The 66,531-nt window shown below is 42.4% G+C and overlaps 3 protein-coding genes and 1 long non-coding RNA gene across 4 annotated transcripts in view; 2 read left to right on the top strand and 2 right to left on the bottom strand.

Annotated features, from left to right (window-relative positions):
- The first annotated feature begins 5,798 nt into the window (after window positions 1-5,798).
- Window positions 5,799-16,728, top strand: LOC136764503 (uncharacterized). The gene is made up of 13 exons (XM_066718631.1): window positions 5,799-6,277; window positions 7,040-7,339; window positions 8,213-8,491; window positions 8,732-9,007; window positions 9,840-9,965; window positions 10,920-11,027; window positions 11,179-11,307; window positions 12,281-12,415; window positions 12,864-13,133; window positions 13,299-13,577; window positions 14,366-14,647; window positions 14,870-14,937; window positions 15,072-16,728. The coding sequence occupies exons 1-13, from the start codon at window positions 6,226-6,228 to the stop codon at window positions 15,114-15,116; spliced, it is 2,349 nt and encodes a 782-aa protein (XP_066574728.1). The 5' UTR covers window positions 5,799-6,225; the 3' UTR covers window positions 15,117-16,728.
- A 6,037-nt stretch (window positions 16,729-22,765) lies between these two features.
- LOC136764502 (uncharacterized) lies at window positions 22,766-27,658 on the bottom strand. Its single transcript, XR_010821209.1, has 3 exons — window positions 26,761-27,658; window positions 23,588-23,644; window positions 22,766-23,038 (listed from the first exon to the last, which is right to left on the bottom strand). It is a non-coding gene; the product is annotated as an uncharacterized LOC136764502 (long non-coding RNA).
- A 121-nt stretch (window positions 27,659-27,779) lies between these two features.
- Window positions 27,780-42,409, bottom strand: cd5 (CD5 molecule). Its single transcript, XM_066718630.1, has 10 exons — window positions 42,235-42,409; window positions 32,990-33,034; window positions 32,675-32,689; window positions 32,006-32,365; window positions 30,797-31,105; window positions 30,222-30,524; window positions 28,912-29,040; window positions 28,628-28,678; window positions 28,438-28,503; window positions 27,780-28,344 (listed from the first exon to the last, which is right to left on the bottom strand). Exons 2-10 carry the CDS (start codon window positions 33,030-33,032, stop codon window positions 28,268-28,270), a joined length of 1,353 nt encoding a protein of 450 aa, XP_066574727.1. The 5' UTR covers window positions 33,033-33,034; window positions 42,235-42,409; the 3' UTR covers window positions 27,780-28,267.
- Window positions 42,410-59,458: 17,049 nt separating this feature from the next.
- Window positions 59,459-66,531, top strand: part of tmem132a (transmembrane protein 132A) — a 14,437-nt gene continuing 7,364 nt past the window's right edge. The window contains exons 1-8 of the mRNA XM_066719510.1: window positions 59,459-59,492; window positions 60,445-60,653; window positions 60,763-60,936; window positions 61,113-61,660; window positions 62,149-62,301; window positions 63,393-63,591; window positions 63,792-63,935; window positions 64,270-64,472. Coding sequence (XP_066575607.1) covers window positions 59,459-59,492; window positions 60,445-60,653; window positions 60,763-60,936; window positions 61,113-61,660; window positions 62,149-62,301; window positions 63,393-63,591; window positions 63,792-63,935; window positions 64,270-64,472 — 1,664 coding nt within the window. The remainder of the gene's footprint in view (window positions 59,493-60,444; window positions 60,654-60,762; window positions 60,937-61,112; window positions 61,661-62,148; window positions 62,302-63,392; window positions 63,592-63,791; window positions 63,936-64,269; window positions 64,473-66,531) is intronic.

Genomic DNA, 66,531 nt, shown 5'->3' with positions numbered 1-66,531 from the left:
CCCGGACGTTGTGCGGCTGATAAAGGCGCAGGGGCTGGCCTATGTGGTCAAGAACATCCAGGCTGCTGGCAAGAAAGTGAGTTTTATGAACCGCTTTTATTTTGCCAGCAGCCTGAGACCATTCGGCCTCTGCGCCATGGATAACACCAGGCCGCACTCGTGGGATCCCCCGCCATTCTACAGGGCGCTCCGAGCCTTTGCGCTCGAAGTAGGCCTCCATAAAGTCGTGCTGGCCTCCTGGGATTATAAGACCATCTGTAGCCAGATGAGATCTGCCCAGGAGACCAGCCGGATAGAAGATTTCCCTCCCGAAACCTGCCGGTTTATCTGGGCTAACGCTACGCACGTTTGCCTCACGAACACGCAGAAAGATGTCTCCTGGATGGCTGTGAGTCGGTGTCTCCCCACCCGAGTGTTCATGCACAGAAGGGGCATAGCTCCTTATGACACCTGCCCCTACAAGGGTTGCCTGGGGAAGGAGACGGAGGCTCACATCTTTAGTGAGTGCCCCTCCGCCCACAGGGTCTGGCTCCTGTTTTCTCCGTTCCTCCACAGGTTTGCCGTTCCTGCGCGGGCGACCGCCCAGCAGATCCTGTACGGTCCGGCCAGGGGAATATCAACATCTACCCTGAGGTGCTGGTGGCGTGTCGTCTGCGCAGTGAAGCAGGCACTGTGGGAGGGACGGAACATCTGTTTGTTCAATAAGCAGGAGCTGGACCCGATCGTCATCGCGCGGAGGGGCATGGTGTTTGTAAGAGACTATGTCAATCTGGAGGTCCATCAGAGGGGCAAGGAGGAAGCCTACAAGAACTGGCGTATACAAGATCTGGGGGAGCTCAGGATCCCATGATGGGAACCACCTCCGGGGACGGTCAGCTCCCCCTGCTGGAGCCCGAGTCCAAGATCTTTTAAAGATTTTACGGATGATTGTTTTTAGAAAAGATTTTAAAAACGAATCTTAATTGTTTTTAAAGATTTAGTTACTTTTAAATCACATTGTTTAGGGTTTTGGCATAGTTTTGTTATATTTTGTTGTCAAATACACTCACCTAAAGGATTATTAGGAACACCATACTAATACTGTGTTTGACCCCCTTTCGCCTTCAGAACTGCCTTAATTCTACGTGGCATTGATTCAACAAGGTGCTGAAAGCATTCTTTAGAAATGTTGGCCCATATTGATAGGATAGCATCTTGCAGTTGATGGAGATTTGTGGGATGCACATCCAGGGCACGAAGCTCCCGTTCCACCACATCCCAAAGATGCTCTATTGGGTTGAGATCTGGTGACTGTGGGGGCCAGTTTAGTACAGTGAACTCATTGTAATGTTCAAGACACCAATTTGAAATGATTCGACCTTTGTGACATGGTGCATTATCCTGCTGGAAGTAGCCATCAGAGGATGGGTACATGGTGGTCATAAAGGGATGGACATGGTCAGAAACAATGCTCAGGTAGGCCGTGGCATTTCAACGATGCCCAATTGGCACTAAGGGGCCTAAAGTGTGCCAAGAAAACATCCCCCACACCATTACACCACCACCACCAGCCTGCACAGTGGTAACAAGGCATGATGGATCCATGTTCTCATTCTGTTTACGCCAAATTCTGACTCTACCATCTGAATGTCTCAACAGAAATCGAGACTCATCAGACCAGGCAACATTTTTCCAGTCTTCAACTGTCCAATTTTGGTGAGCTTGTGCAAATTGTAGCCTCTTTTTCCTATTTGTAGTGGAGATGAGTGGTACCCGGTGGGGTCTTCTGCTGTTGTAGCCCATCCGCCTCAAGGTTGTACGTGTTGTGGCTTCACAAATGCTTTGCTGCATACCTCGGTTGTAACGAGTGGTTATTTCAGTCAAAGTTGCTCTTCTATCAGCTTGGATCAGTCGGCCCATTCTCCTCTGACCTCTAGCATCAACAAGGCATTTTCGCCCACAGGACTGCCGCATACTGGATGTTTTTCCCTTTTCACACCATTCTTTGTAAACCCTAGAAATGGTTGTGCGTGAAAATCCCAGTAACTGAGCAGATTGTGAAATACTCAGACCAGCCCGTCTGGCACCAACAACCATGCCACGCTCAAAATTGCTTAAATCACCTTTCTTTCCCATTCAGACATTCAGTTTGGAGTTCAGGAGATTGTCTTGACCAGGACCACACCCCTAAATGCATTGAAGCAACTGCCATGTGATTGGTTGGTTAGATAATTGCATTAATGAGAAATTGAACAGGTGTTCCTAATAATCCTTTAGGTGAGTGTACATTGACCGTTTTGGGTTTAATTTAAAATGCATTGGACCTTTTTTGTTTGTTTTTTATTTTTACTTTTTAATTGTTTCTTTAATTTGTTCAATGCATTTTCAGTTATTTTCAATGTATTTGACTCCTTTTTTGGTGAGCAGTTTTTGCTTTTATCACGTTTGTTTTGTTGTTTTGGGCACGTTTTTTTTTAAGTTAATTGTTTTGTTCTTTGTTAAATCACAGATTTTAATTTTTTTTAAGTGATTTTAAGGACTGATATTTTAAATGATTTTAATCATAAGTATTAAAAAAAAAATTGAATTGTTTTTATTAATGTAAATGTAAAATACTTAACCTAATAAACAGTATTCTCCTGCAAACCTTGATATTGACTAAGTAAGTGACTTCCCAGTGTCTCACCAGTGCAGTGCTCCTCAGGATTGACTGTGACTCTCTCAGTGCTGATGGGGTTGGTGGACACACAGCTGTAGGAGTGAGAGAGTCCTTCTGTCTCCAGAGGGAGAGTCAGGGGGGTGTTGAGATCAGGGGAGCTGGTGTGGTTGAGTATCTCACTGTGTCTCTGCCAGGACAGGGTCACCTCTCTCCCATTGGCCACAGAGCACAGCAGAGTGCACTGCGGACTGGAGAGGGAGGCTCTGGACACTTGTGGTCTGGAGAGCCGGTCTGTAGGGGGAAAGCAGGGCTGGTTTACATGTGCCGGCTGTAAGACTTCTGAAAATACACCAGCTGTACCTTAGTCGCTGCAGCAAGACATCCATGTTTCCATCATGGTAGGAAACTGTAACACAGTCTGGCCCCCCTGTCACCTATCAATCACAGAGCCTCTTTCCCAACAGAACTTCATGTCCTAACAAGTGCTGTAAAACACATAGGCACTGAACACAGCCCAGAACATCACTCTATCAAACCATCCATCTATCCATCCATCTGTCCCTATGCTGACGCTTACTGTACACAGTGAGGTGAACGACGGTGATGGAGCCGGGTCTGTCTGTGCTCTGCACTGTATAGGTCCCAGTGTCGTTGGCTCTCAGCTCTGCCACATGGAAGAAGCTGGTCTCCCTGTCCCAGCACACTCTTCCTCTGAACCAGCTCTCATACACAGAGATGTTCCCAGTGTTGGATACATGGGCTATACTGCCAAGGCCTCCATGTTTCAGAAACCCCATAGACACTCTGGCTTCAAACGTCACACTGTCTCCCACAATGCCTTTAACCTCAGACTGGTACATCCCTGTAAAGGAGAGAGAGAGAGACAGAGAGTGATTTGGCATATTACATTAAAGACATACTGACTGACTGGACACTACAGCACATTAACACTGCACTGAGAGGGAGAGGGTTAATACAGTACAGACACACTGACTGACTGAACACTACAGTACATTAACACTGCACTGAGAGGGAGAGGGTTAATACAGTACAGACACACTGACTGACTGAACACTACAGTACATTAACACTGCACTGAGAGAGAGAGGGTTAATACAGTACAGACACACTGACTGACTGGACACTACAGTACATTAACACTGCACTGAGAGGGAGATTGGGACAGAGGGAGAAAGAAAGGGAGAGGTAGAGCAAGACAGACAGACAGGGGGAGAGAGGCTGCGACTCAACAGTCTGTTTAGAGTCAGCGCCAGAATACACTACTGGCTACAGAAGTGGAGGCTTTGAAGTTTTTCTTAAGCTGGTTATCTGGAGCACAGACTGCCAGGGCCCTTCCCACGGGGCTGGTTAAAAAGCTGAACTCCTTCACTCCATGCTGAGAAGAGGAGTACAGATTCAGTGCATTAAAACATTAAAACAAAACTGTTTCACCCAAGCAACTTCTCATCAACACAGACTTGGTATTTCCAGCAAATTCTCTCTCTCTCTATGCAGTGCTGTACATACATGTCAGAGAGTGATGTTTCACAGCCCGACTGGTGCTGAGTGTTTCCTGTCGCTCAGTTTAAGCTCCCGCTGTGAGAAGACAGTGGGGCTCACAGTCAGGGACAAAAGCCAAGCTGGACAAACCCTCAGAGGGGTGAGTGAGGAACCACAGGAGACAGCCCCCCTGCAATTGGGAGTGCCGGGCTGTTTCTATCAGTCCTGAATTCCTTCTTCTCAGTGTGGCATCCCTTATATTCAGCACAGCTCGTTTCAGTGCGGTGGCTGAAGGCAATGAACACTGGACTCCCACTCCCAGGTAGGTACTGTGCCGCTATTCATGTTTTATCAGATGGTTTGGAAGCAGTCAGGCACCAATTTCAAGAGAGTTCACACTCACTAATTACTCCCTAATAGATGTCAGTTTAGGCACAATTAGCTGCATAGCCACCTCCCAGTTAATAATAATAATAATAATAAAGGTAATGTCTTACCAGAGATCCAGGAGATATACAGAAGCCAGGCGCAAGTGTATCTCATGGCTGTGTGTGTGTTTGTGTGTATTGTGCTGCTCTGAAACCCAGTACACTCTGGCTGTTGCAAGTTCCTGCACCTCTGTGGTCCCTCCCCCGTGACGGGTGCCCCTTATACATGCCTCAGTCACGAAATGGCTCCAGTGCAATGAACTGGGGACCTACTCACACTCCTTCAATTAGCTGTGCAACGATAGGAACTTGGGTATTGGTCACTCTTCTGGATTTCACTCATGTTTGCAGTAGTGTATGTGAAAGGAAATCCAAGAGTTAGACGTAGAATATATCCTGTGTCTTTGTCTAGGTTTGTATAACATAAAAACATTTATTATTATTATTATATCTAACTATCAGTTTGGGGACATTCAAAAATAGACTGGATAGGATCCTTGGATCACTCTGTTGTTAATGGACACCAAATGAGCACGATGGGTCAAATGGCCTCCTCTCGTTTGTAAACTTTCTTATGTTCTTTATGTTCTTATGTTCTAAGTATCTTGAATGTACCCCTAACACCCCATGCATAATCTCTCTCTAATAATACCAACAACAACAACAACAACAATCATGCCAATCTGTCAAATGAAAAGAGTGGAGCTCTTACCTTATCTTCATTGAAATTGTATGCAAGTTTATACAAATGACTGCATTATTTGTTTGTTAATGATAACAATGATCATGTAAATTATGCTAGTTATTATGTCACTTATTATTAACACTGTAAATTGGACAAATGATACATTAAGTGAATCAATATTAAATCATTGTGTCTAATTTCAATGCACTCATGAGTTGATTTGACCAATTTGATTTATATAGATGTGCGGTCATGGATGGTCTTTGTTGCTGCAGTTTTGATTTCGCGCTTCACCGCAAAGAGGGTCGCAGTGAGCTGAAGCCTGACCCGCAGGCAGGACGCCAAGACTACTGTAACGAGAATGATGCCCCCTGGCGGTGCTAATGTGTGTGTGTCAGTGTGTCAGTGTGTGTGTGTCAGTGTGTGTGTGTGTGTGTCAGTGTGTCGGAGTGTGTGTCAGTGTGTGTGTGTGTCAGTGTGTCAGTGTGTCGGAGTGTGTGTCAGTGTGTGTGTGTGTGTGTCAGTGTGTGTGTGTGTGTCAGTGTGTGTGTGTGTCAGTGTGTCAGTGTGTCGGAGTGTGTGTCAGTGTGTCAGTGTGTCGGAGTGTGTGTCAGTGTGTGTCAGTGTGTGTGTGTGTCAGTGTGTGTGTCAGTGTGTGTCAGTGTGTGTGTGTGTGTGTGTGTCAGTGTGTCAGTGTGTCGGAGTGTGTGTCAGTGTGTGTGTGTGTCAGTGTGTGTGTGTGTGTGTGTGTGTCAGTGTGTGTCAGTGTGTGTGTGTGTCAGTGTGTGTGTCAGTGTGTCAGTGTGTCGGAGTGTGTGTCAGTGTGTGTGTGTGTCAGTGTGTGTGTGTGTGTGTGTGTCAGTGTGTGTGTGTGTGTGTCAGTGTGTGTGTCAGTGTGTCGGAGTGTGTGTCAGTGTGTCAGTGTGTGGAGAGACGGGCTCTGATCCCAGTGTCGTGTCTGTGTGCCCTGTGCGATGCGCCGCGCTGTGCGGACCCCGATGCTGCTGCTGCTGCTGCTGGGCGCAGGTGAGCAGCGCCGGCTCACGACTGGCCCCGGGGCGACGGGTCCGGGTCGGAGACGGTCCGGTTTGGGTCAGGTTTATTATAGTCATGTGAATGTCTGATGTAAGCTAGGCACGAATGTGTTGTGTATTATTATTGTGTATGTATAATGTATGTATTATTATTGATGTGTGTATAGTTCTAACTTGGGTCGCAGGAATCCGCGCACAGACGCAGACTACACGGTACAAACGAAACTGCTTCGGCATTTGGCAGTTTAGATCCAGATCACGGATAAATCCTGATCTACAATGGTGCGAACGCGTTTAAATGAAAGTCTAATATAAAAGAATGGTTTAAAACAAAGGCTAATTTGGTAAAAATATCCAGTTTCTCGATCTCTTTCTGTGTCAGAAAGTTGTTTTATTATTCACGTTCATGTGTGGGTCTCGCAAACCTGCCCAGCCAGTGTGGCGAGTTATGGCCAACAGCATTCCTGGATCGAGCCTATTGTGCTTATGTTATTCAGTTGTATTTTTTGATTGATCTTTTGTTGTTGTTGCTTTTTGTATCTATTTGGTTCACTTTGTTACATGTTTGTTGTGTTCGTAGGTGTCTGATGTATTTGTGAATTGTGTGTCATATTGAGTTTACACACTGAGAGTGACCTCACATGTGGCTGTACCGTCTGTGTCTCTCCAGAAGTGACTCCCTGAGCTTCACTCTCCGATTCTAGTGTCTCCCTTTAGCATCATGACAGTACCTCTTTTACTCTGTCCTCCGCAGGCACAGGTCAGTCCTCCGCCCAGGTCCAGCAGCTGGAAGGCATTGTGGGGGAGACGGTCTCTTTCCCAGCCTCAGTTTCCTCAGGGGTCTTGGCCTACAGAGATGGTGCCAATATAGCCCAGGTGTCGGATGACGGCACTGTCCGAGTCTATGCGGAGAGGTTCAGCGGCAGAGTGCGCTGGGACAGGGAGTCCGGCTTCCTTCGGATCTCAGAGCTCAACACGGGCGACCGTGGCAATTACACTGTGGAGAGGTTCAACGGAGGGAAGAGAGTGACAGGGTTCCAGCTGACAGTGTATTGTGAGTTTGACTCTTGTGTCTGACCCCTGACCACAGTGTTCCTCATCCATACCGAATGTGTGTGTGTCTTTGAGTCTGTGTCTGCCTCTCTGTGTCTGTGCATCTCTCCGTCTCTCTCTGTGTGTTTGTCTGCGTCTCTGCATCTGTGTGTGTGTGTGTGTGTGTTTGTTTGAGTATGTGTCTATGTCTGTGTCTGCGTGTGTGTGTCTCTCAGTCTGTGTTTGTGTGTGTTTCTCTGTGTGTTATTTGTTCCCTCACAATCATTGGAGTGCTCAGAAAGTTGGCCGCGTCTTTTTCCCCCACAGCTGTCAGGTTAAATAGCCGAATGCCAAACTAGTAGCAGTGGTTGTATTGGCAGCACTCCCCGGTCTCTGTGCTGCTCCGGCCCCTCTGTAGAGTCCACAGCTCTCTGACTCTGTTCGGCGCTCTGTGAGGACGGCCTGCATGTAGCGCTGCTCCACATGGACATGCATTGATTGATGTAGTTTACCCACAGGAAACAAAGCTAGTAAATATATATCACAGAAATGTGTGGTTCTTATATTTTTCTTTTCAATATATATATTATATTAATTACAGATTATTTATTTTCTAGGTTGGAGCAGGTTAATGTGAGTCTGTTATCTTTCTCTCCTGTCCGATATTCGGGCATTGATGACACTGTAGAAACCCTTCCCCCAGATTGAGCAGAGTACTTATTGGTAATTCGTATTGGACCCAACAGATCATTATTGATATTTATCAGGGTTAAATTTGTCTCCACATATACATAAACCAATAATTTTAGGAGCTCAATTTCAGGTCTCTCTCCCCTTCTCGACCATTCTCTCCCCAACTCTCGCTCCCTGTCTCCCCTTCCCTCCCCCTCTACAGACCGTGTGTCACAGCCTCTAATACATGTGACTGACAAAGGCAGCCCCCCAGAATCCCCCTGCATCCTGCTGTGCTCTGTGTCCAATTGGAGAGAGGTGACCCTGTCCTGGTACAGAGACAGAGAGGAGACACCCCTGAAACACACCAGCTCCCCTGATATCAACAGCACCCTGACTCTCCCTCTGGAGACAGAAGGACTCTCTCACTCCTACAGCTGTGTGGCCACCAACCCCGTCAGCACAGAAACGTACACAGTCAACCCTGCAGATCGCTGTGCTGGTAAGCTGCTGTACAGGTTTGATTGGTCACTTGTGTCTTTGTCCGGGGACACTCACAGTTCAGACCATACCTGTAGGCCTATACAGTGACCCAGTGGCAGATATAACAACACAGGTACAGTGCAAAACTCAATTTATAGCTACTGTTGGGTCTCCAGCCCTGTGATCCATCACTGGTCTATTAGCTCAGTTAGTATCTGCTTTCAGAGCTTGTCCAGTAACAGTGTGTTTCTGTCCGCAGTGTTCCAGCAGGTTAAGGGCACAGTGGGGGACTCGGTCACTCTCAGAGCCCCAGTGCTGAAGGCCGGCTCCCTGAGCAGCAGAGATGAGGGCGTTATTGCAGAGGTGTCCCAGGGGAAACACTTCACTGTCTCCAACGACAGGTTCAGAGGGAGGGTGCACTGGGACAGCGGGTCGGGACACTTCCAGATCACTGGCCTGAGCACACAGGACAGTGGCTTCTACACAGTGGACATTGAGGACGCAGGAGGGGTTCAGTTCCTCCTGACCGTGCACTGTGAGTGTCAGGGCCCTGTTCAGTAGGGCCTCAAACCATTCACACTTCTGCACAACAGGGTTTAGAGACAGATGAAGGTATCAATCTCAGTGTAAGAACTGTGTACTGTATTAACCCTGTCTCTCTCAGTGCAGTGTTAATGTACTGTAGTGTCCAGTCAGTCAGTGTGTCTGTACTGTATTAACCCTCTCTCTCTCAGTGCAGTGTTAATGTACTGTAGTGTCCAGTCAGTCAGTGTGTCTGTACTGTATTAACCCTCTCTCTCTCAGTGCAGTGTTAATGTACTGTAGTGTCCAGTCAGTCAGTGTGTCTGTACTGTATTAACCCTCTCTCTCTCAGTGCAGTGTTAATGTACTGTAGTGTCCAGTCAGTCAGTGTGTCTGTACTGTATTAACCCTTTCTCTCAGTGCAGTGTTAATGTACTGTAGTGTCCAGTCAGTGTGTCTGTGCTGTATTAACCCTCTCTCTCTCAGTGCAGTGTTAATGTACTGTAGTGTCCAGTCAGTCAGTGTGTCTGTACTGTATTAACCCTCTCTCTCTCAGTGCAGTGTTAATGTACTGTAGTGTCCAGTCAGTCAGTGTGTCTGTACTGTATTAACCCTCTCTCTCTCAGTGCAGTGTTAATGTGCTGTAGTGTCCAGTCAGTCAGTGTGTCTGTACTGTATTAACCCTCTCTCTCTCAGTGCAGTGTTAATGTACTGTAGTGTCCAGTCAGTGTGTCTGTACTGTATTAACCCTCTCTCTCTCAGTGCAGTGTTAATGTACTGTAGTGTCCAGTCAGTGTGTCTGTGCTGTACTGTATTAACCCGCTTTCTCTGTCTCTCTTCCACAGTTCAGACTGGTTACCTGGTAACTGCTACTGTAGCTCAGGCTATAATTATGGCTGTAGATGCTGTGGGACTGCTAGTTCTTTTTCTGTTACACTCTAAAAGGAGGAAGCAGAAAGACAAGAGAGAAGGCAAGTCTGAAAGGGCTGTTCTGTTGCATGGAGTTATCTTTCAAGTAGAGAATACTACCCAACAGGTAGAGCTAGCAGTGTTAAACCTACCAGTATGCTGCCATCAATGTGTTTCAATGTCTTGGTTATATGGTAACCCCTCCCCCCCTTTTGGGTAGTATTCTGTTTTTCAAATAACAGGGGTAGATTTCACAGCCTATTGTTTTAAACTAAAGTTCATGAGGAGGATGACCCCCAATCTTACATCCTTCAAAATGTAACACTATCATCAACACCACACAACAAGCTTCCTTTCCTCTGTCCAACTAGCTTGCTTCACAGAGTGCCGCAACCTCTCTCCCTTTCATTTTAAGACAGCATCCCTCTGCTTCTCAGTGTCCACCTTTGCAGCAGCTCCTTGGCTCAACCCACCATGAGGGGGCGGGGTTCCAATGACCTTCCAATGACCAATGTGCTCATGGCCAGGCCGTCGTTCCCTCAGCCAAGGCCAAATAAACTCAATCACTACTATCTTCCACCTACTTCCTTAGGGGCCTCTCTGACCTACTGAAATATCTAGATTCATGACAATGGCTACTAGGCTACAAAAATTGGTCTACATATCTTTACACATCAGTGCACCTTTGTCTGTGCATGTGTGTGTGCACATGTTTGTATGTGAGCATGGTGTGTTTCTTCAGACAATACAAATTGAAATGGCACCTGTACCGCACAAACTGATGAATAACTATAGGTCTTTGTTAAACTTCAAGTGAAACTGATACTGTATCAGTGTGTCACTGTGCAGCTGTATCTGTGTGTCTTGTGTGTCACTGTGTTACTGTATCTGGATGTCACTGTATCAGTGTCAGTGTGTCACTGTGTCTGTTGTGTGATTGTATTTGTCTCTGTATGCAGATGTAGACCTCTGTTTGTGTGTCCAGTTGTGAGATGCTCTTGATCTGTGTTGGTCAGATTATTCTCTGGAGCGAAGAGTTATGTACGGCAGCCTGATTGTGAGTGTGACGCTGGATGGGATTGGACTGATCATTCTAGCAGCTTACTGGGCCTCAAAGCCACAAGGTGAGTAACTGAGTGTCACCACTCAGCCTTGATATTGACATATATACTCAGAGTTGATATTGACATATATAAGCAAGTATGTAAGTAGTTGTAGTTTGGTGGAGTAACACTAGGGCACTGCTGTGTATTTGTCTCCCTCTCTCATTACCAGATGAATCCCCTGTTCACCCTGGTGTGACTGCATTCCTGTGGATGATTGTATGCCGTGTGCTGATAGCATGTGGGTTTGTGATCTGGGCTGTGGTGTACCGCTTCAGAAAAAGGAAGAGCAACAGAGAAAGTGAGTTTCTGTCTGTTCTTCTGACTGTCTGTTCCTCTGCCATCTGTTAGTATCTCAGTGTCTGTAGTTTTCTGTTTCTGTTTGTGTCTCTCTGTCAGTAACAGTGTTTCTGTGTAGTTTATAGAGTTTTTGCACCTGTAATGTGTGTTTGTATCACACTGGGGTGTGCGTACACAAGGAGGGAGTGAATGGAGAACTACACAACACACTGGAGGCACTTCCTCTGCATGTTATTGAAGGCACAGTGTCTAAAGAGCTGGATACTCAGAGCCAACAGATACATTGTTCCTCCCAAAAACAAAATAAAACCCTAGCTGTTCTTTGAGCCTAACTTCTGCTCTGATACTGGAGGCCTCTCTAGACTGTGGGTAAGCTTCCCAATGGGGAAAACGTGTTCAACAATCAGCATCACAAACCTAAAACTGGTGCCAAGATGTTCTCTTCTCTGTCCCTTGCAGCTCTCCCTATTCTTTCCACCATGCAAGTTCACAAAATAAAGAGCTTGCGCAGGCCTCTTCCTTTTATACTCTGTCAGATTACCTTTGCCCTTGAGTGTGTAGGTCCCCTGGCTTAGCAGAACTACAAGACCATCTCAGGCTTGTGGGATAGGTGGTTTTTCCTCCTTTACACCAGTAGGAAGCGTAGCATTCTGTATAGGAAATATCGGTGTGCTGTGACCCAACCACACACTGTGTTACAGTAAGTTGTACACAGATTAGCTGTTGGAAACAAATGCAAGACGCCTGGACAGAGCTCTGCAAACTGACAAATAGGTGTGCATTTGTTTTGTCTGGATTCTTTGTTTATTCTTTATACATTTGCATTACCAGCTTTTTTATTCTATAGCTGCCCAGAACTGGTCATCAGTCATTCATCACCTCTACATCCATTTGTGACTGACACTGTGACAGATGTGGCTGGTGTGTAACAGTCAGTCAGTATGTGTTATATCTCTCTCTATCTCTCTTTCCAGATGTGCTGGGGTTCACAGCTTTGATTGTGCTGTATGTGGGGTCAGCAGTGACAGTTGCCATTGGGTTCCTGCCTGGTCTTATCATCCTGGCAATGTGTCTATTCCAAAGAGAACAGAGAGAACAGAAGATAGAAGGCAAGTATTGACTGACTGTCTGTCTGTCTCTGTCCACCTCTGTCCTTCTATCTGTTTCTGTCGATCTCTACCTGTCCTTCAGTGTGTCTGTCTCTATCTAGCTCTTTCTTCGCTCTGCTTGTATCTACTGGTGCATTTTCCGAGCTTTTCAAGGGTTCTTTGGAAAGTTTGACTAAACCTGCTTACGATGATTGGTTACTCAGAGTCACACTGGAATCGTTTCTCTCTCTCTTTGTGAGTGTGTTTGTGTCTTTGTGCTGGCCTGGTGTCCCTTGCCTGGCGCCCTGTGTCCGCCAGGTTTGGCTCTGGCTGTGGCTCACCATGACCCTGTACTGGGTGACGTGTCTGTTGATAATGGATGGATGGGTGGACAGTGCTGGTCTGCGGCTGTGTGTGCACCCCCTGTCAGAGAGCAGTCCGTAACGCCTTGTCTGGCTCTCCCTCACAGTGACTGAGGGGGAGACAGTGCATTTTCCAATCCATACAAATCATTGGATTTTGAAACTCGGCAGTGATAAAATCGCAGAGAAATGCCGGGTTGAAATGGCAGAGAAGAACCTGTGGGAAATAGAGATCACAGATGGCAGGTTCAAAGACAGAATAACCAGTGTCAATGGCTTCTACTGCATCACTGACCTGAAGACTGAGGACGCCGGCGTTTATACAGTCCAGGACCTGGATGAGAACGTGTTCTTCAAATACAAAGTGACAGTGCTCGGTAAGTGTTTCTGTAGAGCTGGGAGACAGGGGTTAAAGATCAACACCTGCTGTGTGCTGCAACTCCAGATCAGATTGGACCTGACTGCTCTCTCACTCTCTTTGTTTCTCTCTCTTTCTCTCTTTTTCCTCTCTCTCTCACCCGCTCTCTCTCTGTCGTTTACAGTGGCCCTGAAAGGAATCGAGGGATATTGTGTGAAAATCCCCTGCCTAGTGGAAGGTCATATTGAAATCCTGCTGAAATGCAGGGGTGTTGGTGTCGTTGCTACAGTGACCAAAGGGGAGTGCAAGGTTACAGCTTCGACGTTCACAGGCAGACTGAACTGGGACGAGGACACCAGACACTTTGAGATCACAGGCTTGAAAACTTGCGATGCCGGGGTTTATAAGGTGGAGAGTAAAGACGGAACAAAGAAGGTTGCAAAATTCGACCTGACAGTGCTCAGTAAGTGTGACTGTTGAGATCACTGTCACTACTGCAGAGCTGGGTGTGATTGCTGCCCAGTCAGTGTGTCTGTGCTGTACTGTATTAACCCTCTCTCTCTCAGTGCAGTGTTAATGTACTGTAGTGTCCAGTCAGTCAGTGTGTCTGTACTGTATTAACCCTCTCTCTCTCAGTGCAGTGTTAATGTACTGTAGTGTCCAGTCAGTCAGTGTGTCTGTACTGTATTAACCCTCTCTCTCTCAGTGCAGTGTTAATGTACTGTAGTGTCCAGTCAGTCAGTGTGTCTGTACTGTATTAACCCTCTCTCTCTCAGTGCAGTGTTAATGTACTGTAGTGTCCAGTCAGTCAGTGTGTCTGTACTGTATTAACCCTCTCTCTCTCAGTGCAGTGTTAATGTACTGTAGTGTCCAGTCAGTCAGTGTGTCTGTACTGTATTAACCCTCTCTCTCTCAGTGCAGTGTTAATGTACTGTAGTGTCCAGTCAGTCAGTGTGTCTGTACTGTATTAACCCTCTCTATCAGTGCAGTGTTAATGTACTGTAGTGTCCAGTCAGTCAGTGTGTCTGTACTGTATTAACCCTCTCTCTCTCAGTGCAGTGTTAATGTACTGTAGTGTCCAGTCAGTCAGTGTGTCTGTACTGTATTAACCCTCTCTCTCTCAGTGCAGTGTTAATGTACTGTAGTGTCCAGTCAGTCAGTGTGTCTGAATACAATACCTCCTTACTTCCTCTCTCTGTCTCCTGTCCCATTGCATGTGGTCATTACTGGGGGGTTCTTTCTCGTCCGCAGGCCAGCAGCAGACTCTGCCGATTAAATACATGGATGGAGAGAGAATCTCTATTAAAGCCCCAGTGTCCCAGGACAGGACCTTGCTGTATAAAGGGGTCCGTATTGCGGCAGTGGAGCAAGGGAAGCTCAGAATTTATGACAAGACTTTCAGAGAGAAAGTGACCTGGGAGAGAGAGGGAGAACACTTTGACCTCTCAGGCCTGACCGCACAGGACTCTGGGGTTTACACTGTGAAGAATAATGCACAATGGATCATCGCAAAATGTCACCTGACAATGAACAGTAGGTGTCAGTGCCGTACAGTCAGTCTCCTGTTTTATTGGCTGTTGATTACCAAGGAATTCCTATGTGTGCACTGTTTAAAGACACACTCGCACACACACACTCTCACGCACACACACACTCTAATATTTGCACACACACTTGAATTCCCACACGCGGACACACACAGTGATCAGATTCCTACAATGAAACAACCCCCCCCTCTGCTGTGTACTTATCAAGGTGCAGCTCAGAGAGATGAAGAGGATGTCAACACAGAGAGAGACAGTCTGCTGAATGGAAGAAGACAGGTCAGTGATCACAGTGCTGACTGACTGACACACTGACTGAGTGAATGACACAATGAGTGACTCTTTGGTCCTGGGGTCAGTGTGTCAGATCTTGGTGTCTTTCTCTTACTTCTCTCATCTCACTTTCTCTTCAGGCTAATTTCCATCCTATGGCACTGGAACAGCTTCAACATCCCTGAAGTCCAGCAATAATGTCCATCCATTGCTTTCATTTATTTATAAATATATCTGTATCTTGCTGTGAGACTCGATCCAACAGAAGCTCATTAGCACTACAGGGGTGTGGGGTAATACTGCATTATGAGATAACATTGGATTGTTTTGAACAGATTATGGCGTTATGATAAGATACTCTGTCCTGACATTAACACCATTTTACTGAGATGAATGTCAAGGGTTTGCCAGCTTATGTACAATAGGTATGAGTCAGAATGTCGACTATTTTCCTCACAGTGAACTGTATTTTATTCAGTTATTCATTTTATTTTACCACTTCACTATCTAAACCCCTGACATTGAGTTCAAAATAAAAGATCAATAGAAGGTGATAAGATATGGTTTATGTTTATTATCTAGGCTTTGAGTGAGCAAAATATTAGAATGTTGCAAGTTTGTGTGTTTTTATTATTTTAACAAATATTGCTGTATGCAAGGGTTAATTTACCCCGTTGCTGAGTATGGCACTTAAAGGAAGTGAAAACCAGATCTAGAATTAGACGTAAACGGACAAATATGAAAGTTGGCATGAATTAATATTAATATTAAGCTATGTGGAGAATCCTTGCGTGTCCACCGCAACCGTACTATCCCAGGGGAAACCAACCCTAAGCGCTCTTCAGACATATTAATATAGTTTTTTAAACTGAAACAATCCTATTTGCCATTTAATGAAAGAGCATCAATTATCTGCAATTATAACACAATAAGAAATGTGAAATAACACTTTAATCTCATATTAATGCAAATGTTAGTGGAAAATAACAAAATGTTATCTTGTATCTCTGTGGCACTAATATGCTTCTGTGCAATCCTTTTGTTTTGAGATATTAATTTATACTGTATCTTGTACATATGTAACTATGTTTATTTTTTTGTTATTTTTATATTTGTAGGTATTGTGGCAAAGCCCGATAAAAAAGTCAACAACTGATAGACAGCTTTGCTAAAGAGATTTGCTCCAGATGAGTCTCTTTTCACTCCAAGAATTACACTCTTTCAGTTTCAATACTAGGAGACTAAAAGCAGTAGAGTGGTGGAAGGAGAGGAGTCACTGTAGAGTCGTTATTAATGTTTTATATAAATTGTATTATGTTTTATATTGATAATAATATGCAGACTGAGCAAAGTAGATTGATCAAGCTAGCTACAGGCAGTTGTTTAGGGCATATCCTCTGGACATTCTCCTTTCCACTTTGACTTCTGTTCTTGTATGATTAGAGAAATGGCCCATGAATGTATCGCCCATGGGTTTGTCTGTTTGTGGATGTCCTGTTTATCCTCTCAAAGCTAAAGATGTCACCTCATTGTTAAGAAAACCACAAGATCATACAGTTTGTATGCTGTAACAGGACCAGACATCTGCCTCCATGATGGCCTCCTCCCTCGGGAAGGGCAGCCTACAAACTTTGCAGAGGTTGCACCTTTTGAAGCTTTTGATTGGATGAACGGCCACAACATTCTACGTCATCTTCCTATAAAGCTGCACTCATGTTTGTAAACATTACTAGTCCCTACTGAGGTGTCGGGCCCCTTCCAGGCCTGGCATGTTAAATAAATACATTTTATCATCTATGCATCAGACTGGGTTTTTCAGTCACCATGCACTATGAAAGGGTTAATACAGTACAGTACAGACACACTGACTGACTGGACACTACAGTACATTAACACTGCACTGAGAGAGAGAGGGTTAATACAGTACAGACACACTGACTGACTGGACACTACAGTACATTAACGCTGCACTGAGAGAGAGAGGGTTAATACAGTACAGACACACTGACTGACTGGACACTACAGTACATTAACGCTGCACTGAGAGGGTTAATACAGTACAGACACACTGACTGACTGGACACTACAGTACATTAACGCTGCACTGAGAGAGAGAGGGTTAATACAGTACAGACACACTGACTGACTGGACACTACAGTACATTAACACTGCACTGAGAGAGAGGGTTAATACAGTACAGACACACTGACTGACTGGACACTACAGTACATTAACACTGCACTCAGAGAATTGATAAGTCAACCTGCACAGACTCAAAATCACATGTTTTTATATTTTTTTAGACCAGCTTTAAATTCATAACACAGAGAAGTGTAGCAAATGAACACTTTACAGCAGTGATGGACAGCTAAGGCAGATCTCAGTGGGCCCCAAGGCTGAAATCGGACATGGGTACTAACCATGACCCCTTGAATGAGCCTTATACTACATTATACAATACTATACTGCACAATACTATGTTATACTATACTATATTTCGCTATTCCATACTATGCTACATTACACTATACTATGTTATACTTTACAGCACTGTATGGTTATACTATATTGCAATAAACTGTAGTATACAACACTATGCTGCAACTGCATAATACTATACCATATTCTACACCATATAACGCCATACTATACTGCACTATACTATACTGTACTATAGTACACTACACTATACCGCTCCAGGCTATACTATTTGATTGTAATGCTAACTGTGTGAATTGACCACGGTGTCCTGCAGTAATCTATAGAAAGGCCGTACTGCTTTGTACTGTGTTTTTTATGGGCAGCTTGTTGCCTCAGCAAGTCCCTGTGTTTGTAATGGATCCCTCTGGGGGCCCAGTAACATTATGCAGACAACAGCAGCACAGAGCTGGCAGGCAGCGCTGACACTTACTGTACACAGTAAAGTGAAAGACAGTGATGGAGCCAGGCCGGGTCACATCCAGGACATGCACAGTGCTCGGCTGTCCTTACAGAGACAGCAGGAGAAAGGGGCGCAGTGTCTTTTTCCACAGCACAATTCACGCTGTCCAACCTGCCTTCACTTATTTTTTGACGGTTGGTGTCGTGCAATTGCAGCTCATGTTGTACTTGGTGATACTTTGAAAGAGTGTGATAGTCATTCTGTAAGCAACACCAGTGCTACTGACAATAATGCTACTAGAAAACAAAGTAACACAGAAGGTATCAAGCAGTACAGGTGAACAGGGGCACAACATATCTGTATAAATTAAACACTCCATCAAGTCTGTATGTTTTTCGTAGTTTGAAGATGGATGTAGTTTTTCTGATGGTGTAGAGCCATTGCACTTACAATTTCACTGTGCTTGATACTTTAATTATCATATGTGAAAGCCGGACACAAATAACAGGGAGTGAGAGAGAGAGTCTCCGGTTCCGGTTGTGTCGGGGATTTATTAAGTTCAGGTTTGTAAAAAAGGGGGGCAAACACAAAACAACAACAAAACGAACACACAAGCGTCCACAATTGGGGAGCTCCGGGCAGTCAGGGGTTGCAGGTTCAGTCCTCGCTCTCATCAGTTAGCTGCCCCTTTTCCTAGGGAGGGAGCGAGATTAAATAGAGAAGGCACAGCTGCAGCTGATGTCACAATCGCCACGGTGCTCGTTGCCCACAGTCATGAGTCCGCAGCCTGTTTGCGAGGGAGCGACAACACAGCTGCGGCACATGAGCACCTAATCAGCTAAACAGCAGCCTGTCACATCATATTATTATAGTAATTCTATTAGCACTATTACTGCTATTGCTACTACTACTACTACTACTGCTAACAATAATAATAAATGCTAGATGAACCTATGTAGACAATATCTAACAGTGTAGCACAAACACTACCAGTGGGTGGTAGTGGGGCAGCAGCAGTCCAGGAGGCTGGAGGTGCACTTGTATGTCAGTACAGGGAGGCAGGGGGAGCACAGACACACACACACACAGATGCTGTGACTTACCCAGCAGGACCAGTATGGACATACTCACACCGGTCTTGATGCTGCGGCCTGGTAGTCCTCAGTCAGAGAGCAGAGGCTGTGTGCTCTCATTGAATACTGCACACACACGCACACACACACGTGTTCATGCACACATGCACACACAAACGCATACACTCACATACACACTCATACAGACAGACACTCACAGTAACTGACTAATATAATCTTCTCTTTGCATCAATCAGATTGGTCTGGTAGGTTTGGCATTGTGTGAGAAGGCAGTGTTCATAATGGCTGTTTTACAGTTGTTTGACAATTGCTTACACATGATTTCTGAAACTATGGCTCCTTTTCTCTAAACTCTACACACAACACCCGAACACACACACACACAACATGCAAAATGTCACACATCTCTTGCAAAAGCAAACACTTCATTCAAAACTATTTTAACTCTCAAAATGGTGTTTTTGCATCAAAACTCTACACACAACCATCAAATGATTAGCTCTTATACATGCCAACTACACATGGATGTGACAAATGTAAAACACTACTATCTTTTGCATGTTCAGTGTGCAGTGGAGTGCACGGCAGTTTGTCATAAATATATACAGTATGTATGTACACTCACCTAAAGGATTATTAGGAACACCTGTTCAATTTCTCATTAATGCAATTATCTACCCAACCAATCACATGGCAGTTGCTTCAATGCATTTAGGGGTGTGGTCCTGGTCAACACAATCTCCTGAACTCCAAACTGAATGTCTGAATGGGAAAGAAAGGTGATTTAAGCAATTTTGAGCGTGGCATGGTTGTTGGTGCCAGACGGGCCGGTCAGAGTATTTCACAATCTGCTCAGTTACTGGGATTTTCACGCACAACCATTTCTAGGGTTTACAAAGAATGGTGTGAAAAGGGAAAAACATCCAGTATGCGGCAGTCCTGTGGGCGAAAATGCCTTGTTGATGCTAGAGGTCAGAGGAGAATGGGCCGACTGATTCAAGCTGATAGAAGAGCAACTTTGACTGAAATAACCACTCGTTACAACCGAGGTATGCAGCAAAGCATTTGTGAAGCCACAACACGTACAACCTTGAGGCGGATGGGCTACAACAGCAGAAGACCCCACCGGGTACCACTCATCTGCACTTCAAATAGGAAAAAGAGGCTACAATTTGCACAAGCTCACCAAAATTGGACAGTTGAAGACTGGAAAAATGTTGCCTGGTCTGATGAGTCTCGATTTCTGTTGAGACATTCAGATGGTAGAGTCAGAATTTGGCGTAAACAGAATGAGAACATGGATCCATCATGCCTTGTTACCACTGTGCAGGCTGGTGGTGGTGGTGTAATGGTGTGGGGGATGTTTTCTTGGCACACTTTAGGCCCCTTAGTGCCAATTGGGCATCGTTTAAATGCCACGGCCTACCTGAGCATTGTTTCTGACCATGTCCATCCCTTTATGACCACCATATACCCATCCTCTGATGGCTACTTCCAGCAGGATAATGCACCATGTCACAAAGGTCGAATCATTTCAAATTGGTTTCTTGAACATGACAATGAGTTCACTGTACTAAACTGGCCCCCACAGTCACCAGATCTCAACCCAATAGAGCATCTTTGGGATGTGGTGGAACGGGAGCTTCGTGCCCTGGATGTGCATCCCACTAATCTCCATCAACTGCAAGATGCTATCCTATCAATATGGGCCAACATTTCTAAAGAATGCTTTCAGCACCTTGTTGAATCAATGCCATGTAGAATTAAGGCAGTTATGAAGGCGAAAGGGGGTCAAACACAGTATTAGTATGGTGTTCCTAATAATCCTTTAGGTGAGTGTATATTCAGTATGTATTTATACTATAAACAGAAATGCAAGGAGGAAAAAATAAAATGTATTTATTTCTCAAAACATTGTATTTTCATCCATGCTTCGGGATGAACAGTAACAGACAAAACAAATACAGTAGAAGATAAACAAATAGGCTTGTTACTATAAAGAAAAAACAAATTATGATGCATCCTGTCACTTATTTCGGTTTGGCCACAGCACCTCATCAACATCACAAGCAATGTTCTCTCTGGGAACAAGGACTTCTGTGGGAAGTAGCGTCTGGAGTGGCGTATCCAGCGCTGGCATGCCCCCTCGTCTATGTTACCACAGGCCTCCTCCATCGCCTGTAGAAGGGGTATGCGTTGGTGGGGTTGGTGATCGTATACCTTCCAACGCCATGCCGAATAGAACTCTTCTATTGGGTTTCGAAATGGAGAATATCGTGGCAGGTTGAGTATCAAAGCTTGCGGATGGTCAATTAACCAATTGTGGACCAGAGCAGCCCTGTGGAAAGTTATGTTGTCCCAGATGACAACAAACCTGGACTGCTCTGGTCCATTCCTCTGGTCATTGGGAATGAGGATATTATGCAGGGTGTTAAGGAAGGTGATGATGTGGGCAATATTGTAAGGACCAAGGGTGGTATGATGATGAAGGACACCGTTCTGACTAATGGCTGCACACATTGTGATGTTGCCACCATGCTGTCCAGGGACATTGACGATGGCGCGGTGTCCTATGAGGTTTCTTCCCCTGCGTCTTGCTTTGGCTAGATTACAGTTTTTCCCAATAGTTTATAAATGTTTGCTGAATCTTTGGCTCATTTTCCCAAAACTCTAAACACAAAACACAAAACCACAAACATAAAATGCAAAACTCTACAAATCTCTAGCAAAAGCAAACACTGCATTCAAAACTGTTTTATCTCTTTCCAAAATGTTTTTTTTGCATCAAAATGACAGACACACACATCATATAAATAGATCTGTCTACCAACCAACTTGATGTGCTCAACACAAAACACTACTATGAATATCCCAGCAGTAGGTTTATGCCTTTTGCATTGTCAGTGTTACACTGTAGCCAGTTGTCAAAGATTGTCACAGTAATTTATACCTACTCAAATATATATAAACAAACACACACAAATGCAATACACTAACAAAAAGATTGTCATTTATTTCCAAAATTGAGTATTTGTGAACACTTGTGTTTTGTATGTAACACTTTCCATACCCAACAGGAGAAAACCAGGAAAAACTTTCAGTAAGATGAAGGGTTTTCTGTACAAAATAAAAAATGAAAGTGCCTCATTCTTTCAAAACTCTAAACACAAAAAGACAAAAACACATGCAAAATGTAAGAAAAAAGAAATTAGGCTGCATCCCACCTCCTATTTTGGTCTGGCCACAGCACAGAAGAGGCATGCGTGTGAGGGGATGGCGGTCATACACCTTCCATCACCCTGCCGAAAAAAACTCTTCAATTGGGTTTAGGAATGGGAAATATTGTGGGAGATATAGAACAATAAATTGTGGAGGTCGATGAACCAGTTGCGGATCAGAGCAGTCTCGTGGAAACTCACGTTCTCACAGATGACAACATACCTGGGCTGCTCTGGTCCAACCCTCTGCTTGGCTGCAATGAGGACGCTATGGAGTGTGTCCAGGAATGCAATGAGAAGGGCGGTGTTGTAGGGACCAAGGCTGGCATGGTGATGGAGGACACCTTACTGGCTAACGGCTGCGCACATGGTGATATTCCCTCCACGCTGTCCAGGGACATTCACAATGGCACGGTGGCCAATAATGTTCCGTCCCCGTCCCCTTCTTTTGGCTAGGTTGAAGCCAGCCTCATCAATGTAAATATAAATGTGTTGAATTGCAGTGGCATCCAGCTCCAAGACTCTCTGAAACAATATGTGAAATAGACACATTAGGCACAATACACTTGATTACAGTACTGTAATGTGTCTATACAGTGCTGATATGATAGTAAATTCACAATATAGTACTTACTTGTACATATTCATAGTGCTGTTCTTTAACCCTGAGTTTCGCTCAAATGGCACCCTGTAGACCTGTTTCATCTAGATTCAGTTGCACTGTAATACACGGTCCAATGTAGACAAGCCCACCTGGTGAATATTATTGAATATTGTGTTGTCTGCAATGAAGTGGTTCTGGATTTCTCGTAGTCTAATGGTATTGTTTGCCACCACCCTGTTCACAATAGCGGTCTCCTGTTCTGGTGTGAACAGCCTGTGTCTTCCACCATGGCCTGGCCGTCTCTCAGTTCTGCAGAAGATCCACAAATATGATATGATTGGTTACAGTAAGCTAAAACAATCTATTTTCTTTCAATATGAAATTACATTACTGTAACATTGGCCAACAATCACTGAGTAACATAGGCCTACTGATATGTCGAACTGCAGTATACTACAGTATACATTCATAAAGAGCACAGTGTAGATGGTAGGTAACTTACAGGTTCTCATTTCTGAATGTGGCCTTTTCTAGTGCTAAAGCTCTGATTTCTAAGTGAACAATTCAGCAACTAGTGTGTACACCTAAGTGGAGTGGGTGTTGCCAATTGGTGTGTAGAGCTTGGCATTGTGATTGGCATTGCTTTCCAAAGGGACTACAGAGATTTTAATTTTGAATGTGTGCAGTGTTTTGGAAAAAGTGTGATACCGAATTGGAAACTGAGTGTAAAGCAGGAATTGTGCTTGCAATTTTGCAGACTTGGTTTAGGGATTTGGTACATGAGTTTCAGGTTTCAGTGACTGCGTTTCAAGTTCCAATTTTAGTGTGTAAACAATTGTGAAAAACTGTAAAGCCGACCTCATCAACGTAGACAAAATCATGATGCTCTGCAGCAGCATCTAGTTCCATAACTCTCTGAAACAGACAAGACAAAACATTATTGTATGACAGTATGAATAGACATAGAGCAGTCAATATACACTCACCTAAAGGATTATTAGGAACACCATACTAATACTGTGTTTGACCCCCTTTCGCCTTCAGAACTGCCTTAATTCTACATGGCATTGATTCAACAAGGTGCTGAAAGCATTCTTTAGAAATGTTGGCCCATATTGATAGGATAGCATCTTGCAGTTGATGGAGATTTGTGGGATGCACATCCAGGGCACGAAGCTCCCGTTCCACCACATCCCAAAGATGCTCTATTGGGTTGAGATCTGGTGACTGTGGGGGCCAGTTTAGTACAGTGAACTCATTGTCATGTTCAAGAAACCAATTTGAAATGATTCGACCTTTGTGACATGGTGCATTATCCTGCTGGAAGTAGCCATCAGAGGATGGGTACATGGTGGTCATAAAGGGATGGACATGGTCAGAAACAATGCTCAGGTAGGCCGTGGCATTTAAACGATGCCCAATTGGCACTAAGGGGCCTAAAGTGTCCCAAGAAAACATCCCCCACACCATTACACCACCACCACCAGCCTGCACAGTGGTAACAAGGCATGATGGATCCATGTTCTCATTCTGTTTACGCCAAATTCTGACTCTACCATCTGAATGTCTCAACAGAAATCGAGACTCATCAGACCAGGCAACATTTTTCCAGTCTTCAACTGTCCAATTGTGGTGAGCTTGTGCAAATTGTAGCCTCTTTTTCCTATTTGTAGTGGAGATGAGTGGTACCCGGTGGGGTCTTCTGCTGTTGTAGCCCATCCGCCTCAAGGTTGTACGTGTTGTGGCTTCACAAATGCTTTGCTGCATACCTCGGTTGTAACGAGTGGTTATTTCAGTCAAAGTTGCTCTTCTATCAGCTTGAATCAGTCGGCCCATTCTCCTCTGACCTCTAGCATCAACAAGGCATTTTCGCCCACAGGACTGCCGCATACTGGATGTTTTTCCCTTTTCACACCATTCTTTGTAAACCCTAGAAATGGTTGTGCGTGAAAATCCCAGTAACTGAGCAGATTGTGAAATACTCAGACCGGCCCGTCTGGCACCAACAACCATGCCACGCTCAAAATTGCTTAAATCACCTTTCTTTCCCATTCAGACATTCAGTTTGGAGTTCAGGAGATTGTCTTGACCAGGACCACACCCCTAAATGCATTGAAGCAACTGCCATGTGATTGGTTGGGTAGATAATTGCATTAATGAGAAATTGAACAGGTGTTCCTAATAATCCTTTAGGTGAGTGTATAGCACAATACACTGGAATACAGTACCAATGACAGGATAGTATAGCTTACTTGTACGTGTTCATAGCGCAGTTGTTTCACTCTCTCAGAATTTCACTCAAATTGTACTCTGCAGAGCTGCTTCATACGAACATGATGGCCTTTCAGGAGACGGCCAAGTGTGGATAAACTCAACCTATTTATGTTACTGAATGTTGTGTTGTCAGTAATGATGTGGTGTTGCAGTTGTCGTAAACGTATGCTGTTGTTTGCTATGACCATATCCACTATGTGTTGTTACTGTGAAACTGTGAACAGCCAATTTCTTCCTCCATTGAAGGAATTCTGCAAAAACATGAGGCCAACCTCTTGGGGGAGAGAGGGAGACAACCTGAAGCCTATTTATAGTGCTCAAGGTCTGATTTCTAAGTGAAGAAATTAGCTGTAAGTGTTTTCACACTGAGAACTGGGTATAGGTAATCGGTAAATGAGTGTGGCATTTTAAATGGCAGTGTTTTCCAAACAAAACACAAGAGCTGTTAGTTTTGAATGATGTGTCTAATGTAGAGAACTGTGTTTAATGTTTTGCAAAAAGTGTGTTTTAGTATTGCGAACTTAGTATAAAGCAGATCATGTGCTTGCAGTTTTGCAGACTTGGTCTGAAGATTAGGTACATGAGTTAATGGTTTCACTGAGTGTGCCTCAAATACCACTTTTAGTGTGTAAGCGATTGTAAAAAAACTAATCTCTAATTGATCCTCATGCAATCCTGACTTTTCCATTTTATTTAATATAAATTCTCCATTTACTTCTTTCTTTTGCTTTCAATGTGTGCAATAGGTTGTGTATATAACACACATCTATTCAGTGTCAGGACAGCAAGCTTTAAAGCAACAACATGTATAAACTGTGAGAGGGTCTGTTTGAATACATTTGCAAGGCACTACTTTGCATTAGTCCCTCATTGTGTGCAGTCCTGTTGCGTGTTGGTTTTATGAATACTGTTTCAAATATGATCTGCGACTCTGTGCCCTCACTGCATCTCCTTGTCAATTTGAGTTGCTTTCCCCCCTACAGCAGCAATAACAGTAGTTGGATAGTAATCATGTGGATGAACATAATTTTCTTTTAACTAGAGATTATTTTACTGATATGAGAGCTCTATTACTGGATGGAGCGGTGAGTGAGTTTTTGCAACTTGACAAACCATAATAGATCTGAAAATCCTGATTTAATGAACAAACTTTGTTAGAGTATAAAAATTGTGACACCATTGCCAAGGATTGGTTTTCATGAAAAGTGTATTTGTTTATTCAACCAGTCATGATTAGGCAGCGTGTTAGAGTTAGTTCAATCCTTCACTGACTGACTTACTGACACACTTAACTGAATGACTGCCTCTATGGTCATTCATTTGATCACTTTGTCAGATCTGGGTATGTTCCTCTCTCTCTTCCTAATTCAAATTTGGATCCAAAATTAGCTTTATTTTAAGTTTTACACAGGTATCGCCAAAGCATTTACAGATATAGTAAAGTGTCACAGAAACATTGCACAAGACCAGTGTTTTGTTTTATCCAAAATAATTACTTTATTACAAATATTACAGGGCTTTGGCTTTTGAGTCACAAACATTTACAAAAAAATACAATTTAAAAAAAAAGGATATATAAAAGTCTAGTTATGCTCCGAGCCAGGCGGGCCAAGGACACAGGGAAGGAGGGAGAAAATGATGGGTGGAGAGAAAAAGAAGCAATGCAAGGGAAATGAGAAGGGAAACGAGTATGGCGTGAGTTCACAGTCACAATTAGCGAGCACAGAAATACAACTTGTATACAAAACTACACTTACGGTTTTCATTTTACGCTTACAGTTCTCGTTCAATCTCGTTTGCACATGCGCACTTCTCTACACGCTCGCAATTCTTTTCGACTGTTTTCTCGCGGACTCAAAAACAGCGCGTAGAGCAGGCATCCTAGATGATCATCGCACTATCGATCTCCATCCTCATCACACATGGCTGTTCAGCCCGAGCCAGACGTAGCTGCGTTTGACTGTACTTGAAAATATAACCATTTATATTCAAACTTTATCATTAACTAGACTGGCACCACCCAGGCTGATTATTATTATTATTATTATTATTATTATTATTATTATTATTATTATTATATGAGGTTATTGCACTTAAGTGAAGCACTTCGATCCCAGATCACAGTCAATATCAACTTCACGTCAGTCTTGTCATTTATTAAATCTGGATATCAATGGTTAAGTTTTAAGTACAGTAAACCACATTAAGCACAATGCAGCGTGGCTACAATACAACAGGGCTTAGAAAAGACAAGACAGATATGCTTTTAATGTCAATTTAAACATCCAATATTTTGTGTAACAGTTCGGGAAGTGTCTGTCTTGTCATTTATAGATGGGATGTAAACGGTTGTGTTTTAATACAGTAAGTCACATTGAGTGTTTTCTACATTAAGCGATATTCACCTTAAGTGAATTAATATACGCAGAGCATAACGTCATAATCATATTGTTTATGTTAGTAAAAACATATTCATCCTTTATTCATAGTAGGACGTGACTAACTGTAAACGTACAAACTTAGCCAAGTTTAAAGCGCATTAAGCCACAAAGACACTAAGCCATTTAGACTGTCCCTCTGCTGCCGTGAGGTCAGCCATGTGTGATGAGGATGGAGATCGATAGTGCGATGATCATCTAGGATGCCTGCTCTACGCGCTGTTTTTGAGTCCGCGAGAAAACAGTCGAAAAGAATTGCGAGCGTGTAGAGAAGTGCGCATGTGCAAACGAGATTGAACGAGAACTGTAAGCGTAAAATGAAAACCGTAAGTGTAGTTTTGTATACAAGTTGTATTTCTGTGCTCGCTAATTGTGACTGTGAACTCACGCCATAAACGAGAGAGACTGAACGAAAGAGCAGGGACGTGCAGGGGAGGGTGGGGAGAGAGGGAGGATGGGAAGGAGTGAGAGAGGAATGGAGAGGGAGAAGGAGGGAGAGAATCTGTGATCTGGGAGACACTGAAACAGCTGCACTTCCTGCTGTCCCGCCCTAAATACAAAAACATCAGGGACACCTACTTCCCACAATTTACAAACCAAATCCCTAAATTCAGTCGCCTCATCCATACCTGCAAACTCCTCATCCTGCTGGGAGAGGAGGAGCGCACTGCGACCAGAGCAGCCCAGTACGGGTCCCCCTGCCACAGCCTGAGGGACAGTGTGCGACACCAGCCTGAGGTGCAGAGAGACGCACACACACAGACACTGAGAAGGAGAGGGGAGAGACTGGGGCTGGTCTCTCTCTCCCTCTCCCCCTCTTTCTCTCTCAGTTGTAGGAGTCGTAGTCGCTGTTCCTGGCGGAGGAGGACTCTCGAGTGGAGTTCACAGTCATTCTCTCTAGTCCTGAGAGAGAGACAGAGAGAAAGAGAATTAGTACAGTACAGACACACTGACTGACTGAGTGATGGACTGATACACCACAGTACAGTGTCTTACCTGGAAAGGAGAGCCTCTGTTTGTTGTCAGCGTTGGCCTGTGCACTCTGTGCTCTGTAGAACGACACTGAGACACACAGACACAGGACACTGAGGGTTAATACTGACTGCCTGACTGGGCACTGGGACTACAACATCACTGCACAGAGAGAGGGATAGATAGAGAGAGGGGTGGGCAAATAATTCCTTACCACTCTGGCTTTGCGTGGGCCCAATCCACTGTCTCTCTCTCCGGTCCGACACTGCAATAATATGAGTTTTAAATATAATAGTACAGACAGAGAGAGCTCCCCCTCACACTTCACAGGCACACAGGTTACTGTGATAACTAAAGACAAAATGAATCTTAAAAATAAATACATAACAGTAGTAATAGTCGTAATGATAGTAATAATTTCAGTGTTACTCTGTGACTGACTGTCTGTGTGTATCAGTATGAGAGTGTGGCAGTGTCCAGCAGGGGGCGGTGGCATACTTCTCTTGCGGATGTTCTGGTAGGTCCGTGGGCCGAACTTCACCATGACCAGCACCAGCAGAACCAGAGACAGCAGAACTGTGATCACCTGCAGAGACACCAAGGCCCTGGTACTGGGGACGGGGTGACCTGGAAAGAGAGTGAGAGAGAGAGAGAGAGAGAGAGAGAGAGAGAGAGAGAGAGATTCAGGTGAGCTTCTGACTAATGTCACCAAAGATCTTCTCAGAATGATGAACTGTGTGAACACTTGGCTCAATTGGTTTGCTTCTGCGCAGAATGATCCACAGCGTGTGACTGTGTCAGTTATGTACAAGACCTACCTGCGCTCTATAGTTTAGCAATTCAGTATACTCTTCGCAGACTGCTTTATAGCTGCTGCTGATTTTATTTATTTATTTATTTATTTTGTTAGTTTTCATTAAATTATAGGTAAATGGATTCAATACAAAAATATTTACAAGAAGGAAAGGGAGAGTGGGTTTATTTATGTAAATGTAGTGGACGTTTATTTCTGGCTTCATTCTGCAGTCAGCACTTTTTATACACTGTTAATTTAACGGTTTACTCCTGCATTTCCATGATGTCTTTAAATAGGGACGATTCTATTTAAGTTTACAGTTTAAGAGAAAGTGCCTCCTCATTTAATTGTCATTTGCTTGTCAGATTTAATATTTTTAGTAATTTAAAAAAATATATAAATATATATTTTTCTTGGTCAAAATTGATTGTCTGGAACCATCCTCCCCACTTTAACATGGAGTTTATGGGAAAATTTGTCTCACTTAAAGTCACCGGACTCGGAACCAATTACAACATAACTTCGAGGGATGACTGTTATTGGCAATTATCTCTCTCTGCCCACCTCCCCACTGAGTAGCTGATGTGTGGTGAGGGACTGGCGCACTATGGGTGTTGCTGTACCCTTGAGCAAGGTACTTCACTTAGATTGCTCCAGTAAAATGCCCAGCTGTATAAATGGGTACAAATGTAAGTCGCCCTGGATAAGAGCGTCTGCTAAATGACAAATAATGTAATGTAATGTAATGTAATGTAATGTTGCATCATCCAGGTGGGTGCTGGACATTGGTGGTAGTGGAGGTGGGACCCCGTAACACATAAAGCACTTTGGGTGTCTAGATAAAGTGCTATAGAAGTGAGTGTAATGATTAGTAGTTGTAGTAGTAGTACAGTACTCTAGTTACTGGGACATACAATTCTTCAACACCATGATTTCTATGACTCGTTAGCACTCTCTCAGACTTAGCTACCATGTGCTGACACACTCTTGCCCTCACCTCGCCTTGTCTTACCTGTGCAGGTGATGCTGGGGGACATGCACCTGATTTGGTCCTGCAGGTAGTGCTGACACTTAGAGAGGGACACCGACTTATTGACACAGACCACCCCCATCACTTCCTGCTTCTCCTCGGCCCCCCCCTCATCCTCCTCCTTCAGCTTTTTGCAGTCCAGGGCATGGCAGGCATTGGTCCAGTCTTCTGACCATTGATCTCCCCGACACACTGGTTTCCACGTGTCATTGTGGAAGACGTGGACGCGGCCCTGGCAGTGACTGGCACCTCCCCGGAGAGAGAGTGAGAGACTGTGGGGAGAGTCTGTGGAGAGAGGGAGGCAGAAAGAGAATGTTTTATGGTGTTGTGTAGTATAGAAACATATAGGAGAGCCTGATAAGACCATTGGACTGTGAGACACAGAGAGAGAGAGACAGCACACTGACTATCAGCACAGATGCACTGATACATAGATACAGACTGTCACAGACACACGATAGACAGACATAGACACACACTTACAGGCAAAACAGGCAACACAGAGAAACACAGCCCTATATACACAATACACCACACACAGACACACACACACTCACTCTTGCAGATCACTCTGGCTGGGGGACACTTTTCACTCTCCAGGAAGTGCTGACACTGGAAGAGGCTCATGTTGTGTTTGTTACAGAACACGCCCCACGATTGGATGCTCTTAGCCAGGGGAGGGTTATGATTGGCCGAATCGTTGCCGCAGCCCACCTCCCCGCAGATTTGATTGGCGAGCTGGGCTGTCCACCGGGAGTTCCTGCAGAGCGGGACCCATTTGGATTGGCTGTAGACTTCAACAGAACCAGAACATGGCAACGGCGGGGTTAGAGGAGAAAGACGAACTGGGAGACGAGATTTCAGCTCTGTGTGAGAGAGAGAGAGAGAGAGAGAGAGAGAGGGTTAATACAGTACAGACACACTGACTGGACACTACAGTACATTAACACTGCACTGAGAGAGAGAGGGTTAATACAGTACAGACACACTGACTGACTGGACACTACAGTACATTAACACTGCACTGAGAGAGAGAGGGTTAATACAGTACAGACACACTGACTGACTGGACACTACAGTACATTAACACTGCACTGAGAGAGAGAGGGTTAATACAGTACAGACACACTGACTGACTGGACACTACAGTACATTAACACTGCACTGAGAGAGAGAGGGTTAATACAGTACAGACACACTGACTCACTGGACACTACAGTACATTAACACTGCACTGAGAGAGAGGGTTAATACAGTACAGACACACTGACTGACTGGACACTACAGTACATTAACACTGCACTGAGAGAGAGAGGGTTAATACAGTACAGACACACTGACTGACTGGACACTACAGTACATTAACACTGCACTGAGAGAGAGAGGGTTAATACAGTACAGACACACTGACTGACTGGACACTACAGTACATTAACACTGCACTGAGAGAGAGGGTTAATACAGTACAGACACACTGACTGACTGGACACTACAGTACATTAACACTGCACTGAGAGAGAGGGTTAATACAGTACAGACACACTGACTGACTGGACACTACAGTACATTAACACTGCACTGAGAGAGAGAGGGTTAATACAGTACAGATAAATAAAGCAAAACACAGTCGTCAGGTGCAAAGACAACACACACAACTAAACACAGAAAGGCACTCAAACACACAACCTCACACACAGACACACATACATCCTCTCACACTCACACACAGACATAGACATGACACACACACACAAAGGCCTACCTACCTGCACACTGTATCTCTGTCACCATGTCACACTTCTCCTTCACCACCGAGCCCAGCTTGAACCCCCAGCCCTCTGTTCCCGGCTTGCTTGGCGTGTCTCTCCCCTTCTTCGGCACCAGCTCCAGCAAGGCCCCACAGCCCAGACTCTCGCACAATTTTGACCCATTTGACTCATGCAGGTGTTGCCAGCATAGCGGCAGAGTGGCAGAGCAGTTCTGGGAGGAAGACTGGCACTGGAAGAGATGCAGCACCCCTGCGCAGTGACTGCGACTGCTCTGGACACTGAACACTCGCAGGAGGGGAGAGGGTGGAGTGGAGGGGACGGCGGATGCAGTGGAGTTGTTTTTGTTGCCTGTAAAAACTGGGGGAGGGAGGGAGAGAAGGAGATGGGGATGAGAGTGGCGAGGTAGAAGAGGGGGAATGAGAAGGAGAGAGAATGAGGGAGGGGGGTGAAGGAAGAGTAAATGACTAGTGAGTGATTTTAAGTTATGAGAGAGAAAGAGAGAGAGAGAGAGGGAGACAAAAACACTCCACCTCCCACCCCCCCACACACCCCCACACACCCCCACTCTGTATTCTAATATAATCCAAGGAGAAATAGCTCCCCCAATGGCACAACTGAGGAACTGCAGCTCAATGTAATGTGATGATAGTTGCAGTAGTTTCTCACCTTCTGCTTTGAAACCTGAAACATAAAGAGCACAGGGTCACGAACATTCGAGGACAGACAGAGACACAGGCAGATACAGGAATGGACAGACACAAATGGATCTATGAATGCACAGACAGATGCAGAGACAGACAAATATCTGAACATACAGACAATGTACAGGCACAATGACAGACAGATATAAGAAAATATTCAAACAGACAGACAGGGACGTGTGACGACGGCCAGATGTCTTAATGACTGATAAAAGAGACAGACAGATACGTAAGAGACAGACAGACAGGTATGTAATGTACGAGTCTCAGGGTCACTCACCCACACCCAGCAGAATAAGAAACACTGACAGAGAGACCCACATCACTGAGAAGGAGAGAGAGAGAGAGAGAGAGAGTTAAAGGGGAACATGCAAGTTTTAACACTTGCTTTTATGATCAAATTGAAATGGAAACGTGCCATACATCTTACTTATACACCATATAAACACGTAAGGATGCATGAAACCATAATTTGAGGAATACTGCATGTTCCCTTTTACACAATACAGTACGGACACACTGGCTGACTAACGGACGGTTAAAGTATTTGCAGAATCTTTCCTCTGAATGATTCACACAGGAAATTCAAACAAGTAACCTGTAAAACTTCCTGTGTCACCTTCGTAATTGTGTACATGGGTGAGAGAGAGAGTAAATCAGTGTCTCAGTCAGTCAGTCAGTGAGGGAGTTTCACTGAATCCGACTGATCTTACTCTGCCTACTCTGTCTCTTTTCCAGACACGGGTCTCTGTTTGACGGTTTAAACCCAGAGCAGAAAAAATATGTTTTTGTCTCTTATCCTCCCACTGTGGAATCGGCTGTGAAAAATCCACTCCTCTCACGCTACGGCTGCCGTACCAGGCATGTGAGCCACGCAATACTGTACACACACATGAGCTTACATACACTGTACACACACTTACATACTTTAGTCACCCACGCACTGACTCTCATTCATATACACACATTCATACAGACACACACACTCTCACACACATGCACTCACATCAACAAGCAAACTCACACATACTTACACACACACTCACAGACACGCACATTCACACACATACTTACACACACAAACACACACAGAGTCAGGGCCCTGTAAGGAGGACAGAAGCAGCTCTCTCTGGGATCTCTGCAGATCTCCCCAGCACTCCAGTGAGCGGCCAGGGGGCACTGCAGAGTTGTTTCCCTACAGCACAGTGCTGGTCATATCAACATATCAACACAAGACCACAAACCCTCATCGCCCAGAGGTACAGTGGCAGGGATGTGAAACTATCCTGTAGCAACAGTAGAATAGTGCTGTTACAATAGGGGGCTGTAGTAACAGTACAGTAGAATAGTGCTGTTACAATAGGGGACTGTAGTAACAGTACAGTAGAATAGTGCTGTTACAATAGGGGTCTGTAGTAACAGTGCAGTAGAATAGTGCTGTTACAATAGGGGACTGTAGTAACAGTACAGTAGAATAGTGCTGTTACAATAGGGGTCTGTAGTAACAGTGCAGTAGAATAGTGCTGGTACAATAGGGTCTGTAGTAACAGTGCAGTAGAATAGTGCTGTTACAATAGGGGGCTGTAGTAACAGTGCAGTAGAATAGTGCTGTTACAATAGGGGGCTGTAGTATTTTTTTATAGTGACAATTTTACTTTTGGTCCATTGTCTTTTATTATGATTATGATTATTTGTCAAAGGTGACAACCATGAGGTGACTAGGTGGTTATCTGCGTCACCACAATTTGTTGGCAGCAAAAACAAATGGTAAAGTATAATGTAGCGTTAAGGGGGGGTGTATTTTGATAGAGCATTGTAGCATTCTAGATCTGAAGAAGACCTCTCCCCCGAAGTTTAAAGATTTCCTGAGCTCATCGGCACATTAACTGTTCTATATCAAAGTGGCGGTCTTGGGAGGATGGCACCGAGAATGGGCCAAATGGCTTGGAATCCCTGCTGTGAAAATGTCAGGGGAATAGGGCCTGGAGGTCATAAAACTCTTTGAAGTGGACGAGAGCCGAAATCCCGTAACAGAGCTACGAACCCAGGCCAACCGGTATTTCCAAAAGATGGCATGGATTGACATCAGTCATAAATCAAGCCCCCCTCCAATAGGACACTGGGGGCTGAAACCGAAATCCAATCTCAAGAACTCAGGAACCAATCGTCTATTGATCTGACAGGCGTATAAAGGGTAGCGCATGGCATCTCTCTCTCTCTCTCTCTCACGTGAACCAGTAACTCGCTGCCACAGCTCAACCTGTAGCTCTGTTGCCAGAACCGGAACCAGATACCAACCAAGTCTTTGCCAGCAACAGAAGAGTTAAACTGGGAGAAGGAGATTGAGCCGTACGAAGAATTCTTTTAAAGGACTTTATTAAATAAAGAACTTTACAGACTGCGCTGCCCGCCTGTGCCCACCTGATCAGTGGAGTTTTACAGCTGGACAATTGACTAAGTCGACTGCAATACAAAAGTGTTCAGTCATTTAAACAGCTATTGAGTCATAAGAAACTTGACCCTTGGAAATGAACAGGGCCCTGCTTTCCTCAAAGACTTTGTCTTCAAGTAACTACTGTGGAAAATCCTGCTTGCAAAGAAGATTTTGTGCACAACCTTGGAGCCTTCAAACCAGTGGAAAATCTGTTTGGAAAAGACTCTATTTTCGCGAAACCCCAACTTCCAGGTGCATCGACTGAGTGGAAGTTCTTGGACAAAGCCGAACCGGACTGCCTTTGTTCCAAACCACACGGACCTCGTGCCGTGTGCTGTTATCTGAGCCCGAAGACAGAGAGGCCTCTCTGCGACGAAGTTCAGATAAGTTTAACAGTTTGGAGTTCATGATTCATGACATTTGAGAAATCAATTAGAAATGTTAATCTGTGATTCATAACTCTAGAATATGTAATATCATTTAGTTTTCTTAAATATAAATGTGTGTTGCATTAAACTGTTTTGTTTGACAATTTTAGAAATAAAATCTGTCAACGCCGAGAAATATCTTCTCATTCCTGTTTAACTGTTTAGTCTGAAATTGACACAAGTTAATAGACATTAGATTATTGGTGGCCCTGCCTATCCTTAATCATTGAACAGTAATCAATTAGGGAGAATTGTTTGTAATTTTGTGTAACGTTTTGTGTGTCATCAGATGCCATTCCATGGTCTTTGATTTGGTCACGGAAGTGATTTGTCTTTGATTTGTTGATCTTGAGTGAATTTTAATTAGTTTTTCCCTTTTTGTATATCTAGTGTAGTGCTACATTTTATCTTTGTTTTTAATAAATTTGAGAATTTATATCTTTGGAATTGGTGTCTGCGTCCAATTATTGCAGAAATTGAGTTCTACAAGATTCTAGGATTCTTGATAAGGTGATACTTAAATTCACTTCTTTAACTGAAATGTATAAGTGTACCTTACGTTACAATAACATATAATTATTTCAGAGACTTGGCAACTCTGTAGCGTAAACTGCAGTTACAGCATGGTCAGGGCGACACAACCTACCCTTTCACAGGCCCTGCAGGCAGCTCACATTCACAAACAACACTATGTCAGAGTGTGCAGATGGACTGCGTTTTAGTGTTGTGTATTGTATTTTCTTTGTAGAAATAATAATAATAATAATAATAATAATAATAATAATAATAATAATAATGAAAATCATCATTATCATCATATTATCTATAATTTGAAAAATTAATCTATGGGTATCTGAACCCCCTGATTGGAATCCACACTGATAAAGGGATTCATATCGATAGCTTACCAATGGATGGGTCAGTAATAATGTGTAGGTGAACTAGATGCTACCTCTGTAGGTCAAATGACCATGCATCTCTAGGCAATCTGGATACATGAACAGGGAAATTAATAGTAGTTAATATTACTAGGAGTTACTGATACACTACACTACAAATTAATGCTAATATTAATTCAAATTTCTATGCTGATACAACTGTCATCATGTGATGACCAATCACTCACTTATGCTGCTCTGCTTAGCCGGTTTGGAAATGCACAGGTCAGCATCGCAGATATCATTTTGTCCAGCACTCAAACATTATTCCTGCATCTCTGGTTGCTCCAAATTATTACTTTTTGCTATGTATTCTGCCATTTCATTTTCTTTCCCTATATGTGTTGTAGAACTTTATTATTACATTTAAAATTCCTCCAACTGTTTTTAAGAGGTCAGTCTAGGGGTGCTGGGGGCGTGTGCTCTGTGTCTCCTGGGCTGTGTTTGAACGGGAGCTCTCGGTCAATCACTTGATCCATGAAACGATCTTCTCAGGTGGGCAAATTGAAGAAGAATGCAATTTACAATAACAGTCACTGTGAGAATTTATGAAGTTAAAGAATGATCTGATTGCATGTGTTGTGCTTTTAATTCAACGGCTGATTGATGGCCTGCGGGCCTTGCTTGTATTTTAAATGCAACCGTTTGTGAATGTCTGTATCCTGTTGGAGATATGTAGCAAATCAAAATGTGGATCTGTTTCTGAGTGAGAAAGCCAGTTTGTGTATGTGCTGTGGGTACAATTTGATTTTGACCTTTGCGCATGTGTCTTTTTTATCTTCTATTTATGATTTCCACAGTAAATGTTGTTGTCTGACAGCTTAAAATATGGTGATTTACTGCAGGTACTCCCAACACAGAGAGACGCGTCCAATCCATCACTAGAGCAGTTAAGGAGCTATCAGAGCTGGACTGGGATGCGAACCAGATAACTGCACATACACATACATACTCACATACTCACACACACAGTAACACACAGACGCAAAAAGTTTCTATGCTGTTTCTAAATATCAACAGCCCTTTCAGGACCATTCCACACACATGAACTAGTAGTCTGATCAGTCTTTCATTAATTGTTTTCAACAAAAGGGACACAACAGTCTCCAGTGGTTGGATACATCCCCCATACAAATATGCTGTGGTGTATTAAGTTAAAAGTGGTTAATTATACTGTAAAAGAGCCCCTATAGATCTTATACCATGGTGTACTGTGGTAACAGTCATATATTACCATGGTGTACTATGGTGTATCATAATACTTACATTATTACACTACAGATGCCTGTATTGTCCTAGGCTATAATGGTTATACACACAGCACAGCACACACCTAACAAGGCACACGATAACACTACACTTTATATGTCCTGCTAGTTAATGAGCAAATGTAGTACCACAAAAGTCATCCTCCGCTCTATCGTGTACTTGATTTTAGTTTACTTTGAGCTGGACAACACCAAAACACAAAACGCAAAGTACAAACCTATAATCTATCAAGGTTTACATATTTTTCATTAGAAGCCACTTTCTATGATTTATAAATCAAAACCAATGGGGTCCTTGCTTACTCCTTTGGGCTTGCATTGTGTATTGTATTTATTTTTGTACATATTAGAACATGTGATGTGTTGTGTAAAATCTGTATATTTAATTTTGCCTGGGATAAGAACATCAACTAAATAAAGAAATAAATAAAAATTATGATGATGATTTTATTACTACTACTACTACTACTACTACTACTAATAATAATAATAATAATAATAATAATTGTGATTTTAATTAATTTAATATTTGTCAAGATGCTACAAAAGTGTGTACTCAAACTCACACAGCTGGGCTTTGGAGCAAATGCAACCCAGGGTTGAATCCATCCATCCATCCATCAATTTTCAATAATGGTTTTAGTCAATATAAAATAAAAAATAAAGAAATGCAAGTGTTCAGCATCAGCATCAGCTTCAGCCTGTGTTTTAATGCAGTTTTTGTGACGAACTGTGAAAGCAAATAGTACATGGGGTCTCACTTGTATGACAGGCTGGGAGGCCCTGATCTGGGCCCAGACTGACACCTACACAACAATCGCAAAAGACAGCCGCACCTAAAACTGCACTTTCATCGAATCGCATAAACCGCTTTCTACTGCTAATCATTTGAGAGGCAGTGGGGAACATTGTGCTCGTGAAGCAAAATATATGTAACTCTCTCTGTGTCATGGCTGCTTGTATGTGACCTGTGATCCATATTGGTTTGAAGTTCAATTGACTGTCGACTGCAGGGAGTAAATCCTTTTTGGTTGATTTCACCGCTGGGTTCTTACCTACCTGTGTTTCTAGAAGGAATATCCATTGCTTTGCTGATACAAATGTGAGCGGCACAGAGAAAAATTAGTGTAGGTTATATGTCTGTGTCTTTTGTAAATATCTGTATACTTGTGCCATGGAAAGGTAATGGGGGAAATTAGAGTTTATACTGATTGTGGCATTTTAATTGATATAAAATTATTATTATTATTATTATTATTATTATTATTATTATTATTATTTTAATTTGTATTATTTTGCATATTGTTGTTTTAATTATTATAATTGTGTATTATTATGATTTTAATAAGTATATTTGACTTTGCTTGTAACACTAAATGTCTTTTATGTTCGCCAGTTTGCTGTCTGAATGAAAACTTTTTTTTTTTTCCGCAAACTGAATGTTTCCAAACACAATTTATTTACTTATTCACTTTAAATGTATTTATTAACTAATTAGGTTAATTAAATATGTTTGAATTTCGGTGCATTTTTTCAAAATACATTTTTTTTTTAATCTACGTTTGTTAATAGCTTTTCTAACACAGCATACGATTTCAATACAGGTGTTGAATCAACTGTGAAAAACCTATTTGGTTGTTATAAACATCTGTATTACCTATAATTTAGTAATAATACAGCAATAATTTTTCTCTGAATCTGTTCTTATCTTGTTTTGTAGATTGATGTATGGCTCCATAGGAATGCGGCACTTTTATCATTACAGTAAATTATTGTGTAAACAATAAATTACTTAATTTATATTAATCTGATGTGTATTATAATGTAATAATAATAATAATAATAATAATAATAATAATAATAATAATAATGATAATAATAATAATAATATAATGGTTACAATATTTGGATTATTATACTAACCCAGTACCATGCATGTCTGTATACAAAACTGCTAACTGACATATATACTGAACTGAAATATATTTAGGCTTCTGATTATTTCTGTGGCCCTTCCCTCCCCGACTCGACAGCTGTCATTAGTGCCACCAATGTCAACCCACGTCTGTGTCTCAATTAAGTCCCACAGATCTGATGACAAATTGTGCCTTCCATGATTAGTAGTTATTTTCCATTAAAAGGGGAGACTTAAAAAGTGCAGTCAGGAGGCAGAGGAGCAACGCAGCTGTTCAGAGTAATTTACTCAGTCAGTCGGTCGCCTACTCCTTCAATTGGAGAGAAACACTTGTGGAGAGATCTTGTCACTTGACTTGTTCTGATAAAACGATTGTTTGTATTCTCAAGTTCTGTTTTTTTTGTTTAAAACAACACAAAAAACCTGAAGAAAAGCCCAATGTCTTTATACATATAATCCAAAAACATATTCTGTACTTTTCATACCGGCCGCTGTTAAACACGGTCATTAGTACGCTTAGACACGGCCCTGAAATTTGGCGTCTCAGTTATATCAGCTGTGAAGGATTAGTCGATTTTGTAATGTTATCTATAGTGTAATGTGATACACAGACCCCAAATGACCACCATACATACTCCATACCATACTCTGTTATTGCTGTACTGTGATTCTTACAATGATGTGTCTCTATACTGATATATATATAATTAATGTTATATAATTTGCAATTATATATATTTCGTACTGTGTACTGATGTTACAATATATAGACTAAAGTCCAGTACTAATCTTTAACTACTACAGTAAATGGTTACATTTATCTGTTTTTAAAGTATTTCGTATGTAAAACATAAAACATTCATGAAGAACATTGCGGTGCTGTCTGCAATATGTCCTGTGGTGAACAGACTGCTGTTAGGTAAGAATGAATTGATTTTGTAATTCAGACTACATTACATTCTGTATTTAATGATACATGTATACACTACAGTGCAATACTAACATACTGTCCAATGTCTTCACATTTTTGATATATCTCAAATATATTTGATTTGCAACTGGCTGATTTGATCCTATGTGACTTATCTATGGCGAATACATCCCACTGACTTCATACAAGAAAAACAAAAACAAAAACAAGACCATTATTATTATGAATATGATTATTATCAGTCTACGAGAACTTGCGTTCAATTATGAATTGTGTACAGTGTGACAGTGCCATGTTACAGAGTAAAAAACATTATAATGTAATATTATTAACATTATATTACATCTAAAACAAAATCCAATACAGTACAGTAGCAGACACTACAGTGCACAGAATAAAGTGCTAGATGTAGCAGGAACCCTAGAACACACACAGAACTCAGAACATGCACTGCGTATCCGAGCCAGACGACATCGAGAGAGAGAGACAGGGTCTGACCCAACACAGCGGCCCTGAGGCTGTTAATGATTCAGTTGAGCCTCTCAGGGCAGGTAATTTAGCTGTTATTGTAAAGTATACACATCTGTCAGTAATAAACCTGGTAAATAGAAATATACACTTAATTTAGCTGTGACCTCTAATGGTAATATGACTGTTAATGTAAACTATACAGTAGTGTAATTAATATAATTGTTAACCTGAATGATATAGGAGTCTCATTATAGCTATATCTTATACATAGTTAATACAGCTGTCAATGTGAACTCTGCTGTTAATATAGCTGTACATATGGACTGTAGAGCAGTGTAGTAAACATGACTCTTAATGTGAGCTGCACAGATATGCCTTCCCCTCAGACCATGGGTAGACACCCATTGAACACTCACAGCAACAGGACTGGTGCCCGCGGCCGAGCAGCTGACACAGCCACTAGTGGAGGATGCTCACTCCCCTTCATTCGCCATGTTCCTCTGTGATTCGTCTAGTTTAATGAATATCTCACTTGTCCTGTCAGTACAGTGTCAAAACACTGATACAGACCCAGACAGACTCACTGTTACACATCCAGGCTGAGCGAAACACTGACACCTCCCCATGCCTGTCGCCACTCAGTTCGGTCAGCTGGGATTTTGACAGTCAGTCTCTCTGGGGTGGGATCAGTGTTTCAGCCACCTGCTGACCACACGCCACTGACACGCCAGCAGAGTTAACACACACTATAAACAGCACTAAACCAATCCCCTATAAACCATGGATTCAGAGGAAGGGTGTGAGTCCTTTTCTCTACACCTGTAGGAGCCAGTTATGAAGTCTGCAGCTGTATAATATCAACCTCAGTAAATACACGCTTAATGGTCAGCCAGCCACTGTAGTATAAGTTGCCATTTGACTGTGGTAAAAAGGATTTTGCATGATATGGCGTGACTCTGAGTACCAGCTAACACTTTAGAAATCAAGTGAGTTTTAATGCGGGACAATGCGGTTCAGAGTTAATCAGCTGCCTTGTGAAAATTATATGACTTACACTAATAAGAGTAATAATAGTAACATTAATACGATAATAATCAAAATGATGATACTGATAATAATGTTAAAAGTGTTCAGCCTTACCGCCAGTCTCTGTGCACCCAGAGAGACGCAGACAGGAGAGGTAGAGTTTGAAAGACTGAAAGAAAAAGAAAAAAAAGCCTGCCTCTATAGGAAATGTGAGGGGTGTTGAAAAGATCTCTCTTTATCTCTCGCTCTCTCTATATGCCGCTCTCTCTCATGCTCTCTCTCTCAGCTTCCTCAGAACAAAGCCCTGACATTTCAAAAGACAGAGAGATGTAGAGAGAGGTGGGGACAGACAGAAAGATGAAGAAAGGAAGAGGGGGAAGGGAGAGAGGGAGGGAGAGAGGGAGAGAGAGAGAGAGAGAGAGAGAGAGAGAGAGAGAGACACAGACAGAGACAGAGATGGAGGCCGAGAGCCTGTGGGCAAAGACGACACCTGTTAAAATATCCTAACTATACAGTGTGAAGATGACCAGGTGTCACTAACTTCATAATTAAGTCACTGTGATGGATGGGCCTCTTCAGTCCTAAGGATCTTGATCGCATATCGACTCATATCGACTATCTTGTTCAGTCAGTTCCTTTCTTTAGTTTTCAACCTTGTCAAGGTCGAAAAATCCCACTTTGCACATGTAGGTTGTTGTCAAAGGTAGCAACAAAAAAACACCAATTTCACTCAGCTCTGGATATTGCTTGAGACCACCGGCCTAGTGGCGTGTTTTCAGTGTGCGGATGGGGTCCAGGCGCAGACATTGTTTTCTTGCATCCACTTCAGTTCCATTATTGACTTGGGATTTTTTTAAAGCAAAAAGATGCATCACACAACCCTTTTATTTCTAAATGTCAAAGCAACAAACACATTTACATGACATTGACACAGGACTTGGAGTATGATATCTTATGACCCAATGGCTTTTGGAGAACTGATAAAGAGTGAAAGAATGGGGCATCTGGGATTAAAATACAGTAGTGACAATCAGTCAATCAGTCAGTGAATCAGTCAGTGTATCAGTCAGTCAGTCAGTCAGTCAGTGTGTCTGTCAGTTTGTCAGTCGGTCAGTGTGTTTGTACTATACTGTATTGACTGTCCCTCTATCTTGTTCTGTCTCTTTCATTCCCCCACACACTGTTTCTGTTTTTCTCTCAGTACAATTAGTCACTCCTGCCGTTCGTTTTCACCTCCCTCTCCCTCCTTCTCTCCCTCTCTCTATCTCTCTCTGTCACTGTTTCGTTTCTAGCCAAGTGTTGGCGGCATGGCGAGTGCCACTCATCTCGCTCTCTCGCCGCCGCTCCCTGGCTCCTTGGTTCTTTCTTTCATCTGTCAGTGGTGGTTTACCAATCCGCCAATTTACCGTAAAGACAGTCAGCTCTGTTCTCTCACTACTTCTCTCTCTTTTCTCTTGCACACTCTCTGTCTCTCTCTCTCTCTTTCTTTCACAAATACACACTTATTTCCCTCTGCTCTCTCTCCCCAATCCTTTTAACACTCTCCTTTTGTGCTTTGAATAGATGTGGGATGCCTGATCCACTACAGGTACTTTATACTAACAAAACACAATGAAATGGAGAGAATGGGATGTGTGAATGTCTGAGGGTTGTCAGTTCAATGCTTTAAATTGCTCTGTTAAAATCAGCTATTAAAGCAGCTATAATAACACTGTTCTATCACCAATGTTCCAACGTTTCTCCATTACAACAGCATAATGTTCCAACAAATATTCTGTTATAAGACGATCTTCTTCTACTACTATCATAACACTGTTCCAATGCAATTCTATTTCAAAACGATTCTATGGTGACACTAGAATGTTCTATTATAAAAGTTCAACCTTGTTGCTATTCTAACACTGTTCTATAATAAAACAATATAAATAGAAACTTTTCTACCCGTTATGTTTTAAAGCTATTCTATTACGACATTGTTACATTGTCAGTTATACTGTTATTACTGTCTTATAGCTCCTTGAGCCTGTAAATTGTAATGCTTCTACAAATTATAAAGCACCGAATTTCTTAACTCCCTGTGTTCAATGTTTTTCTAACACTAATGTGTTTTAATTTTGTAACATAATTACATGTGTCTTTCAGAATAATAATAATAATAATAATAATAATAATAATAATAATAATTATTATTATTATTATTATTATACATTAATTAATTAATAGTCATTACATTATCATTGGGGGTATCTAGGATCATAATACATTTGAATGAATGAATGAAATGAAATGAAAATATGCAGAAACAAAAAGAATATCAGAAAAATAATAAATCTATTATTATTATTATTATTATTATTATTATTATTATTATTATTATTATTATTCCTACTACAAAATGTTATTAAAATCGTATTTCTGTAAATAGGCGTATCGTGATGCCTGAACCTGCACTGCTAAAACCACACATACAAAACATTTTTTGGTTTTGTTAATTTAATCCCTAATCGCCAACATAAACAATGTGCATTTACATACAGATATTGGACCAATTAGATTAAACTATAACTGGAAAAATAAGACCATAACAATAAATAAAAACAGTATTTCATTATAACGTTATATATTATAATCCCATTTTGTCGATATTATTATTATTATTATTATTATTATTATTATTATTGCTTGTTACGACGGGGTTATGATTTAATACCATTTTAATACGTTTTTTATATATATACCATATTTAAACATTTAAAATACAGGTACATTATAGTGGTCTCCCTTGACAACTGTTTTCGTCTTTCTTTCTTTCTTACTTTATTTTTATTTGTTCTTAGTTTCTATTGTTTTCTTTTTCTTTCTTCTGTTCTGTCTTTTTTTTTCCAGTGAGTCTTTTGCTTTCATCTCCTCCGACGTGACTGTTTCTACCGCTCCCACATCACACACAGACCGAGCGAGGGACGGGGGTAGGCAGAGATTTACTATTATTATTATTATTATTATTATTATTATTATTATTATTATTATTATTATTATTATTATTGTATAAAGTGACACGTTTACATTCGCATACAATATAGTTTCGTTTACAATACAGTACAGTAGAGTACTTTATGAAAACATACTTTGTATTTCAACCACGATATAGACAGTACGTTTTTCATTAATTGAATAATCATAATTAATTAATTAAATTATTTTAAATTAATTAAAATTAAAGTAAAACACTTTACAGAGATAATTTTATTAAGTACACTGAGATCAATACACATAATAAACTCAACAGTGCCTTAAACTCTCTCTCTCTCTCTCTCTCTCTCTCTCTGTATATATACATGAGATAGATAAATATATAGTTATATAGATACACACACATATATTTAAAGTACAGTTAAGAATAATAATGAAGCTGATATTTTTTACACTATAAGGATAATCACCATAGCACATAATACACACACATAAGCATGTACATATATATGTATGTATGTAGAGATGTGGAGCTGTTCAGTTTTGAAGATAGTTAATGTTAATATAATATAATATAATATTATAGTGATCTATTCATGTGATGTAAGGTGGTATGTTCCCAGTGGTCCTTTGTTTTTATGTATTTTAAAATGGTCACATGTATTTTCTCCATTGGGCCACAGTCTTCATCAGTCACTGATTTTAATCCTCCGCACAACACAGAGCCCTCCGCTCCCCAACAGAAACACACCACATATTTCCAAAATCAGTTTCTATTTCAGCTGAATTTGTAAAATCTTTGATCATTGTTTACCCAGTTTATATATATTTTTTTTTCAATGGGAAAGAGTAACACAAATGAATTGGACAAATCTTAAATCAACTTCCCACAGTGCTAATCTCACAGTAACCACAGGCCAATTCAATCAGATCTTATTTATTTTGTACCAAATACGTATTTATTCGTATTTTAAAAATATTTTATGAAACAGTAAAGCGCACTGGAGAATTGAATTGTATAATACAGCACAGTCTCGTATAAAAAAAAAAATGAACAGGACAAAAATATTGTATAAGCACGGGCCCTTTGTTTTGAAAGCTTTTAACAAAAAGAGAGCTATGTCTCTGTATAAATATATATATTTAAAAAGTGTGTGTATCTATTTGTGTGAGATAAAGTGTATGTGTGTTTGTCTGTGTGTGTCTGTGTAAAGTTTGCTGTTTTGCAGTTACTGTTTTTCAGACTACAAGACTTAATTCTGTAATGATTAAGAGGAGCTGTAACTGACTGTATCAACAGCCACTGCCAGCACTGCTACTGCTGGTACTAATTTCGCGTCCTGCTTTAAAAAGTCCTGGTGTTTGAGTAATGCAGGGCAGCACATTGAGGGAACTCCACTCCATAATCCTGTGTGTGGATGTAAAATGTGCATTAATTGTCTGCATGTGGCTGCTTGTCTGTCTGTTTCTCTCTCTGTCTGTTTATCTATAGCTCTATTTCTGTCTCTGTATTTTCATCTCTGCAGAGAAAGAGAGAAAGGATGGAGGTTGTAGAATGAACAAATGGAAAAAATAATGAAATACTATTTGGCTGCCTTCTCCCTCTCTCTCCCCCTCTCACTTGCTCTCTCTCTTTCTCTTTCTATTTCTATATCCATCTGATTTTGCCCCGTTTCTCCTGATTTATTTTTCTGCATTCTTTCTCTCCCTTTTTCATCTGCATTTTGGTTCTTTCTTTCTCTCCCTCCAAATTCTCTCCCACTCTTTTGCTCTGTGCTTTTTCTTTTTTGGTGGCCTACTCTTCCTCTGTCTTCCCCTGTCTCTCTTTCACCTTCTTCCTCCCATTTCCCCCTCCCCCACCTCTCTCTCTCTCTCTCTCTCTCTCTTTCCCCCATCTCCTAAGATAGACCAATTAGAAACACAACATACAACATTAACCCATATTAACTCTTCCAGCGCAGACAGAGTATATAGAGCTGTGTATCCTCTGACCTCACACTTGTGTGTGTGTGACATTACTGGTGTTGTTGTGTTTTATGTTGTGTTTCATTGTGTATTATTATTATTAGTAGTAGTAGTAGTAGTAGTAGTAGCAGTAGCAGTAGTAATAGTAGTATTGTTGTTGTTGACCTTTACTTAACACCCGTATCCAGGGTGATTTCCAGTTCCCATAGAATAAAAGCACTTCAACACACACACACACACACACACACACATACAAAAAGAGCAGAACATACAATATACAGCTTCAGTGCTCATAAGAGCAACATTTACAAAGAGTAAAGTCCAGAATGCAGTCCTAATCGGAGTAGCTAAATACAGCCAATACAGCATGGCAGAACACAGCATGCCACAATACAATATACAGCTTCAGTTCGAAAAAGAGTAAGTAAACTAAACAATAGTACACTATTTACTACTGTATTCTATACTAAACTGAATTCCTAATCTGTAGCAGCCTTTAGAGGCAACACAGAATTACAGAAGACAGAATTATTCTAACAGAAATTGTTGGGGTTAATAACTGGCCAAATATGATTGTAAAATGCAAGTTTGTTTTTAAGCAAAATTACTGCATTTGATGGCACGGCTGAGTAACAGACTGTCATTGACACCATGGATTTCTGAACGTATGACAGCCGCATATTGAAGATGTAATTTTTTGTGCTGGTGCTTGTGACTGATTTCCCAGCTCTGCTCATGGGATGGCAGCGCTACAGAGATCTGAATGGCATCGTGATATGAATTCAACTGATTTCTGCACGGATTTATGAACTCTCTTTTGTGACATCTCATTTTGTCGCCATATAAGTATATTTAATGCAGTAGAAGGTAAATAAAGTTAATTTGGAGTAGGGAGGCAGAGCAGGAAATGCTGGGATAGTGTGTCTGTTGATGGATACAGCTGCTGGTTGCGCGAGACTGGGGCTCTCCTCCTCCGGCACTTCAATTAAAAACTCCATCTCTCTCATAACAATGAGGCTTAATTCTGGTTTAGAGAGCAGTTTTCTCCCTGTCTCTGATATTTGACTACCAATTATGTCAAACTTGAAATGTAATCTTTTATTTTCTCATATTTAATCATATCATATACAAATATGAGGTTCAAGCTGTAGCTTACTAAATCCAGCAGTGACTAATACCACACTATACTATACTGTACTATACTATACTATACTGTACTATACTATACTATACTATACTATACTATACCACATGTTACAACACAATCTGCTGGTGTGGGAGTGCAGGCTGCTGTTACTGCTATTGGAGTGCTTCATTACAGAGTGATGTACTGGCTCCTCAGGCCCTGTGTCACAGTGATGTCAGTGCAGGGCAGGTAGGCAGGAGAGGAAGAGAGAGAGCGAGAGAGAGATAGGTGCATTTGCAGCTGCAACAGGATGGGTGCATGAGCACAGCGTGTGCAGACTGTCCGTTACTCACTGTGTCCGTTTGTGGGAATTAGCGTGCGTGTGTGTGCGTATGTGTGTGTGTGGGGGCGGGTGTGTGAGTGTGTGTCGGTGTGTGTTCGTCTGTAGTCCGTGTTGCTCTAAATTTGGGTTTTGTTTCTGCACTTTTGCAAATACCTGACTGTGCAACACTGCAACACTTATAGCACGAGAGAGAGAGAGAGAGAGAGAGAGAGAGAGAGAGAGAGAGGGAAAGAGAGAGAGAGAGAGGGTTAATACAGTACAGACACACTGACTGGACACTACAGTACATTAACACTGCACTGAGAGAGAGAGGGTTAATACAGCACAGACACACTGACTGACTGGACACTACAGTACATTAACACTGCACTGAGAGAGAGAGGGTTAATACAGCACAGACACACTGACTGACTGGACACTACAGTACATTAACACTGCACTGAGAGAGAGAGGGTTAATACAGTACAGACACACTGACTGACTGGACACTACAGTACATTAACACTGCACTGAGAGAGAGAGGGTTAATACAGTACAGACACACTGACTGGACACTACAGTACATTAACACTGCACTGAGAGAGAGAGGGTTAATACAGTACAGACACACTGACTGACTGGACACTACAGTACATTAACACTGCACTGAGAGAGAGAGGGTTAATACAGTACAGACACACTGACTGACTGGACACTACAGTACATTAACACTGCACTGAGAGAGAGAGGGTTAATACAGTACAGACACACTGACTGGACACTACAGTACATTAATACTGCACTGAGAGAGAGAGGGGGTTAATGCAGTACGGACACAGTATAAGGTGTATATACAATAGAGAAGGATAGGGGGAGATAAAAGTGAGGGAGAGAGGCTGGGGAAATAGAGAGCGACAGAGAGAAAGAGGTGGAAGAAGATGGATAGGGGAGGGGTAGAGGGGGAGAGAAGGAGGGGAGGGATGGGGGAAGATGTTAATATAGAAGCACAGACTGAAATATCGCAAAACAGGAAGTGAGTGACAGGAAACAGGAAACCACAGCCCTGCAGACAGAAAATACACTGCACCCCTATCCCCTCCCTCCCTAACTCCCATCACTCACACTCTCACAGACTTCTTCCACCTCTCTCTCTCTCTCAATTCAATTCAATTCAAGGGTGCTTTATTGGCATGACAAACAGTTTCGTCGTGTTGCCAAAGCAGTTGATATTATATACATACATTGAGAAATAATAAAAGGTAAGAAAAAGGAGAAAAAATTGAAACAGTACAATATAATTTATAAATAAAATCTTAATAGACATGTACATTTACTTTATTTATAGTTTACAAGTTTACAGCTGGTGCTCATGTATGTTTTCACAGTGAGCCCCTCAGGCTGTGGCAGGCGGCTACATATTGGGCAGCCAGGGGTCGCCCAGTGTGTCCCTCCCCCAGGAGGATAGCTATTTTTTTTTCATTTATCAATTCAGAAAATGATTTTATAATATTTATGAATTTATTAAAGAATGTGTCCCTTAATTTGGCATATTTATTGCAGTGGAGGAGGAAGTGCATCTCTGTCTCAACCTGTCTGTCTCGCAGTGACCACAGCGCTGCTCCTCTCTGGGCAGCCAGCTCTGCCTGTGTTGGCCCGTCTCTATGGCCAGGCTGTGGTCACTGAGCCTGTACTTGGTCAGGATCCGTCTCTGCTTCGTATCTCTGACAGTGAAGAGATACTCTGTCAGGGTGTTTTCTCTGTTTAGGGCCCGATAGCGATCCAGTTTACTTTGGGATTTGGTTTCATTGTTCCAATGTTCCAGATAGGAGGTTTTGGTTATCTTTATGATTTGGTTGACTCTAATTGGGGGCAGGTAAGCAGTGCTGACCTGAAGCTGGTCTCTGTTCGCAGTATTAGCGGGGGTCAGTGCCGTGAGCTTCAGGGCCAGCTGACTCAGTGGACTCTTTTCAGGGCTGAGCTCTTGGGTTTGGAGGGCCTTGCACTGGAGTGAGTCTGACTCACTTTTCTTCAGGTGCATCCAGAATTTCAGTGCTCTTTTCTTTATATTAATGAGGGTTGGGAAACGGCCTAATTCTGCCCTGCATGCGTGGTTTGGTGTGTTCCTGTGCACCTGCAGTATGTTTTTATAGAGTTCAGCATGCAGGGTCTCTATTGGATGTTTGTCCCACCTAGTGTAGTCCTGTTGACTGAGTGGACCCCATACTTCACTTCCGTACAGCGCAATGGGCTGGATCACACTGTCAATTAGTTTGAGCCATATTTTGACTGGGATATTAATGTTATAGAATCTTCTTCTGATTGCGTAGAAAGCTCTTCTTGCTTTGTCTTTGAGTGCCTTCACTGCCAGGTTAAAACCAACTGACGCACTAATAGTCAGGCCCAGGTAAGTGTAGTGTGAGGTGGTTCTAGGGTAGTGTTGCCTAGCATGAAGTGGTATTTGTTTCCCTGAGGTCTGGCCTTTTTTTGGAAGATCATGATCTTTGTCTTCTTCAGGTTTACTGCCAGGGCCCAGTACTGACAGTACTGCTCTAGCAGTGCCAGGTTTTGCTGAAGCCCCTGCTCTGTGGGCGACAGCAGGACTAGGTCATCCGCATAGAGCAGGAATTTTACTTCTGTGTCATTTAGGGTGAGGCGAGGGGCATCAGACTGCTCCAACACCGTTGCCAACTCATTGATGTAGATGTTGAACAGTGTTGGGCTCAGACTGCAGCCCTGCCTCACTCCCCGCCCCTGAGTGAAGAATTCTGTTCTTTTGTTGCCAATTTTTACTGCACATTTGTTTTCAGTGTACATTGATTTTATAATATCATAGACTTTACCCCCTACACCGCTTTGAAGAATTCTGTAATAAAGTCTCTTGTGCCAAATGGAATCGAATGCCTTTTTGAAATCAATGAAACAGGCAAAGATTTTGCCTTTACTTTTTTGGTGGACGTGTTTGTCTATGAGGGTGTGTAGGGTGTAAATATGATCTGTAGTGCGGTGATTTGGGAGGAAGCCAATCTGACTCTTACTCAGGACACTGTGCTCGGTAAGGAAGGCCAGTATCCGGGCGTTGATGATACTGCAGAACACCTTCCCCAGGTTACTGCTCACACAGATGCCCCGGTAGTTGTTAGGGTCGAATTTGTCTCCACTCTTTTAGATTGGGGTGATCAGCCCCTGGTTCCAGATGTCAGGGAAGTAACCAGTACTGAGGACCATGTTGAACAAATTAATACTCTCTCACTCTCTCACTCTCTCTCTCTCTCTCTCTCTCTCTCTCTCTCTCTCAGTGCAGTGTTAATGTACTGTAGTGTCCAGTCAGTGTGTCTGTACTGTATTAACCCTCTCTCTCTCAGTGCAGTGTTAATGTACTGTAGTGTCCAGTCAGTGTGTCTGTGCTGTATTAACCCTCTCTCTCTCAGTGCAGTGTTAATGTACTGTAGTGTCCAGTCAGTCAGTGTGTCTGTACTGTATTAACCCTCTCTCTCTCAGTGCAGTGTTAATGTACTGTAGTGTCCAGTCAGTCAGTGTGTCTGTACTGTATTAACCCTCTGTCTCTCAGTGCAGTGTTAATGTACTGTAGTGTCCAGTCAGTCAGTGTGTCTGTACTGTATTAACCCTCTCTCTCTCAGTGCAGTGTTAATGTACTGTAGTGTCCAGTCAGTGTGTCTGTACTGTATTAACCCTCTCTCTCAGTGCAGTGTTAATGTACTGTAGTGTCCAGTCAGTCAGTGTGTCTGTGCTGTACTGTATTAACCCTCTATCTCTCTCTTCTCAGTGCAGTGTATGCAATGTGTTGTATATGTATGTGTGTCTATGCATTTAGTGTGACTTTTTGGCACCTGACCACAACAATGCTGCACACGCACAGAGAGAGAGATAGAGAGAATGGAGGAAGTGGCTTTCCACAACATTTTCCATTGTAACCCAGATTGTGTCAGAGTTTGTCGGTGTGCTGCTGCTACTACTGTTATATTAATTACTGCTACTACTGCTTCTACTATTATAGCTACTGCTGCTATTCCCACTAATGCTACCATTGGGGTTTTACTATGACTACTAACACAATCAATAATAAGAATAATATGTATTTATTTGATTTAGTGATAGACACCCTTCTAATGGGCAATTTATAGTTTTCATAAGAAACATTTCACAGCATTGAAAAGTGCAGTAATACATCAGTACAAAGTACAATAAGCACGTATCCTAGAACAAATTAGCTATAAGTTATGTATTAAGTGCAGACAGGATACAGTGAAGTGCATGGTGTTGGCATAGGAGAAGTTGCAGTTAAACTATAGAAGTGCTAACAATACATAAGCAAGCAGGAGCAGAAGGAAGCACAGTTTAATAAAGTCCATAAAAGCAAGAGTGTTGAGCAGCCCAGGAGGTCAGGCTGCTGTATTACAGGTACGGTGTGAACAGATGTGTCTTGAGTGATCACTGGAAGGTGGTCAGGTACTGTGCTGTACTGACCTCTGTGGGGCGAGGGTGGACAAAGGGGAGTGGAGAGGGGAAACAGTGAGTCTTCTTAAAGGAGGACTGGAGTGTAGGGAGTGTAAGGAGAAATTAGAGTCTGTAGGTAGCTCAGTGCACTAATAATAATACACTGTCATTATGCTAATTTAATTATCAATTAATTTTCTGGTTGTTTAGTCTATTCATATTGATGGGGACAGTGTTTCCCTCTAGTGGTGTATATCGGCATTACAGGATTAAACAATAATTATTATTTGTTTCAGTGGGAATTGGTTTTAAGTGTATTTTGTGTGTCGGTGTGGTTCTGTATTAAAGTGTGTTCTTCTGTGTGTGTGTACGTCAATCAGCCTTTCCGTGTGTGTTTGTTGTTGACTACATACTGATTACACTCTCAATTGTTCACACACTGTGACTGAAACTACAGACCCAAAGATCAACATCTGAAGCACACTTATCAAAACCCTAAACCACCTCTGCAGATTTCCAAGCACAAGACATAGAGGAAGAGCAAATCTACAGTACACTTGCAGAAAGGTATCACACAGTATACAAGTGAAAACATCAGTCCTCATGGGGTCCTCCATCACATGGCACATTGCCCATTCAACACAGCCCATCTACTGTTTTTTCTGAACACACTTCACAATCATCTCCTTCCACCATATAGGTTGATAGGTTAGAGTTGTATTTGTGCATTCATTTTGTATATGAGAATGAAAAAAAACAGTAATCCATAAAAAGGTATGATCAGGCCAGACACATACAGGGTTGGGGAGTAACGGAATACAAGTAGCGGCGTTACGTAATCAGATTATAGTATTTTTATACTTGTATTCCCGTTACGTTCCTCCTTGTAGCGGTCTCAGCCCACTGCACGTTTGCACTTTGATTTCAATTAAATGCACGTATTTCACATTTGCACATTTTAATTTGTTCTCCCCCTCCAGTCCCCGTGCAGTGCGCGGTTTAATTGAATTATTAATTTGGAGGATTTAAAGCCCCTGTGTCGCCAATTACGGTGGCCAGTCCCGGGACAGGGCAACGGACGAAAAGCTTTGGTTTTGTAATCCCCACTGCTGATCCTCTCGCCTGCACTGTTCGCTGGTTGTTTGTGTTTCGTGTATTTTAAGCCATTTGAAACCTTGTATTTTAATTGATTTTATTCAAACAAAAACGTGTGCATTTTAATTAATAAATCAATGCATTTTGAAATGGACTGTCTGGCTGCTCTCGAATGAGAGGAGGCGTTGTGGGAGAGCTTGTCGTCCTCTCAGCTGCGCTGTCCCGGGAGCGGACACCCGTCACTGGCCACACAGGGGCTTTAAATCCTCCAAATTAATAATTCAATTAAACCGCGCACTGCACGGGGCCTGGAGGGGGAGAACAAATTAAAATGTGCAAATGTGAAATACGTGCATTTAATTGAAATCAAAGTGCAAACGTGCAGTGGGCTGAGACAGGTACATCCTGTCAGACGAGTATTCTGATTACCGGTACTTTTTAAAGAGTAAGAGATTACTGATTACTTATACATCATTTAAATTAAGTTAAAGTATCCAAGTGTAGGGGAATCTGAAGGGGCCCCTGTGTAGTATTTTTGCAACATAGTTTTTATTTACGGTCTCTCGCTAAAGAGCAGCTGATACGGCGCCATTCTGCAACAAACAGCACAATGGAGCAGCTATACAGTCAGCGCTATCCCAGTCAGTAACACGCAGCTTTGCAACGTCGTGGCCAAATTGTGTGTTAGCAGGGCTTTAACCTCCAAAGAAGAAAATTGAACAAATATTAAAATTCAATACAATTTGTGCCGACCACGGGACAATGTCTGCTTCCGAGGACTAAACTTAAAATAATAATAATAATAATAATAATAATAATAACCATCTGGAGGTAAGATTTTATTTTTTAAATGTGTGCAACTGTAATACAATTATGCTTGACATGCCAGTAGAAAATACGAATTTTAATCACAATTATAATAAATACGATTTAATAATTACATTTTTGTATTAAAGCATAATAAGCAAAATGGCACCACAGAAATAGTATAACCAAAAAAGTAATCGATAGTTTGTATTTGCAGTAATACGTTATCCTATCTTAATTTAATATACATTCACGTACATTACAAATAGTTCCTGTGCATCCTAGCTGGTTCGGTGACCTTAACAATGAAAAACTTAATATAATAACAGAATAACATCATACACCGTGTTTATAGCCTAAAACAAAACACATCGCACAGACTGAATAAACTCGTGTGTGCGGTGCGGTGCTCTTTACAGAGTGTGCGTTCAGGATCCTCACATGTCAAACCTGTACACTTTTACAAACCCATAGATTTCACTTCAAAGAAGGTGAGACGTCAATAATGTGTTAATTGCAGAAACAAGATGCAGAACATTCCTCACTTGCTGATACTTACAAATAACGCCCCAATTGCATTGATTTCAAACTGTTTTCGGTGCTGGTGAATTGAAACCGGCGATAACAATAACATGGATAACAATACATGGCGTTTAAATCCCCTTTATTAAAACAAGTTGCTTGCTCTGTGTATCTTCACAGACAGAACAAAATAAACTGTAGTCTTTATAAGCATTGAATGTACTTACAATTTACAGACAAGGTACCTATTTAAGTTTGAAAGAAAATAGGTTTCACTATTTTCTTTCTTTCTTCCTTTCATTCTTACGCCCTTGTCCAGGGCGACTTACACTATATCAGTGATTAGCAGAAAACTGAAACCCACTCCTGCATTCAAATGACTGAACGTGATGCACCTTCTTTGACATTAACACATTATTGATATGTCTGATTAATGTTGGTTTGTAAAAAATGTAAGGGTATCAAGATCAGGCCCGGCGCCACGGGGGGGCAAAAGGGGAAATATTGTGCCCCCTCACATTATATTTTGACCCGGTTATTAATTGTCCATGTAGAAATGTCCTATGGTAATGTGCATTCTTGTTACAAAACTGACGTGCGTTGCCAGCACCATCCACCCCCCCACCGCTCCTCGCCGGCACCTTCCACGACCTCAGACACCAATTTGAACACTGACCGCCCCTCCCCCACTAATGAAAGACCTGCTTGTGCCCCCATTTCTATATATAAATATGCAAGATAATTAGCCAAATATTAATTACCATTTTAATTGTTTGAACTGTGGATACAAATAAACAATTTCAATCCACCATCCATATTAGAATGTGTAGTATTTTGTTTCACTTCTTGAATTCAGCTGCTTTTGTTTTAATAAAGAAAAAAAAAAGTATTCCAAATGTAATCTAAAAGTATTCTGATTACGTTACTGACTTGGAGTAATGTATTGGATTAGGTTACAGGTTATTTTCAAAACAAGGTAATCAGTATTCTGTAACGCAATACTTTTTAAAGGTAACCCTCCCAACCCTGGACACATGAATTCTGTTGGGAGGGTTTTCGATTTATCACAGCAGTGTGAAATTGGTGTTCAGTCAGAGCTATTGATATAATGTGTGTATTATTTTTATGGGTTTTGGTTCTACGTAGGTTTTCTTGTACAGTTAAATCTGCCTTTCTCATCCAGGGTAATACACCTACTTTAAAAGACTAACTATAATGAAAACAAATCCTAAAACTCTAGAATAATTATTAGACAATCTCTCACAATTTGATGAAAGCATCTGTGTAACTATAGCAACACTGCAAAACTTCCCTTTCTTTAAAGCATCTTAGTCCATCTGTGTCCCCTGCAACAGGCATTCCAAGGCAGACTGTCCATCGGCTCTTATTTGCCAATGTGTTTCGCTGAACCAGTAGTAACTCTCGCTGCCTGTCAGCTCTCCCCGCTGGTCCAGTCTCTGCTGGGGTGTACTGTGACATGTATTTACAGTTTTTCTCAATTGCTAAGCCTAGAAACTGTTGGCACATTTCTCAAAACAGGTAACAAGTACATAAAGACCATAAGAGTCCTACTCTTCACATCTATTCACTCATTTCCCTAGCTTGCACTCAGAATACAAAACTCTCAATGGCTTAAATGGAAATCTATCACTTTCATCAACAGTGATCAATAAATACAAATGTGTATTTGTCACGGCTACCATCTAGCCCTTATTCTCCATCCCCGCTAGAAGTCGCCATCACCCTGTCATTCCCAGTCACTGCTCCCAGCTCCCGTCAATCTTTGTATTAACATTCCGGAAACCATGTGCACTTGTTCACTCAACCTCTGCTCCCATTCGCCCTGCACCGCCCAGACCTGGTTTTCAGTTCCACATATACCCCTCACTACCCTCAGTCTGGGCGAAGTTTTGCCAGTGTTTACTGCAATCCCGTGCCTTCTCCTTGTGAGCCTTGTATTGCCGTTGTTCCCTTGACCCCTTGCTTTTCCTCTCAACCACGACCTTGGACTTTCCCATTTTACTCTGTTGGCTTGATCGCCCGACCATCGCCTGTGACCACGACCACGTCTCTGCCTTGCACTTGTTTGCCTGCTTTGCCGGTACCCGACCCACGCCTGTCTGACCATCCCTTGATCACGCACTGCAACTGGGTCCCCTGTTCCCGTGTCCCGCGGTACATCACAGTATTTGTATATTTGTTATATTTGTGTACTGTATATATGAAGTATATTTTCATTAGTGAAGATTACTTTAACAATTTATTCTGTGTTATCTTTTGCCAATCAAATATTATCAATTAGAAGTTTAGTATGGATTTCTTTAATGATTGATTTTGTAAGTTTAGATAGGAATATTATTTTGCTTGGATATTTAAAACCAAATGCTTTTATTACTTCTTGATTTGTTGCAAGAATTGTGGTTCTACACAATGTATGATACAATTGGATATGGAAACATAGTTTTGCTGATGTGTGAAGCTTTTTGTAATTGTGTGAATGGCTTTGAGTTTTGTGTTGACTGTTTTGGGAAATATAGTAATTGTTCCACAAATAGTGCTTTAGCAATTGAGAAACGGCAAGTGTGTGGTGTACTGTGGTTGTGTGTGTGTGTGTGTGTTCAGTTGAGGTCAGAGATTATATCGAATAATGTCTCTTGAGGAATAACAATGACAGATGACAATGGATTACTCACAGATTACCAATGAGAGAGAGAGAGAGTGGGGGAGAGCGAGAGGGGGGAGGGAGAGGGATAGTGAAAGAGGCAAATGGAGAGAAAGGGGGGTTTAATACAGTACAGTAAAGACACACTGACTTACTGGACACTACAGTACATTAACACTGCACTGAGAGACAGAGGGTTAATACAGTACAGACACACTGACTGACTGGACACTACAGTACATTAACACTGCACTGAGAGAGAGAGGGTTAATACAGTACAGACACACTGACTGACTGGACACTACAGTACATTAACACTGCACTGAGAGAGAGAGGGTTAATACAGTACAGACACACTGACTGACTGGACACTACAGTACATTAACACTGCACTGAGAGAGAGGGTTAATACAGTACAGACACACTGACTGACTGGACACTACAGTACATTAACACTGTACTGAGAGAGAGAGGGTTAATACAGTACAGACACACTGACTGACTGGACACTACAGTACATTAACACTGCACTGAGAGAGAGAGGGTTAATACAGTACAGACACACTGACTGGACACTACAGTACATTAACACTGCACTGAGAGAGAGAGAGAGAGAGAGAGAGAGAGAGGAAGATGGAGGGAAAGGGACAGAGGGATTGGGTTAGAGATTAGTATATATATATATAATTTTTAATCCCTCTGTTTTATCCCCCCCACCCCCTCAGTGACATACTTGTGTAGATAGATACCACATTATTACACAGCAGAGGATTACCATTAATGTTGCTGACATCTGTCTGTCTCTGGGCCAACAGATCTGTCTCTCTGCTCCACTTCAATGGCCCTGATGTCTCTCTCTTGGTCCTCTTTACATTGTGTGACTGACTGACTGACTGGATAACTGACTGAGACACTGACTGATAAATTGACAAACTGACATATATACTGACTGACTGAGTGCAATGTGTGTGTGTGTTTAGGAGTGTATCTAAACACTGTGCATTTTGGCTGCTTTTCAAACAAAGAGGTTTATCCAGGTCATAGATCCCGATCTGTGTTCACTTAATCAACTATCACCGGATTATAGACATAGTAGTTAGTACTGACTGAGAGAGAGAGAGGGAGGGTAACACAGTACAGCACACACACACTGAGATAAAGTGAGGGGGGAGAGAGAGAGAGGAATAACGGGGAGGGGGGGTTAATGTGTTGAATGAATTAATCTCTTACGTTTGGTTTATTGTTCAGAGGGAGAGAGAGAGAGAGACACAACGGAGGAGTCACAACAAACGCCAAGACAAAACATGGAGGAAAGAAGAAAAGAAAACAAGAAAAATCTTCCGAATATGTACTAGGTTTTATTTATTTACATTTTAATCGCGAGGGATAGTTGAGTCAAGTCGACTTTGCAAACATGTTCAAAGTCATCTCGGACGGAGAGGAGGCTCGTATTGCAGTGCAGTCATTACCAGCATAGTTTACTATTATAAATACTATTAATAATAATTTGCAGTATTTTACGTAATTTGATAATGTTAATCCAATATTTTCAGCATAATAACTTTGAAGAAACGCGTCTTGTATCAGATAATAATAATAATAATAATAATAATAATAATAGTAACATTTGTTTTAAAGTGAAAACATTATATTTATATAATGTTCCAGGACATTGTGTTGGCTTGTGCCTCGTTGCTTTAGATCTGTTATGTGTAACTGACTGTGTTGTTAAAACGCACTGCAATATTACCGCTGGACAATGAATTCCGTTACCGTGACGTCAGGCCGATAGCCGAAGAAACGTTTTCGAACCCGGACCCTCAGCGCAGGCGCAGACAAGATGCTTCAGCACAGTGGGTTGTGGGAGAGGGGATCCCTGACGTCACGCTGTGGTCATGGACACACGTGGGCTCTGATGCTCCTCTGCGGCCTTCTTTTGACTGGTGAGATCATCATCATCATCATTATTATTATTATTATTATTAGTAGTATTAGTATTAGTTGAGGTTCCTCCTCTGTGCCTGTACAGAGTGAAGGGGCTCTCCCTCTCTTCTCTGTCGTTCTGTTTCTCTGGTGTCTCTCTCTCTATCCATCTCCTTTCAGGTATTTTATGTGGAGTGGAGTATATATGTTGACACTCATATGTAATAGGGCCAAAGAGATTATATGTGCAGACAGATAGAAAGACAGAGGATAATCTGATGTCCCCCCCACTCTCTCCCTCTCTTTCCCTCTCTCTCTGTCCCTCTCCTTCTCTCCCACTCTGTCCCTCTCTGCCCTCCTGTCCTTCTCTCACTCCTCCTCTCTCTCTCCTTTCACCTGCCACTCTGCCCTTCTTTCCCCTTCTCTCTCTCTCTCTCTCTTTCTCCCTCCCTCCCCAACATACTTTCTCTCCCCCAGTGTCTGCTCACCTCCCCCCTCTCTCTCTGCCAGCCCAGCTGTCAGTGTCAGGGTCCTGGGCAGCCCTGCCCCTCTCCCAGGCCCAGCAGGATCTCTTTGCCAACTCCAGCCTCCTGGCCCACTCACTGCCCCTGCTCCTGCTGCCCCGGCCTGGGGCGCCAGGCTTACCTGCAGTCCAGGCTTCATTTGGGCCTTACACTGTCACCCAGGTACGACGAAGTGGACTTACTGACTGATACACTAGCTGACTGACTGATACACTGAATGACTGACTGACGGACACTGTTCTAACCCTCTCTCTCTGTGTCTCTGCTGTAGGAGTACTCAGGGCCGCTCCTCCCCCTCTCACCCTCTCTCTCAGCCTCTCTGGTGTCGGCGCGATCACGGGTGCGAGTGCTGTTTCACTGGCGGGGGGGTGACAGCAGGGGGCGCTGCGTGACTCTGCATGCCTTTAAAGAGACACAGGAACTGAGAGCCACCTGTCTGACTGAGGTACACACACCTGTACTCACTGTACTGTATTGCACTGTTTGCATCTGTACTGGTCTGTGTGTCTTTACTCTGTGTGTCTGTATTGGACTTGTTTTCTCTCAGTGCAGTATTAACGTACGGTAGTGTCTAGTCAGTATATGGTTTTAACTCTCTCTCCCTCCCTCCCTTTCTCTCAGGCTCCTCTGGGGGTGTGCGTTGTATCCCTCTCACTCCCAGAAACCTGGCTTTCTCCCTGGGACCCCCCCATGCCCAGACAAACGCTCCGTCACACGCACAGACGTGCACACAGGCATGCAGGCAAACACACAGCATGGCTGCGCAAGAACAGTCCCGGAAAAAGTCCCGGCACATTGGGTGCTCAGGTCCAGCTGTATTACTCCACCTCGGGCTCCCCTGCTGTGTCCCCTACCTGCCAGGAGGACAAACTGCAGGAATCTCAGAATAGACTATATTACATTGGAGCGGTTAATCTGGGAGAGGCAGGGAGAGAGGGACAGAGAAAAGATAATTTAGTAGGCATGCATACCCCCTCCGCTTCCTCCTCCTCTTCCTTCTGTTCTGGCACTCAGAGAGATGCCCGTCACCGCACACAGGAAGGGGAGGAGCTCTGGCTGGATCCCAATGTGCTGATTGGCTATTGCAAGGGTCCAGTCAAGGCCGGCCAGCCAATCGTGGTGTCCGTGCTACTCAGATCCAACTTCAGTGCTGATGTGGTGGTGATCAGGTGACTGGGAGATGTTGTTATTTATTCATTTTTTTATTAATCCATTATTGATAGTTTTCATTGTCAATTGTCATCTCTCTCTCAATTCAATAAAATTCTGATTTGCTTTATTGGCATGACAAGGAATGACTTAGTCTGTCTTTGGTCAGGGTCTCCTGTGATTGGTGTTTTGACCCTGAGCAGATACTGTGCCTGGGTGAACTCGTTCTATAAGGACAAATAGCACTGCAGATTAATGTTGGATTCAATTGCATTTGTTCAGTGTAATTTGTAATTATTTTCCAGATTGGTATTAATAGTTTTCATTTTTCTCTCTCTAGTACCCATTCACATATCTGTACTCTCTCTAACTTCATTACAAAACCTATACAGTGGTGTGCATTCAGAGTGACACATTTGAATGAACATGAAGGTACAGGTGCATATGCCACATTTACAGACTTTTAGCAAACAACCCTATCTTTCTCTCTCCCCCCCTCTCTTCCCAGGCTGAAAGTGAAGAAGGGCACGCTGACCATCTTGGCTGACTCCGCTGTGACCTCTGGCCCCTGGGCTGTTGGCGTGGAGAGGTCAGTGGGGGCGAAGCACGAGACAATGTCACTGATCTGTCACCGAATCAACAGCCTCTCCCAGACTGACAGGTACCGAGTGAGGAGTCTCATCACAGTGACCTGCAGCTCCTACTGTAGGTCCTACCATACATATTTATATGCATGTTATTAATGGTGATTTTTGTTATTATAAATATCAGTACTGTAATAGTAGTAGGTACAGATACACTGTAGTCAAGAAACAACACATAGCATAAAGTAATAATAATCATTAGCTATGCTAATGTACTGTACTACATTATGTCTGTACTGTATTAACCCTCTCTCTCTCAGTGCAGTGTTAATGTACTGTAGTGTCCAGTCAGTGTGTCTGTACTGTATTAACCCTCTCTCTCTCAGTGCAGTGTTAATGTACTGTAGTGTCCAGTCAGTGTGTCTGTACTGTATTAACCCTCTCTCTCTCAGTGCAGTGTTAATGTACTGTAGTGTCTAGTCAGTCAGTGTGTCTGTGCTGTACTGTATTAACCCTCTCTCTCTCAGTGCAGTGTTAATGTACTGTAGTGTCCAGTCAGTCAGTGTGTCTGTACTGTATTAACCCTCTCTCTCTCAGTGCAGTGTTAATGTACTGTAGTGTCCAGTCAGTCAGTGTGTCTGTACTGTATTAACCCTCTCTCTCTCAGTGCAGTGTTAATGTACTGTAGTGTCCAGTCAGTCAGTGTGTCTGTACTGTATTAACCCTCTCTCTCTCAGTGCAGTGTTAATGTACTGTAGTGTCCAGTCAGTCAGTGTGTCTGTACTGTACTGTATTAACCCTCTCTCTCTCAGTGCAGTGTTAATGTACTGTAGTGTCCAGTCAGTGTGTCTGTACTGTATTAACCCTCTCTCTCTCAGTGCAGTGTTAATGTACTGTAGTGTCTAGTCAGTCAGTGTGTCTGTGCTGTACTGTATTAACCCTCTCTCTCTCAGTGCAGTGTTAATGTACTGTAGTGTCCAGTCAGTCAGTGTGTCTGTACTGTATTAACCCTCTCTCTCTCAGTGCAGTGTTAATGTACTGTAGTGTCCAGTCAGTCAGTGTGTCTGTACTGTATTAACCCTCTCTCTCTCAGTGCAGTGTTAATGTACTGTAGTGTCCAGTGAGTCAGTGTGTCTGTACTGTACTGTATTAACTCTCTCTCTCTCAGTCTTTCTCTTTATCAGGAGGTGGCGTGTCTCTCTGTGCAGTCTGGGGGGGCTCCTCTCTTGCGGGGGGCGCTCAGTCGTAGGGTGCTGTGGGGGGTGGAGTATTCAGGACGCAATAACCCACTGCCTCCACTAGGGGGCATTGTGTCCACATTCACCTTCACTCACACTGACATAGTGGGCATTGCACCCATCCCTGAGGTACTATAGGCCTACTGTGTTTGTCTGTACTGTACTGTGTGTGTCTGTATTGTCCTGCTTGTGTAATGTACTGTATGTCTATACTGTGTAGTATATAGTCTATACACTGCAGTAAGAGAAAATGTATTGCATTTCCCTCTAACCCTTAATGCCTCTGATCCAAAATGTCGTCAGTTGCCTAATGGTTTGTCTCCCTGCAGACCACCTCCCTGATCAACACTGCTGTGCTCACCGGCCAGCCCGTGTCTCTTCCTGTCACTGTGCTGGCAGTGGAGCATGATGGGAAGGTTTCAGATGTCACCAGTGCTGCAATCTGCCGCTCCACTAACAAGAACATCATTAAGGTAATTAAGATGGGGGCCTAATAGTAATAACCAAGTACTAGGGTTAATAGGATTATTATTATAAGACGTATTAGTATAAATAATAGCAAAAGTAGTAATTGTGGTGGTAATACAAGCAGCAGCATCTAGTAGTAGTTAGAATAGTAGTGTTTTTGTCATTATTCATTTTCTTATTGTTTTCATTCTTGGTATTGTTGCTTTGTTGTTTTGTACTTTTTTTAGCCCAGAAATTCATTGTTTTTCTCTGTGACCATTTGAGAATTTCTCTAAAAAATGCAGTGAATTTTCTAGTTTCCCAAGTATCACCAGTCACCTCCCTTCTTTCCATTGGCAGGTGTCGAGTGACTGCTCCGCCCTGTTTGTGGATGGCAGCGAATCCGGGCCGGGGGGTGTGTGCGTGGAGGTGGAGTTCTCTCTGGGGGCGCTCTCTGGCTCCCTCTGCCTGACAGTGTGGGCGCCGCAGCTGCCCCTGTCTGTGTCTCTGTCTGACTCCCAGCTCAACCTGATACAGGACTGGAGAGCTGACACTGGGAGAGGGTGAGAGACTGTTCTGAACTGTATTGTGTGTGTTTTGTAAGAGGGATTTTTCACACGTCTAACTTCCCACCAATCTGCATTACAGTTGAACTGAAACTCATACCATCATCTCATTCTTTCTGAGGGAAAACGTGGCCTGTCACAAGTGCGCATTAATGGGAAAAATGTAATGTGAAACTAATATTTGATTGCATTAATAAAATATGCAATATTAAGCTTCTCTTGAGTTACAGAAAAGGAATTACAGAATACCCTATTCCTCCCTAACATAGCCACAGACAGGCGAGGTCCATCTTAGTCTTTCTCTGGTCTTCTTCTCTGTCATCTTCTTCTCCTTCTTCTCCTCCTTTGTTCGGTTTTAGACTTTTAAAGGGTTTAACCCAGCCCATAATTTTCAAACCCCTCTGTACCATCAGCTCAAAACGTGATGAGATTGCCCAGCACCCCTCAGACCAGTTGTTTTTTGCTGAGTTAGCGAGGTACCTCAGGAAATGGCCCTTTTCTGCCTATGCCTCAGGTCATAAGGTGAACACAAGAACTCAGCAAAATCCAGCAGCTTACATGAGTTCATGACAGGCCAGCACAGTGAAGGCATTCTCTATTGTAGAGAAATATGCTGTACTCTAGCATATCTCACAGGATGTTCTGTACAGTACTATGAGAGGCTGTGTGTATATATATTTATATAGCCTACCTGTAGGCCTATAAATATATGCATTCTATGGCTCTACAATAAGTTGATGCACTCATGGTTACAAATGCTCAAGTGGAGAACGTATGATGCGGACGAATTGTCTTCGCGATTAATTGACCCATCTAGGGATATTGAAAGAATAAAGCAAATTTGTGTTAATGCTTTCTTTAGCTGCAGGGTAATGTTTTTATTTCTCAGACAAATGAATTCATAGGATAACTCTTTTTGTTTTCTGTAAAAAGGTTGATGTTCCATTTGTAAACTCAGTTAGTTTAACGTTAAACTATTGTCGAAGACATGTGTTTACTGCATTTTTGTAATATTTTCTACTTTTTATCTAAGATATCAGTGTTGTTTCTGATACCTGTTGAGTAAAGATTGTGGTAGAAAAAAGTTTTGGAGTTGGGAGTTCTAGTCAGAATTTATTACGTGCACGGGGGGAACAGCGCAACATAGAACTCAAACAATTTTAGGCTAGCATGACCCAAAAAGTTCCCCAAAAGTTTTAAGATTCTATACCCCCTCTGGGACATACCCCCAAGGGGCCCTAACATATTATAATCAGTGTCTGGTCATTTCTAATAACTATAGCAGTGATTTAATTGGCATTCTAAACTAAGCCTTCCCATCTCATCAATGTTATAATCATTACTCATGAATAGTAATCATTAACCTCTACATTACCAGTTGCAAGAAAGGAATGTGAGCTGCTGATAACCAAGTTAGGAGTAACAGCACACCAAGGACAAAGGCAGGATAGGATATTGATATTTTTCCCCCACAAAAGATACCTTGGTAATTTAAACACTGAATGGTACAATGGATTGTGTTAGCCAACCTCTAAAATATATTGCTTTTATTATTTCATAATCCTCGGTGCATCCAAGACTGCAGTTCTTTCATTCAAATGATGTTATGTGCTACGTTTGTGCTGGTTTGTGCCGTTAAAAGAAAAATTTGTGCTACTTTATTTCCCAAGTTATTAAGCGATACTTTTTTATTGAGTTACATTACCCAGCATCCATCAACGTCCAAATCGCACCAAAATAGTATCCTGCGTTTGTGCTATGTTTGTGCCAGTTTGTGCTGTATTTGTTTTCATCAGTGTAATTATAGTTTTTTAGATATACATTTTTTATTATCAGCGATGATGTCACCTAGCACCCCATCAATCTACAAATCAATCCAATGTGGTGTCATTTTTTTGTTCTGCGTTTGTGCTGGTTTGTGCCACAAAAACCATCGTTGGTGCCCTATGTATAAGCTATTTTGGCCATGTGGTGCTTCAAAAAGGTATTCTGTTTCAAAAGAGTTCTGCTTGTACATTGCACTGCAATTCCATAACAGGGTACTTTATTCGGCTTC

The sequence above is a fragment of the Amia ocellicauda genome, chromosome 12 (assembly GCF_036373705.1).
Source record: "Amia ocellicauda isolate fAmiCal2 chromosome 12, fAmiCal2.hap1, whole genome shotgun sequence".
NCBI lineage: Eukaryota > Metazoa > Chordata > Actinopteri > Amiiformes > Amiidae > Amia > Amia ocellicauda.
Note: the sequence above shows the minus strand (reverse complement) of the source record. Positions and strands in the feature narration are given on the sequence as shown.

Excerpts from the sequence above, each read along its gene's own strand:
- LOC136764503 (XM_066718631.1), top strand. The coding sequence starts at position 6,226 with ATGCGCCGCGCTGTGCGGACCCCGATGCTGCTGCTGCTGCTGCTGGGC. Across the intron at positions 9,966-10,919 it reads GCAGAAAGACAAGAGAGAAG|ATTATTCTCTGGAGCGAAGA; the intron begins GCAAGTCTGAAA and ends TGTGTTGGTCAG. Across the intron at positions 11,308-12,280 it reads AAGGAAGAGCAACAGAGAAA|ATGTGCTGGGGTTCACAGCT; the intron begins GTGAGTTTCTGT and ends CTCTCTTTCCAG.
- cd5 (XM_066718630.1), bottom strand. The coding sequence starts at position 33,032 with ATGTGGGTCTCTCTGTCAGTGTTTCTTATTCTGCTGGGTGTGG. Across the intron at positions 28,504-28,627 it reads GCCCACGCAAAGCCAGAGTG|TGTCGTTCTACAGAGCACAG; the intron begins GTAAGGAATTAT and ends TGTGTGTCTCAG. Across the intron at positions 28,345-28,437 it reads ACAGAGGCTCTCCTTTCCAG|GACTAGAGAGAATGACTGTG; the intron begins GTAAGACACTGT and ends TCTCTCTCTCAG.